Source organism: Lactuca serriola, chromosome 2 (genome assembly GCF_051521515.1).
Source record: "Lactuca serriola cultivar US96UC23 chromosome 2, Lser_US96UC23_V15, whole genome shotgun sequence".
NCBI lineage: Eukaryota > Viridiplantae > Streptophyta > Magnoliopsida > Asterales > Asteraceae > Lactuca > Lactuca serriola.
Window position 1 is genome coordinate 169002450 of NC_136409.1, and position 72089 is coordinate 169074538.

The 72089-nt window shown below is 37.6% G+C and overlaps 2 protein-coding genes across 2 annotated transcripts; both read left to right on the plus strand.

Annotated features, from left to right (window-relative positions):
- Window positions 1-25812: 25812 nt before the first annotated feature.
- LOC145089779 (uncharacterized) lies at window positions 25813-26292 on the plus strand. Its single transcript, XM_079028176.1, has one exon. It carries the CDS (start codon window positions 25813-25815, stop codon window positions 26290-26292), a length of 480 nt encoding a protein of 159 aa, XP_078884302.1.
- Window positions 26293-55843: 29551 nt separating this feature from the next.
- On the plus strand, window positions 55844-57738 carry LOC145090581 (limonoid 7-O-acetyltransferse-like). Its single transcript, XM_079028727.1, has 2 exons — window positions 55844-56069; window positions 56176-57738. Exons 1-2 carry the CDS (start codon window positions 55909-55911, stop codon window positions 57599-57601), a joined length of 1587 nt encoding a protein of 528 aa, XP_078884853.1. The 5' UTR covers window positions 55844-55908; the 3' UTR covers window positions 57602-57738.
- Window positions 57739-72089: the final 14351 nt, after the last annotated feature.

The following is a 72089-nucleotide window of genomic DNA, read 5'->3' on the forward strand; positions in this document are numbered from 1 at the left end:
ATATATATATATATATATCATAATATGCTATTTAGGACTCGTGTGTGCTCCGAGACTTCGTTCGTGAGTATAACATCCTTATTCCAGTCTTCAATCGAACCACTCACATAAGGTGAGTTCATACCTCCCATATCGTTCCAAGCTTTTTATTGTTTTTAAGGGGAGGGTAATATAAGTAAAACACAAGAAATCTTGTGTTATGAAATATAAATTGCTTATTATGTCTTTCTTACCTTTAAAATGTATTTAAAACATGAAAAATGTTAAAATATGGAAATAAACTTATAACCATATGTTTAGTTTATGTAACAAATCGTTCTTTTTACAAACTTACATGTTATTTATAAACAGGTTTTCTTGTATTATTACTTGTAAAAACGTTAATCTAGTTTGTGAGACACGTCTTCGAGCAATTACATAAGTACCAATGGAAGTCTACCCTTATGAACCAGAGTCTCCTTGAGAGAGAGAGTGTAAGTTTGTGTATAGATCTATATGGGACCAAAAATCCCTCACCTCTACTATTAGCTACAGTTGGATCGGCAGGTCTGCGGGTGAGAAGGTCATAAATGATATTGGCGTTCGATTCACGTCGTATCAATTAGTATGGTCATAAAACTCACAAGTAGATAACAACGATATATTTATGTAGAAATATAATTTTCATGAACAATATCGAGGGATATTAACTATGTGATTACCAAATATATATATAAAATAGGGTTAGATAAAACTGAAGTCTGGTAGACAGTGGAATGTGTGACTTCTGCCTTCCTGTTCCTTGTTTGGTTGTGGGCTTAGGATAGATTCACCCATTCACCTATCTGATCGATCTCAGTTATGTACAACTCGTAAGTATTAGGTAATCATAGGAGGGTAGTATTGTCGCAAAAGGTTTCTATAACAACCAATCTTTAGCCAATCTAACTTATCATCAAAAGTAGTTATCATTAAAGTAATTATAGTATTTATAGTTGTGCTTTTCGGTCTTGGAATGAGTAAGACTACAAATCGGTTTTATAGAAAATATAGGATTTTCTATCGTAAACATTGTGATTTCAAAGATAAACAGTTTTCAATAGAACTTTCTGAAAACAATAATAATTATTACTGAAAACAACGTTTTACATTAGAGTAAATCGAATTAAGAACCTTTATACAAAAGGTTTAATACTTGTTAACAAACTAGTATAATATAAAGGACTTTTAGTGTTTAATTCTATAATTCCCTAGGTTATACATCAAAGTTATATATAAATAATATCCGATAGACAGTGGAATGTGTGACTTCCGTCTTACTTCCTGTTCCTTGTTTGGTTGTAGGCTTAGGGCAGATTCACACATTTAACTAGGCGTTCGATATTAGGTTATATATAGCTAGTATAAACTAAGTGATTGTAGAAGGAACTATTGTGGTTACCATTTTACTAAAAGAAAATATAAGATTTTCTTAAAGAATATTTTGATCATATTTTAAAGAACTATTACAGTTAACTTCGTAAGCACCTAGTGAATACTTTGGGGTTATTTACAATGAGGATCTAACAAACAATGGGATGTGTGACTTTCGCCTCATTTCCTATTCCTTGTTTGGTTATGGGCTTAGGGAAGATTCACACAATCGATTGTCTGTTTGATCTGGATTGTATACAAATTGTATCCATTAAGTACTTATAGAAGGAATTGTAAGAGTCGTTTTTACTTATCATTCATCACATCAGAAAATATAGGATTTTCTGGAGTAACTGGCGAACTTTTACAAAGAACGAAGAGTATACTTTTTATAACGAAAATACTTGTGTACTCACCAACTTAAATGTTGATACTCTCTTTCCAAATCACTTGTGTTCTTAGGAAACTAGTAGACAGGTACATGCACCGGGATTTAGAAGATGGAGCATAGTAGCTTCATGTCCTTGTTTTGCTATTTACTTTTGGAGTCAATCATATGTGATTCGAATAGAACGTAAACCTTTAATATTAATGCAATGGATGTTGTTGCTTATTTTACTATGATGCATGTGTTGTGATACTTAACATGACGTCCTCCGCTCCCGAACGTTTCTGCCATTCCGGTTTGGGGGTGTGACAGAATGATTGTGACAACTCTTAAAATCCTATTCAGTCTGATTATATATGACACTGCAAGAAATTGATTATGTTCCCTCTAAGGATTCCGAGGATGTTAAACCGTGAGCGTGCATAAAAAGAACGTCCAAATTTGACTTCATATGAGGTAGTTATGATTTTTCTAAGATTAGCATATTAGTGCAAAACCTGGAAACTGAATTTTAAATCGATCGATTTTTAGCTGACACAACCTAAATGAGAATTCAAGATCTCATTAATAGGAGCTCAGCGATATAAAGACAATCGAAAATGAATGTTAGATGAAAAAGTTATGAATATTTAACGGATTTTAACTCTCTAAGTCTGTTAAAATATAACTTTAAAAATAAATTCAAAATTAGCCGACGGAGTCAAAACAAAAGTTGTAGAGATTTTGGATACCTACGCGTGGATATAAAGAACGTCAAAACAGAGCTCGTATGCAAAGGTTACGAATTTTAGAAGATAATTAGTTTTTGGAGTAACCAGCGAGCGACACGTGGCGCGATCTGAGCCAATGATTTCTCACCACTGCTTGGCACCAGATGATGACACCTATCCACGAACGCCTAGTGTTTAGCAAGAGAACGCTCCGTGTTCGTACCAAACGCATCCTATAAATAGAGGCGCAAATCACCCCAAAAACTCACACCTTTCCCATTTTTTTCTCTCTCAAACATCCCTTTTAGCCCCTCTCATTCCTTAGCACTTCCTAAGTGCTAAAAGGCGAGTCCTGGAGCGCCAAAAGGCTCCGAGAAGAAGAACTTTTGGCTCGGAAGTTCTGCCCCCGTAGAGCTTGGTTCCTAGCCAAACCCACTTATAATTAAGTTATGGTTACCCTATTTTAAGTATAGCTTATGTTTAAGTTTAATATCGTTATTATGAAGTTATAAAAAATATATGTATTATAAAATAAAGTATACAACATGTTATTATAATATCTTTTAACTACTCGCGGAACGGGGAATCTGGTTTGAAGGGCTGCATTGGGTTGTTGGATTTAAGAAGTGTTATAATGCCAAAATGGTCATGCCCTTTGGTGTCTCATGTCTATCCCCTGTTTGTACATAGTGGTTGAAAAGTATTGTTTAACACTTATAAAACAATATCGCTCGTAAATAGTCACTATAAATATTATACTAAAATCTAGCGGTAATAATACTAGGTTTCGCCGATAGAAAATAGAATTGTTAGAAGCGAAGCGCTGCCCGGGTTTAGAATCATCACTTTAACAAGTGAGTGGATAGTTACTTTCATCTTACACATAGATATGAAATATTTAATATAAATTACGTCATATGCGTGCATATTATCTGAGTTCTTGATGTCTATGCTGGATGAACAAGATATACATGTTTTATTCGATTTAAACTATATACGTATTTTATACATATAATTATGATGGGTAAAGATGGGTAGATTAAAGATGAGATGAGATGAGAAATGAATGATGAGAGATGAAAGATGATATAGATGATGAGAGGTGAAAGATGATGAGAAGCGATGACCCAAACGATGGCCCAGTCATCTAGCAGAGTATAGATGACAACCACGGACTATTCTAGACAATCCAGTGGAACGCGAGCAGGCTCGCCACCTATAGGTGTTGTGAACAATATGTTTATCAGATGTAATCTAAAAACCCATTGACATTTATTGTGGGTGGACTCCCTAAAATAATATTGTCAATAAAAGAGATAAACCCTGGTAACTATGGACTTAGTGCCTAACAAATAACATCGACAACTATGGACTTAGTGCCTATTATACAAACCTTCGCAACTATGGACTTCATGCCTATTCCTTAGGAAAATCCTTAGGAATGAATGAGTTAATGATAGATGATTCTTAGGGTACATCTTTAAGAAATAAAGAAGATAATGGGGATGGGTAATTGGGATAATTATTTGATGATGAAACATAATAAATTTATTATTGTGGGTTGAAAACCCTATGTACTCACCAGATTTCCCAACCTGACCCACTCTATTTATTTGTATCACAGGTTTCGATTCCAAGCTACATTATACTGAGAGATTAAAAGAGATGTAAATCACTAGTGTAAATGAATATAAGGTATGTCTATGCTTATCTTTCTATATTGACGATAAAATCCCAAAGTTTCATTATAAACAATATACATTTCTTCGGAAATTCTTTGATAATAAATTTATGATGTTTTTTTGGGTACAAATTCCGCAATATTATTCTTTAAAATGAATACTCTGATTTAATTTCAAATAAAGCATAAACAAATCGGTCCTTTATGGCTGTGAAAATGGGGATGTCAAAGTATGCATGACATACTCACCAAAAGGCCTTCTGGGCCCTTTGTGGGCCTTATGTCTTTTGGGGCATTATTGGGCTTTAGATCTTTAAGGGTTTGGGCCATGGTTAGATGGGTCAGTTAAGAGAAGGGTAAAATGGTCATTTACCCTTAGTAGTTAGATTATAATCTGGACCATTTATTTTGGTGTCTTATCCTGATTATTTATTTGGGTTAAATTTGGATATGTTCAGTGTGAGGAGTCGTGGTAACAGCAGCCCGAGAGTGTGATTTGTCTATCTTCAGGTTAAGGTGAGCTTCCTCACTATGGTTGTGGGTCGAAGGCACTAATGCAAACCCATTGGATTATGTTGTAGGGTAGTGGTGACCTTTACGCCACTTACTAATATGCTTGTATGTGCCTGTTGTCTTCGTGACTCTTGATATAATGATTGTACACTTAGTTGTATGGGTGAACTACACCCGTACCAAATGAAAGATACCGAAGGAGTCATAAGGGACTCGGAGAGTTGCAAGGGACCCAGGGAGTTGAAAGGGACATAGAGAGTTAGAAGGGACTCATGGGTGAAAGAGACACTTATATACTTTAGTATGATATGTATGAATGATGTATGTTATATGGTATTTCTAGAACTCACTATGCTTTGTGCTTACGGTTTAATTTATGTTTCACGTATTTCCAGTTGGAAAGGGAAGGTCACGACCTGATCGCAACAGATCCAACTGTGATTAGCTTTTTTTTTTTATGATTTTGGGATTGTACTTTTGATGGTTAAGATGGATATTCGATGGATTTCGATTGGCTTAAAAATAATAAAAATTTCACTCATGATTTTTAGGATCTTAGATGTTTGTATCATAGCCTTGGTTTGAGGGATTCAGACACACTCTCAAGTGTGTCTAAACTCAAACTGAGGGTTTGGAAAATTTTTTGTAAAAGAAACGATTTCTAAAGAAATTACTACTAGAAAGAAGAGGTGTGATTCATACAATTGGCCGAGGTCAAGTAAGTGTTCCCAAATGCCCACACATGTTTTTTACTTAGTATGTGAATATGAGAATAGCATGTAAGATTAGGGCTAAGGATCTACTCAGAATTGTGTGAGATGAGAGATGCCTATGTATGCTTACTGTATGAGCCTATAAAACAGTATGCTAGTATGGATTAATGATGATATGTTAGGATGTCATGTTAGGCAGTGCTATGGTTAGAACTCGATGCTCGAATGTTGCTTGCTTTGTGCTTTTAGGTACCACTGCTAATGCTAGGTAACTATCAAGCAAATATTTTAGGTTGCATGTCGCAGAAATTAGATAATTTTAGAATGTTAGGTTAAATTCTATTGCGCAACTCTTGTTTGAGTCCAACCGGTATATCGTGAGGCCTTAAAGTCAAAGAATCATCTAGTGTTAGTTGCATGTAATTAAATTCATAAGTTAGTTAGCGGGAGTGGGGGTGTTGTTCTACTATTGATGGCGGAGAGTGGCGAGAAGGGAACCCTAGGAGAACCTAGGAAACATGTTAACATTAGCAAATAAGTGGGTTAGTGGGATTGTGTTTCACCCCCTAACCAGACGGCGGCAACGTCCGGGGGTGGATGACTTCATTTGTAGTATCACAACACATGCATTATAGTAATCAAAGTACAAACAACCATTGCATTAAAATGTATAAGTTTTTACATGTGTTCAATCGGTGTATATCGACACCAAAATAGTTATACAAAAGAATAAGACATGAGTCAAAAATAGCTCCATCTTCTCAACAGCTCTGGGAGTACCTATCTACTGATTCCCTGAGAATACAAGTAATATGAAAAGAGAGTATCAACATAAAGTTGAGTGAGTGCATAAGTATTTATGTTTGAAAGTATGTTTTCTGTTTCTTGAATAAGTAAATTGTTCCAGAAAATCCTATATTTTATGTTGTATATGAAAAGTTGTTTTAATCACATAAAATTGTTCTATTTGTAAACCACTGTTATGTTTTTTTATCCTTTTTGTATAAATTGTAAAAGTGAGTGTGCCTGGCTTCACCAGCTATTATTGAATGTTGAGATGTAATACAGTAAACTGTATTTTTGGTAAACTGGTACTTTGAAAATTTACTCATGTTTAGTTAATTATACACTAACCGTATTGTTAATATCTTTTTACTGAGTTATTATAACCATACTGAGACTAGATGGCCTAAAACAACGCTTTTAAGGCATTTAAACTATTGATAACAACTGTCACTGGTAGGCGTGTATGCCTGGCTATAGCGAGCAGCTTGAGTGCGGGGTTGTCAATCCCAATATAGATCTATACACAATTGTTTCAATCCCCCGACTGGAGATTCTGGTTAAAATGGAAGGACTTTAACTATGTTGTGTAAATGAATTAAACAACCTGAATCAAATGAGTCATAAAAAGCATATAGACGTTACGTGTATAATATGTCAGACCCAAAAACCGGAATGGCGGAAACGTTCAGTGGTGGAGGACGTCATGTTTAGTATCACAAGACATGCATCATAGTAATCAAAGTAATGAACAAACATTTCATTAGAAAGAAATTGTTTACAAAGTATGTGGTCACATAACATAGACTACAAAGTAAATAACAAAACAAGACTTGAAGCTATACTGCTCCATCTTCTGAATCCCAGTGTGCGTACCTGTCTACTGGTCTCCTGTGAATACAAGTTATTTTGAAAGCGTATATCAACATTTAAGCTGGTGAGTTCATAAGATGTTAGTGATGCAAGTAAGTTGTAGAAAGTTGTACTAAGTTCTGTTTACAAAACTTCGCATGTTCCTCCAGAAAATCCTATATTTCTTGCTTTGATGAAAGATAAGTAAAAATGACTCTAAAATCCTTTCTATGAGGTTTAAATGGATACAAGTTATATAAAACCTAGAGTAAACAAACAATCGGTTGTGAGTATCTGCCCTAAGCCCAAAACCAAACAAGGAACAGGAAATAAGGCGGAAGGCACACATCCCATTATTTGTTAGATCATCGTTGTATATAACCCTTACGTATTCACTTGGTACCCATGGAGTTAGCTGTAATAGTTCCTTTATATTTGATGAAAAGATTCTTTAAGAAAACCCTTATTTCTTTTAGTAAAATTGGTAACCATAGTGGCTTCTTCTATAATCACTTAGTTTATACTAGCTGCATATAATCTAATACCGAATAGATAGTTAATTGTGTGAATCTGCCCTAAGCCCACAACCAAACAAGGAACAAGTAATGAAGCGGAAAGTACACATCCAACTACTTATCGAGTATTAATTATATATAACCCTGATGTATAAACTAAGGTATTATAGAGTTAACCACTTAAGGTCCTTTAAGTTTATATTGGTTCAATAAAATGGATTAAACCCTTTACTGGTAAGTTTCTAGTTTTGTACGTCAAAAGTTCTAATTGAAAAGTATGTTTTGTACTAGAAAACAGTGTATTGAATTTGTACACTATGACCTGGCTCATACCTAGTACCCCTTATGATTACTTGGTGTATACGGAATATATATGTAACTAAGATCGGATAGATAGTAGGTTGGGTGAATCTGCTCTAAGCCCATAACCAAACACGGAACGGGAAATGAAGCGGAAAGCACACATCCTACTACCTTTTGGATCTAATTAATATATATCCCTGATGTATACACTAAGTAATCATAAAGTTAGCATTATAGGCCCCCTTTTTATTGAATGTACTAGACTCGACTGTTCTGTTTGTCATTTGTAAAATGTAAGTTTTCCCTAGTTTATAATATTTTGACTCGAAAGAGAGTTTGCATTAACTTTCAAGTGGAACTGTGACAATAACGAAAGTAATGGGAAAATATAAGTACACATTTGTCTTTTAAGTTGACATCCTGGCATACTGATTTCCTTATAACTTGTTTGTTTTATTAAGGTCATCATGTGAAGGCTAGTACCCATACTATACACTCTCCCTGTTAAGAGATTCTGGGAACCAAATGCGACTTCAGCAAACCAGTTGCTAGGCCATGTAAATCCACATTAAAGTTATACGATCATGTATACCCAATTTAACTATCACCTTTTGTTTAGAATAATGAGTTAGTGATTCATTGGTATACTTAAATCATGTAGTGTTCTCATGCTATAGCATCTTAGTATGTTCTTTATGTTATAGTATCTTAGTATGTTCGTTCTGTTATAGTATCTTAGTATGTTCGTTCTGTTATCATGTATTGTGTATAGTATGTCTCTCTAATGTATTGTATCTACCTCCCTATTTATCTTCATAGTATGCTCTAGTATCTAGTATGAACTGAACCTCTAAACTATAACCCTTATAGTTTACTAGTGTTTTACTTTAATTGTTATTGAAAAGACTCATTTTACCACAAAGTTATGCTTCTACTTTAAAAATGGAGTTTTGTTAAACTATAAAGTAACATAACATTAAAAGAGTTTTTGAAATGTCTTGATCACTTATAAAAGACATAAGGAATCTTTTGAAAGATGTTTATAACAAACATTTACACAATTATCATTGTGTTCAACTTGTATTCCCCCCCTTAAAAGCATTTAAAACAGTTAAAAGATTCATTATATGGGTATGAGCTCACCTTATGTGGGTGATTCAAACGAATATGCATGTAAGGATGAGAAGTTCCACGAATGAAGTCTCGAGACACAAACGAGTCCTAAATGACATATATGGCATGTATTGGCATGAATATAGTGTTTATAAGCAAGTATATGAAAGGAAACACCCTTAGGGACTAGGAAACACTTGGACCAAGTGTTAGAATCACATGTGATTCATCTAAGGGATGTTTAAGGCCACCATTAGGTGTTTACGGCTACAGAGTTTACGACCGTAAACTCATGGTAAAATGTGCTTAAGAGGGTGTTTGAATGCTAGGGAAACTTGAGGGACCATTGCTCTACACAAGGATGAGCAAAACTAACTTATTGGAAATAGTTTGAGTTGTTTACGGCCATACCATAAAGTCTATGGCCGTAATCTCCAAATGGTCTCATTTTGGGTCATAAAGGCAAGGGGTTTCAAACGTTCAAGTGTTCCAAGGGTTAGCAAGGGTCTATAAGTTTTTAAGGCTCAAAACATGGCAATTACAAGGGTTTACGGCCAAGGGAGATACTCCTGGCCGTAAACTCTCATTAATGTTGAGTTTAATGATGTTTCAAGGCTTTGATCTAGTGTTTAACATGTACAACTAGATGATAGATGGAATACTCACACTTTTGAGGTCCTTTGAGGAGTTTTTGGCCACCAAGAACAAGTGTATGTTCTTGGTGTTCTTGGTGAAAGTTGAAGATCTAACCAAAAGTTGATTTCCATGGATGAAATCAAAGGGGGATTTAAGAGTAAGAAGGATAAAAACAACTCTAGGGAAGAATCACTTACTTTTGTGAAGATCGGGAGTGAAAATCTCGATGATAATTGAGAGAGAAGTCAAGTGTTCTTGAGGTGGAAGTGTGAATAATGATGAAAAGTGAAGGAAGTGACTCTTAAGGAGGGAGTCTACGGCCCACCTTGAGTTTATGACCGTAAACTCAAGTGTTGTGGCCGTGAACTCTTGTTGGTGGTCCTAAGGCTTGAAATGTTTCTCAGTGTCTCTAGAAGGTATATTCTAACACGCATTCCTTAAGTGTACCAGGCTTAGAACCCAATAGAATGACCCTTAACAAGGCTAGAAGGCAATAAATTTTCTGGTTGTCACATCATCCCCCCGTTAGATGGAATTTCGTCCCGAAATTAGCTTTCTTAGCAGTACTACTGGGGTTGCGCTCCTTTGATTGGAAGAATACCCACTCTTAGACCTGGAAACTTTGCCCTAATGTCCATGATCGGATTCATACCTTGTCCATCTATCATTACCTCATGGATACAAGTCGTATATAATTAAGATTAGTTAGACGGTCGGATGTGCGACTCTACCCCATGTCCACAAACAAACAAGTAACAGTAGATAGGGAGGAAACACACATACTAGATCTGCTTAATCATAACTATATACCACCCTCGCGTATACACTGGATAGTGATAGGTGGGTTGTATTCGTCCTTAGCCTCTGTGCTTGAACTTGGTATGTTGGACGAGTGGTATTTTGGAAAGGTCTGTTGAACATATGGCGACAAGGCTTCGGAAGGAAAAGTACTCTTCGCATGAGTACTTCGGGGTTTAGAAATACGAATGACAAAACTGAGGTTTAGGTCGAACTGTTGCTACGAATGACGAGGGTTTCATGAATTTGGCAGTCGAAGCAATAGAAACATATGAACTTAGTATGGTGAGGACCATGCCAACTCATGACGAATGATAGTAACGGACTCTTTACTGAACAAAGTTTGGCCGACTTGAAAGAAATGTATGTTATACGATGATTTACTCCTAGTGTGCTCGACAACATACTCTTTGTAAACGTTCTAGTGTTTTCTGTTTTTCCCTTGATGTTAACACTTCTACATATCATACCATGATGAGCGAGTACATACAATGAAAGTGCTTTGATAACAAGTGTCGATACTTTATACTACGATCCTCCTCGGTACCACTATGATCGCCTGTCATATCCAAGTTATGAATAATTAAGATGAATAGGACCGTCGACAGAGTAACTCAGCCTCAAATCCACAACCAAACAAGGAACAGGACTTTTGGCGGAATCAGTCACTCTAAGTCCGTAAAATCTTATCTATACACAACTCTAATGTACATACTAAGCCATCATAGCTTCTCTGAACGGATCTCTTAGTTCTCATGAATATTGTGACTTGTTTCAATAAGTGAGTTATTATAATTACTTTTAATTTTTCCCCAAGTTTTAATCGTATATAAATATAAATTAATTTTTAAAGTAATTCATAGATCGAAGACGTACTGCTGCTCGCTGACGAATCTGGGGTTGATTCTCCTGCGGTGATCATCAGAATTCGTCCATCCGCACCTGAGTTCTTTATTATCGGACAGTCCCTCTTATAGTGTCTAATCTCACCATAATCATAACAGGCTTGGTTTTCTTCAACACTGGGGACTTGGGAGATCAGTTAAGCCAGTGCCCTGCAGAAATGGACTCTGTGTCCCTTTCTGTGGCAGTTCAGATACTGCATTTCCCGACATACTACGGTGTGGTGATAGTTGCATTTTTCACACTTCGAGAGGGTTCCAGTATATCGACTGGCAGATGCTGGGGTTGCAGGTCTTGTAGCGGCGTACATAGTACTATTTTGTTGCTCCTGTGGGGTCTCCTGTGTTGTTCGCTTCTTTTTCCTCTTGTTCCTCGACTTTCGTTTATAGTCCTCTCCCTTAGATGGCTCAGGAACAGGGACTTCTACATGATGGCGGACTCCATGGTCAATGAGTCGCTGGGCCAGGCGTTTGGCACTATCGAATGTGGCTGGTTAGAAGACAAAACATCTCCTAGGATCAGGGCAGTTAGACCCCATATGTATCTTTCTATCTTCCTGCTCTCTGGGGTAACAATCACAGAGCATAGCACTGCTAGGTCGCTGAACTTGTCAGTGTAGGACACTATGTCTGAGCCTACCATCGTGAGATCCCATAGTTCTTGTTCCAGCTTTTGAACTTCTCTCAATGGGCAGTATTCCTCCAGCAATAACTCTTTTAGGCTCTCTCAACCTATTGAGTTGGCCACTAATAGGTTCAGTGACTTAACATGGTTGTTCCACCATGCCAGGGCTCTGTCGGAGAAGGTGCATGCAGCAAACTTTACTTTTCTCCCTTCTAGGCACGAACAAAGTTCGAAGACCGAATCTATTTTCTCAAACCATCGCATCAGAGCAATGACTCCACCATTTCCATTAAAGGAATTGAGTTTGCAGTTCATGAAGTCCTTGTACGAACACTCCCTTGGGTGTCCGAGAGAATTTATGGGGTTGGTTAAGTGGGTACCGCTACCAGATCCAAAGGTACCACTTTCGCCGAAGTGAGCTAGAGTAGTTGCCACTGCAGAGGATATCGTTGCCTGGAGAGCAGCATAATCAAACTGTGGCGTTGGAGTTGGCATTATCGGAGTAGTGCGTATGTTTGGTCTGCGAGGAGGCATCTTTGCTAAAAGAATACAAAGATGAGATGGAATAAATCTATAGCAGTGGATATAAGCCGAATGCTGAAATTCAAGGTTATCCCAGTTCTAAGTGTATCGGGTCCTGACTTCTACAGGGTTCTGGAAACAATTCATAAAAGAGTCTATACCTAATAAACTTTATGAATTTGGACTGGCTATCCTCGAATGAATATACATTACCTGAATAACTGTTACTAGCTGCATGTAAGAAAATAGTCCTAACACATAATGTGAGCAGTGTTTCCACTAACTCATTAAGTTAACCAAGATTATTATTTATTAGTGTGACACATACGACGTTTTGCTTACATTGGCTAATCCCTCTTTGAAAACTTCTCTTGAACTCGCTTTTGTTCCTCCTTGACTCTTCTGTTGACCGCTATGAGGAAGTGGTTACATCTATTTGGGTTTGTCGTGCGAGAATGGATGTGACTAAAGAATCTATGAGGTTTAAGTGAAACTGTCTGGGGTGATCCTTACAGAGTCCTCCTATAATTGTACAATGTATACAAGTTGTATATAATTCAAGATTAAATAGACCTTCAAATAAGTGATCCTACTCTAAAAATCACAACCAAACAACGAACAGGCAGTGAAGCGTAGATCACAAATTCTAAGTCTATGTAATCTCAATTATATAAAACCTTGGGAGTATACATTGCAAGATTATATACCTATCTGTAAGGGCCTTTTAGGTTATCACATAAGTTATTTATATAGTGCCTAAAATACTCCTATAGTATTTTAATGTAATAAACTTGGTATGTTTTAAACTTGTTGTCTTGTTATAGTATCATAAAATACTCCCATAGTATCTTATCCTCATGTTCTGATCTAGAATTCCCTTGAATAGAGTTAGGTAAGTTTTAAGACTGTTGCAACACCACATCACTCCCAAACACATGTCGGTCACATCTCGAATGAATATAGTTGATCAGGCTATATTGATCCTAGCTGTGATTACATAACTTTCAAGGTTTGACCATAATGTTAAACCTTTAAATACTTCTGTTTTGTTCTTCTTGTGATACTCGTTCTAGTATGTATATATGTATAAGCACATATGTATACTTTTATAAGGAATTGTTATATTCTTAAAACATAATATTATCCAGAGCACTTCGGCCCCATTGTATTTATAGTTGTATATCTTTTATCGGTTGATATACTTAATTCACTATAAACAATGCTCTGATACCAATTTGTCACACCCCAAAACCGGAATAGTGGAAACGTTCGGGGGTGGAGGACGTCATGTTTAGTATCACAAGACATGCATCATAGTAATTAAAGTAATGAACAACCATTTCATTAGAAAGAAAGTGTTTACAAAGTATGTGGTCACATAACATAGACTACAAAGTAAATAACAAAACAAGACTTGAAGCTATACTGCTCCATCTTCTGAATCCCAGTGCGCGTACCTGTCTACTGGTCTCCTGAGAATACAAGTTATTTTGAAAGCGTAGATCAGCATTTAAGCTAGTGAGTTCATAAGATTTTAGTGATGTAAGTAAGTTGTAGAAAGTCGTAGTAAGTTCTATTTACAAAAGTTCGCATGCTCCTCCAAAAAAACCTATATTTCCTGATTTGATGAAAGATAAGTAAAAATGACTCTACAATCCTTTCTATGAGTACTAAATGGATACAAGTTATATAAAACCTAGAAGTAAACAAACAATCGGTTGTGAGTATCTTCCCTAAGCCCACAACCAAACAAGGAATAGGAAATGAGGCGGAAGGCACACATCCCATTATTTGTTAGATCATCGTTGTATATAACCCTTGTGTATTCACTTGGTACTCATGGAGTTAACTGTAATAGTTCCTTTATATTTGATGAAAAGATTCTTTAGAAAAACCCTTATTTCTTTTAGTAAAAATGGTAACCACAGTGGTTTCTTCTATAATCACTTAGTTTATACTAGCTATATAGAATCTAATACCGAATCGATAGTTAATTGTGTGAATGTGCCCTAAGCCCACAACTAAACAAAGAACAGGAAATGAAGTGGAAAGCACACATCCAACTACTTATCGGGTACTAATTATATATAACCCTTATGTATAAACTAAGGTATTATAGAGTTAACCACCTAAGGTCTTTTAAGTTTATACCGGTTCAATATAATGGATTAAACCCTTTACTTGTAAGTTTCTAGTTTTATATATCAAATGTTCTAACTGAAAAGTATGTTTTGTACTAGAAAAGAGTGTATTGAATTTGTATACTATGACATGTCGCATACATAGTACCCCTTATGATTACTTGGTGTATACGGAATATATATGTAACTATGATCGGATAGATAGTAGGTTGGGTGAATCTGCACTAAGCCCACACCCAAACAAGGAACAGGAAATGAAGCGGAAAGCACACATCCTAATACCCGTCGGATCCAATTAATATATATCCCTGATGTGTACACTAAGGAATCATAAAGTTAGCATTATAGGCCCCCTTTCTATTTAATGTACTAGACTCAACTTTTATGTTTGTCTTTTGTAAACTGTAAGTTTTCCCTAGTTTATAACTATCTTGATTCGAAAATAGCATTAACTTACAAGTGGACCTGTCACAATAATGAAAGTAATGGGAAAATATAAGTACACAGTTGTCTTTTAAATTGACATCCTGGCGTACTGATTTCCTTAAAAACATGTTTGTTTTATTTAGGTCATAATGCTAAGGCTAGTACCCATGCTATACGCTCTCTCTGTCAAGAGATTCTGGGAACCAAATGCGACTTCAGCAAACCAGTTGCTAGGCCGTGTAAATCCACATTAAAGTTATACAATCATGTATACCCAATTTAACTATCACATTTTGTTTAGAACAATTACTTAGTGATTCATTGGTATAATTAGATCATGTAGTGTTCTCATGCTATAGCATCTGAGTATGTTCGTTCTATTATAGTATCTTAGTATTTTCGTTCTGTTATAGTATCTTAGTATGTTCGTTCTGTTATCATGTATAGTGTATAGTATGTCTCTCTGATGTAATGTATCTACCTCCCTATTTCTCTTTGTAGTATGCTCTAGTATCTAGTATGAACTGAACCTCTAAACTATACCCCTTATAGTTTACCAGTGTTTTACTTGAACTGTTATTGAAAAGACTAATTTTGCCACTAAGTTATGCTTTTACTTTAAAAACGTAGTTTTGTTAAACTATAAAGTAACATAAGTTTAAAAGTGTTTTTGAAATATTTTGATCACTTATAAAAGACATAAGCAGCCTTTTGAAGGAAGTGACTCTTAAGGAGGGAGTTTATTGCCCACCTTGAGTTTACGGTCGTAAACTCAAGTGTTGTGGCCGTGAACTCTTGTTGGTGGTAATAAGGCTTGAAATGTTGCTCAACGTCTCTAGCAGGTACATTCTAACACTCATTCCTTAAGTCTACCAGGCTTAAAACCCAATAGAATGACCCTTAACAAGGCTAGAAGTCAATAAATTTTCGGGTTGTCACATAATATAAGTGAAAACCCAACCATTCTGAGATAATGATTGATTGTATACTCCTGAATTTAGTATTCTTAACATGTATTAGAAAGCTATATACCCTAGATTAGTTTTGAATCAAATCCTTATTCTTGTAAAAAGGTGTACTTTAGTATACTTCATAATTAATGTTCTATGAATCATAAATTACACCTATTATAATTTATATGTACTTTATGAATTCGTATTAACTGTTCATGAATGCAAGAGTACACCATTTTACAAGAATAAGGGTTTGATTTAAAACTAATCAAGGGTATACAACTTTCAAATACATAGTATACAATCAATCATTATTTCAGAATGATTGAGTTTTCACTTATATTACACACGTAACGTCTATATGCTTTTTATGAGTCATTTGATTTAGGTTGTTTAATTCATTTAAACAACATAGTTAAAGTCCTGACATTATAACCAGAATCTCCAGTCGGGGGATCGAAACAAGTGTGTATAGATCTATATTGGGATTGACAACCCCGCACTCAGACTGCTAGCTACAGCTAGGCATACACGCCTACGAGTGACAGTTTTTCAACAGTTTAAACACCTTCAAAGCGTTGTTTCAGGCCATCTAGTCTCAGTATTGTTATAATAACTAATTAAAAAGATATTAACAATACGATTAGTGTATAATTAACTAAACACTAGTATATTTTCGAAGTACTAGTTTACCAAAAATACAGTTTACAGTATTACATCTCAGAATTCAATAACAGCTGTTGAAGCCAGGCACACTCACTTTTACACTTTATAGAAAAAAGGATACAAAAGCATAACATTGGTTACAAATAGAACAATTTTATGTGGTTAAAACTACTTTTCATATACAACTAAAAATATAGGATTTTTAGGAACAATTTACTTATTCAAGAAAAAGAAAACATACTTTCAAACATAAATACTTATGCACTCACTCAAATTTATGTTGATACTCTCTTTTCAAACTATTTGTATTCTCAGGGAATCAGTAAACAGGTACTCCCCGCGCTTTTGAGAAGATGGAGCTATTTTTTATTCATGTCTTCTTCTTTTTTATAACTATTTTGGTGTTGATATAAATTGATTGAACACATGTAAAAACTCATATTTATTAATCCAATGGTTGTTTGTACTTTGATTACTATAATGCATGTGTTGTGATACTACAAATGAAGTGATCCACTCCCGGACGTTTCCGCCGTCTGGTTTGGGGGTGTGATATATAGATTGGTATCAGAGCATTGTTGATAGTGAACTCAGGATATCAATCCCTAAATGATATACAAACTATAAATTCATTTCGGGCTAAGAGCTCTTACTAAAAATATACTTTTAAAGTTTAAGTATTTTTACAAGAAGTATACTAACACTCATACCTACAAGTACAGTATCACAGTCATTACAACTTAAATGTATTTGGATGTTGGACACTGCTGTCAAGCCTGGGCAGTTATGTAATCATATTGGGATTAATATAGCCTGATCAACTATATTGGTTTGAGATATGACCAACATGTGTTTGGGAGTGATGGTAGTGTTGCGGCATGTCTAAAACTTACCGACTATACATATAAAGAAGAACTCTAGAACAGAACATAAAGTTAAAATACTATAGGATTATTTTAGGCACTATATACTAATAACAAACATGTGAAAACAAAAGAACCATTGTGGGTAGAGCTATAAATATTAAGGGTATATTACAGTTATATATAATTAAAGTTATATAGACTTAGAATATGTGATCTAGCTTCATTTCCTGTTCCTTGTTTGGTTATAGATTTAGAGCAGGATCACTTAGTCGAAGGTCGATTATACCCAAGTTATATATAATTAGTATACACTTTGTAGTTATAGTAGTACCTAAAACAAGTCTTACAAGATTCATTATTTGTTAACTATAAGTTTCTCTCGTAGAAACTCGTATTTGCAATCTATAATTACTAATTATATTCTATATCTCTTATCCCTGTTCTCGCTTACATATCAATGGCTGGATTCCATCTACCCGGAGACCCGTACTTCCCAATTAAGGAAATGAAGGATGGATCGACGATGAGCTAGAAGAGAATCCTGAAATCCCCTTAGATGATGATTTTGCAGAAACTTTTCCTGAAGATAATCAGAAGCCTATAATCCACCACCAGTTGCCCAGAATCTTAATCCACGACAAAACTTCCAAGGCCTGACGCCTCTCTGGGCGGTGAACATAGACATGTGGAGTAACTAACAGGGTCGGAACCATCCTAACCAAGGACACCGAAGTTTCTACAATATGGACGTAGGAGGATCAGTAGACAGAGCCCTCCCGGTGTTAGTTCGTCGTGTGGCGCGTAATGATGAACAAGGAAGAGCTTCTATCGACTGAGTCATGCAGGTTGATGCTGCTACAGGAGTCAACACCATTCACATTTGTAACTTAGAAGACAACCATAAGGTGACAAGGGATCGTACTAATTTCTTGATGAGAGAACTGGCGGCATCCCAAGCCGAAGTTAGATAACTACGAGAATGACAAATAGCACAAGACATGCGTATGTACGAAATAGAACGTCATCTAGCTAAATTCAAGGCTGGAACTAGTAGGAAGTAGATTATACTCTACTCATTTACTACTTACTCTTTTGGGTTATATTCAGTGTTGTAAAACTCACCGAGTAGGCCGATTTCTCCTCCGAGTACACGCTACTCGGCCCCTTACCGAGGCGAGTTACAAATTCCTGAGTACTCCTCGATCGGCCCCTTATTGACCTGAGCATTGTTGTAAAACTCGAGCAACTTGGTGATTAATATGTATAATATACTTAATGATTTATTATTTAACACACACACATGTGATTATTACTACATATATATCTTAAATTTTCAGTAATTATTCACAAAGTGAGACCATTATGTGCTTTTCATTTTTTGTGTATTCACATGTATCTAATTTTGTTATATTTCAATCAACATATGATTTTAACGTATGATTTTGACATATATAATTTCCCTAAAAGTATTTCAACATGAATTACCAAATCCGAGTACTCCCGAGTACTCACTACTCGGTAGTCGGCCGAGCAGGTACCGAGTAATGAGTTCTACAACCTTGGTTATAGTTAAGTTTGCGGATATGTTTTAGCGTTATTTTTCATGTCTTTTAGTACGACTGTAAAAAAATTCATTTTCGGTAGGTCGGTTCAGTGTCGATGTTTTTCCATTAATGTGGTGTATTGTAGACCTGTATAATGCCAAGTTTTCTAAACTCTATGTACTCAATATACCATTATAATCGACATGCATTTTCATAATCTTTGAAAAATAACCAATCAATTTCATATTATCCTGTTGCAAGTTGTACTTGCAATAGACTTCTATTTCCAATTCCTTACACGATTCATATTGAACTAAGTGTTTTAGTTAAGAGATATCATATTCATGTTCATTCTTGATATCTGACTGTCTTTTCATCTTATAATTCTTAAGGTGAAAGATGCATCCACAGAGAAACCCAAGGCGTAACCCTGTTAATGAAGTGCCAACACCACCTCCGCCACCACCGCCACCACCTCCTCAATTTGACGCTGCCATGTTTCAGGCAGCAGTCACAACAGTCGTTGCTACTGCTATGTCACAAATAACTACCACTGTCGCTAGTGGATCGGGGAGTGGCGCACACCCTTCCAATCAAGGGGGATAGTCACGAGCACCATCGTGAGTGCACCTACAAGGACTTTTCAAATGCCAAACCCATGACTTTTAATGGGACTGGAGGAGTGATGGCATTAAGGCATGGATTGAGAAAACAGAGGTAGTTTTCGAGATCTGCTCCTGCCCAGAGAGTAACAAAGTCAAATTTGTTGTTTGTACCTTTGCTGATAGAGCCCTAACATGGTGGAACGACCATGTTAAGTCACTAACCTTGGTAGTGGCTAACTCTATAAGTTGGGAGAACTTGAAAACCATGTTGATGCAGGAGTACTGTCCGCGAGGGGAAATTCAAAAGCTTGAGCAAGAGCTCTGGAGTCTTACTATGGTTTGTTCAGACATAACAACCTACACAAAATCGATTATGCGACTTAGCAATCCTATGTCCAGAAATGGTTGCTCTGGAGAGCAAAAAGATTGAAAGGTACATCTGGGGGCTGTCGCCCAGATTTAGGGAAGTGTCATTGCTTCCAGGCCTGTTGCCTTTGACGATGCCAAAGAGCTGGCATAGTCCCTTATTGACCACAGAGCCCGTCAAAACTCAGTGGTTATTGCCCCAGAACAACGCAAGGGAAACAACAACAACAACAACATAGACAACAACAACAACAACAACAATAACAACAACAATAGCAAGAAGAAAGCCTAGAATAAGAGAAAGGGAAAATATTCTCACAAACCCTCAAAGGAGCAACAATTAGTAGCGGTCCATGCTGCTACTGTACCTATTGCTGTTCCTGCTAACCCTGCACCAGCTAAGCCCTATGTTGGTAATCTCCCCAAATGCAACAAGTGCAATTTTCACCACAACGTAAATTGCCAGGAAATGCAGTGTCGTAACTGCAACAGAAAAGGGCATACTGCCCGATTATGTATATCACCACCCCAACCGATTAACGAAGTGCCTGCCGCTGGAGTAGGTTAAGCATGCTACGGATGCGATGATGTGGGGCCTTTCAAAAGAGATTGCCCGGAAGCTGGAAATGCCGGTGGAGTTGGGATGATTCTGGAAATGGGTCACGAAGAATCCATGGCAAGGCGTTGTTGCTGGGGACACGATGTTACTAGTTGTTTATGCCTAGATATTTCCGTACAGGTACACCATTGTCAATTGACTCGTATATAGAAAAGACTGCAAAGAAGTTAAGGAAGCAAGCCAAGCTTCGTAAGAGGCAAACGGGTTTTGGGACTTCTTCATCTTCTAACCCTCCATTAATCAACATTTGGGAGGACATACCCCTCTCAAGTGTGTTTGCATCCGAAACAAAAAGCCTATCACTCTCATCTCAACCTTCCTCACCCAAAAATACCACTCCACCATCTTCACCTACTTATAATATCCCAAACACTACTCACACCATGGGAGATAACCATGAGGGGAATCCACCTTCAAACCCACCACTCGAACAAACTCCCTGTCAATGGTCAAGGCAAGAGGTTACTCAACAACCTCTTTGCATCACATATCCGGCAGCCACCAACCTAGAACTGAAATCCGGGCTCATCCACTTACTCCCAACCTTTAGAGGCCTGGAAAATAAAGATCCTCACAAGTTTCTAACCGAATTCCATATTGTGTGTGTGGGCATGAAACAACACAATGTCACGGAGGATCAAATCAAGCTCGTGGCATTTCCCTTCATGGTGCAAGACGCAGCAAAAGATTGGCTCTATGACCTCCCACCGGGGACAGTTACAACTTTGGTAGATCTTGCATGACTCTTTTTGGACAAATACTTTTCGGAGATGAAAGCTTCAGCCCTACAAAGGTAAATCATTGGAATCAAGCAACACAAAAGAGTAGCTTTTCACACATATTAGGAAAAGTTCAAGAAACTTTGTGCCCGTTGTCCCAAGCACAAAATTACCGAGTACCAACTCCTCCAATATTTCATTGAAGGAATGAATCCAATGGAAAGAAGGTTTCTTAATGCTTCAAGTGGCGGATCTTTACCCGACAAGACTCCATCCGATATCCGCAACCTAATTAAGAACATGGCCGAAGATTCTAAACATTCAAGCCATGATGATGAATGGTACACGGATGCACCCGAGGTGTAAAAGAGGTCCAAACTCCTCAAATTGAAGCTCAATTGTCTGAGCTTACGAAAGTGGTTATGATGCTAGCCAAAGACAAAGGTGTGCAGCCCACACCCCGCCCGTGCGGTATTTTCACTTAAGTGGGGCACCCAACCGCTATGTGCCCATAACTTCAAGACGAGGATTATGCAGAAGCAAATGCGTTAGGAGGATATTCCGGGTCAAACCAAAGGGGATTTGAGCACTCACGAAATAACAAAAGATGAAACAACAATCAAGGTTGGGAGGAAAATAATGGGGAAATTATCAACCAAATCAACCACATCAATACCAACAAAGACCACCATTTCCTCCAAATCAACAAAGACCACCTTTTCAACCTTAAAATTTCCAGCCAAGGCATCCACCACAACCACCTCCACAAGCGGGTTCATCAAGCATGTCAGTAGAAGATATTGTCAAGACCCTTGCCACTAGCACTCAAAGCTTCCAACAAGAAACGAAAGCAAGCATAAAAAGCTTGGAGCAATAAGTTTCACAACTTGCTCAGTCTGTGAGTAAGATGGAATCACAAGGCAAGCTACCATCTCAAGCTGAGAAGAACCTGAAACACAATGCATGTGCCATTAACTTAAGAGGTGGGAAAAGCTATGAAGGTCCAAAGATGTCGAATGAAGAAGAGGAAGAGAAAGAGATTGAGGTGGAAGAAACTGTCAAAGAAGAGTAAAGGAAAAATACTTCAAAGTCAAAGAAACCAATAGAGATCAAAGTGAAAGTCACACCAACTCCATTTCCTTCAAGGCTAACAAGTACAAAGAGAGAATGGGAAGATGACGAAATCATGGCAATGTTTCGAAAGGTTGAAATCACTATCCCCCTTTTAGATGCTATTACACAGATTACTAGATATGTTAAGTTTCTTAAGGAACTTTGCACATCTAAGAAAAAACTTAAAGGTAATCAAACTGTAAAAGTTGGGGAAAACGTTTCAGCCGTGTTGCAAAAATGGCTACCAAAAAAATGCAAGGACACTAGTGTTTTCACGGTTCCTTGTAAAATGGGTAACATTTTTGTACCACGCGCCATGCTAGACCTTGGATCATAAATTAATGTCTTACCCTATTCAAGCTATAAGACAATGGGAATTGCACCTTTATCAAAAACAAGAGTTATCATTCAACTTGCCGACCGGTCTTTGGTACACCCAAAAGGTGTATTGGAGGACATGTTAGTTCAAGTCAATGAACTTGTATTTCCTGCGGACTTTTATGTTTTGGATATGGGTGATGACAACACCCCACAATCGAGCTCTATCCTTTTAGGGAGACCCTTCATGAGTACCGCAAAAACAAAAATATACGTAGCAAATGGTACTTTGTCTATGGAGTTCGATGGTGAGGTGATCAACTTTAATATCTTTGAAGCTATGCGTTATCCTAGTGATATTCATTCTTTAAGCTTCATAGATGTTATTGATTCATGTACTAATTATTGTTTCGAGTTTTCAAGCCAAGATGTGCTAACCACCATCTTGAGCAAGCATTTTGATGAGACAGGGATCAAGAATCTAGTTGATAAGTACATTTTGGAGGATGAGTTGATTGAAGCAATCAACTCCTTGGAAAAAGCACAACCTATGAGAGTTGAACCACCCCGCATGAAGCTCAAAAATCCCAATCCGAAACTCCTTCCATCCATAGTACACCCACCGAGTCTTGATTTGAAGACTCTTCCTAACCATCTCAAGTATGCATATCTTAGAGAGGAAGAGACATTGCTGGTGATAATTTCAACCAAGCTAGCAAAAGAAGAAGAAAAAGAGTTGGTTGGAATTTTGAAAAAGTACAAGGAGGCTATTGGTTGGACCATTACGAACATAAAGGGGTTGGGTCCATCATTATGCATGCATAAAATATTGATAGAAGAAGACTTTAAGCCAACCCGAGAAGCCCAAAGGAGATTGAATCCACCTATGATGGAGGTGGTTAAAAAAGAGATCATGAAGCTCTTGAATGCAGGTGTAATCTACCCCATTTCTGATAGTAAGTAGGTAAGTCTTATGCTAGTTGTCCCGAAAAAAGCCGGAGTCACCGTTGTCAAAAACTCCGAAGGGGAATTGGTACCCACCCGTGTGCAAAACAGGTGGAAGGTTTGTATCGATTATAGGAAGTTGAATGCTTCCACCCGCAAATACCACTTCCCTTTGCCATTCATCGATCAAATGTTAGAACGATTGGCCGGGAAATCTCACTATTACTGGCTTGATGGTTTTTCTGATTTTCACCAAATCTCGGTTGCCCCGGAAGACCAAGAGAAAACCACATTCATATATCCATTCGGCACCTTTGCGTATAGACGCGTACCCTTCGGCTTGTGCAATGCACTCATGACCTTCCAAATATGTATAGTGAGCATATTTTTGGAATATGTCGAGAATATCATAGAGGTTTTCATGGAATATTTTACTGTTTATGGAAATTCTTTTAATGAATGTTAGCAAAATCTAACCAAAATCTTACAAAGGTGCATTGACACGAACTTAGTCCTTAATTATGAAAAATGTCATTTTATGGTTGACAAGGGCTTGATACTTGGACACGTGGTGTCACAAAAAGGTTTAGAGGTTGACAAGGCCAAAATTGATGTTATTAAGAGCTTACCATACCCGACAAATGTTCGGGAAGTGCGTTCTTTTCTTGGCTATGCAGGTTTCTATCGGCGGTTTATAAAGGATTTTTCCAAGATCACGGTGCTGATGTGTGAACTTCAACAAAAGGAGGCCGATTTTGAGTTTGGTGATGCATGTAAAAGTGCATTTGATCGTTTGAACAATTTTTTGACATCTGCCCCCATCATCCAACCGCTAAATTGGGATCTCCCATTCGAGATCATGTGCAATTCTAGGAACATCGCGGTTGGGGTAGTTTTGGGACAAAAGTTAGACCGAGCTCACCATGTCATCTACTATGCATCTAAGACTTTGGATAATACACAAGCCAACTACACGACAACTAAAAAGGAGTTGCTCGCATTTGAGAAGTTCTGACAGTACCTCCTTAGGACCAAAGTGATTATCTATTCGGACCATTTAGCCTTGAAGCACTTACTACTCAAGAAAGATTCAAAATCGAGGTTAATATGGTGGATGTTGCTACTGCAAGGGTTCAATATAGGAATCAAAGATAAAAGTGGGAAAGAAAACTTGGTCGCGGATCATTTTAGCCGTATTGTGCCACCCGAAGACATAACACCAATCCGAGACACATTCCCAGATGAACATTTATTTGTAGCCAAAGAAGCACCATGGTATGCAGATATCGTCAACTACTTGGTCATGAATCAATTTCCCTTGGATTCCACTTGTTGGCAAAAGGATAAAATCCAGAAGGAAGCCAAGCGATACGTATGGGATGAGCCTTATCTTTGGAAGTATTGTGCAGACCAAATGATCTGAAGGTGTGTTGAGCAATAAGAGGCACAATCCATCCTTAATTTTTGTCATTCATATGCTTGTGGAGGTCACTTTGGACTCCAAAGGACAGCTAGAAAACTCTTAGATAGAGGATTCTTTTGGCCTACCATTTTTCACAATTCTTATGTGTTTTGTGCACATTGTGATAAATGCAAAAAATCTGGATCCTTAAGCTCTAGGAATCAAATGCCCCTTACCCCCATTTTAGTAGGCGAGATCTTTGATGTATGTGGTATTGACTTTATGGGACCATTTCCTCCCTCTTTGGTTGTTCATATATTTTGTTGGCGGTGGACTATGTGTCCAAATGGGTGGAGGCCAAATCCACTCATACTAATGATTCCAAAGTTGTGGTGGATTTTCTTAAAGCACATATTTTCTCCCGGTTTGGCACTCCAAAGGCTCTCATAAGTGAACGTGGTACTCACTTTTAAAACCGGATGCTTGAATTTGTCCTGAAGAAGTATGTGGTAACTCATAAAGTCTCAACAACCTATCACCCCCAAACCTATGGGTAAGCGGAGGTCTCCAGGCAAATCAAAAGCATTCTGGAGAAAACAGTCAATCAAAATCGCAAAGACTAGAGCATAAGGTTGGATGATGTCTTATGGGCATACCGTACTACTTTCAAATCACCCATTGGTATGTCCCCATATACGTTGGTATTTGGAAAAGCATGTCATCTCCCGGTTGAGCTCGAACACAAATCTTTTTGGGCCATAAAGAAATTCAACTTGAATGAAGATGAGGCAAGACACAAAAGGAAGCTAGACATCCAAGAGCTAGAGGAGATCCGAAATGATGTGTATGATAGTAACATGATCTACAAAGAAAAGACAAAGTCGTATCATGACAAAATGATCTCCCGGAAGACTTTTGCACAAGGACAAAAAGTGCTTCTTTATCACTCGAGGTTCAAGTTGATTTCATGGAAATTAAGATCAAGATGGGTTGGTCCTTTCGTAGTCACAAAGGTATTCGACCATGGTGCGGTGGAAATCACAAGCCAACAAACTGGAAAAACATTCAAAGTCAATGGTCTTAGATTGAAGCCGTTTTACGAAGGATTCGAGGTGAAGAATGATGAGATAGAAGTTGTTGGGAACCCCACGTACCAAGACTGAAGCATATTCGGGGGCAAAGTCGAGCCAACGACTTAAAACAAGGGCAGCTTACCGGAAGGCAACTTGGGGGTATTTCTGTCTTTTTTTAAAAACAATTTCCATTTCTTTGAGTTTTTGGTTTTCAATGTTCCAAATGCATTTAAACATGATTTAAAATCACCAAACGGACCTTGGGATGCAAAAACATTTCGTTTGAATGAGAGGGAAATTTTTGGGTTCAAAAAGTGGAAGTGGCAATCACAGGGGTACACGGCCCGTGTCCTTTTTGCCTTGTAATGACCACGGGTCGTGTTCATCAATGGCAAACAATCCCGCAGTCAGAGGGGTACACGACCCATGTTCCTCTTGCCATATAATGAATACGGGTTGTGTTCGCGTATTTCTCAGGAATTTTGACCCCAACAGGGGTCGTGTAGATTTGGCTTATGGGAACACGGGATGTGTTCGTGCAGCAGATCCTGTGGTTTTAATGCTAAAAATTGGGTTTTTGCCCCATTCTTCTACACACTTATTCCAAAACAGCCCCTTTCCCCCAAGAAAACCCCATGGTCCGATTTTCATCAAAACCCCATGATTCTTCATGATTTTGGCTTAAATCTTCAAAAAGGTTTGATTTTCATCTTCCCCACTTCATCTCCTACATCTAATACACCATCTTATTGCATTTTCATGGTGGATTTGGGGGTGTTGACAAACCCTAGGTCCGAAAATTTCTTAAAATTTTGGTGTTTTGTGCTTAATTCTTCATGTAGGCAAGCTTGGGGAGGTTGAAGAAGGTCGTTCTCACCAATAACAACACCATTCCATTAACGATTCGGTACATTCTTTCCTATTCTTCACTTGTGGAATTTATATGCTTAAGGTCAAATTACATGTAACTGTGGTCATTTTGGACTTAACAATAACCTAAAAACCATTCAAAAACTGAGTTTCCCGCGAATATTTGGTGGCCAAAACTCAGTTGACTGGACCCGTCAACAGTTGACTTTTTGACCCGTTGACCAGTTAACTTTTTGACTTTGCCCCAAATTTTGCATATGGAAGGTGAGAGTTCTAAATGACCTCGACACACCAAATCGTCGGCCCGCCGTCATAGGTCCCCATCACCTCCGCCAACGTCCCCGTCACCTTTACCTTCATCTCCACCTAATCCGGTACATAGTGGCGTGGTTTGTCGTGACCCAATTCAAGCTGCCAAACTTGAGGCCTTTCTCCAGCGTGTACACACTATGTGTCATCTCTCCGTGAGTTGCACATCTACAATCAAGTCCACACATTGTTCCGGAACAGTGGATAACAGGGGTTATTAAAGGTCCACGAGCTCAGCTATAAAGTTCCAACAGTCATGTTCTTATCTTCACTTGATTTGGACCACCGTGTCCTACGTTTCCGGCTTATGAACCAAGATCATGCCTTGTCCCTAGACTAAATCAATGCCATAGTTAGGGCCCCCACAGAACACACCTTTGGACCCAATGACCCAATCCTAGGATATAGTGATCTTACGTGGTGGACCAACCTTACGTATCATCTTCCCTATGTCTCAGGTTCTGCTAAGGCCTCATCTCTCATCCACCCTGTGATGAAAGTGGCCCATAGGATTATTGCTTCACTTGTCATCCCTAGAGAATAAAGAAGCATCATTAGCGCCCTTAAGCTCAAAATACTCTATGTGATGGCCCACACAGACGATAATCTCATTCCTCACTATGGCGCATTCCTTTGTAACAAACTCACCCACCTTAGCACATCACGGTTCGGAAAAATATCTTGTGGTGGCATTGTCAGTTTATTTGCCAAAAGTGCTCCAGTCTAGGCACCATATCCCGGAACTCACCAACCCCTACCCGGTGAGACCTACCTTACCACGGAAGTTCTTGAGTCTATGAGAATGTTTCAAGCAGAGGATGGGAACCATAATTGGACCGTGGGTCAAAACCACGATCCAAGGCTCCTCATCACCCTATAGAACCGGGGCATCCTTGCCCTCAGGCGTCCTAACAACTTCACCGACTGGCAAATCACGGCATATCTATTCCCCGAATCCTTCTCCTAGGAGGAAGATGAGGAAGGTGGAGAGAGTGATGGGGCGGCACCACAAAACTCTCCTCCCATGGGTGGTGCTAGCTTAACCCATCATGCTGGACACCCATCATATCACCAGCAATATACGGATCAATTCCAATCGATCCATACCCGCCTCGACACTTACTATCAAGATGTTATGAACCTAACTCAAACCACTCAATACGCTCGAGATCAAGAGCGTCAGCGCAAACATGAGGAAGACTTTTGGGCTTGGACCCGAAATCCCAGCTACTATCCTCCTCCTCCTCCGCAATAGGTTGTTCCGCCCTCTCCAAGCATCGGGGACGATTCTTATCTTTAAGCTTGGGGACGGGTAGAGTTGTACATTAGGTGCATTTTCATGTTCACATCCATATTCATGCATGTATTTAAAAAAAAAAGATTTTACCTTTCTTATTTTTCATTTTGCTCGCATTCTGCATTTATATAACCCATATATATATATATATATATATATATATATATATATATATATATATATATATATATATATCTCAAGTTTTTGCATGCATCATCATCTTAAAAAAAAAATTACGAGATGATGACACCATTTACATACGATGGCTCCATGAAGTGGGAAAACGAGAAATCAAATGAAAAATAAAATACCTAAAGTGATCGGATAGTTGCCAGAAGTGTAGAATCAGCTATCATAACTAGGGGACCCAAACACCATAATTCGAGACCCCAGCCTTAGATAATAAAAAAATGGCATACTGAAACGTTTTTGTGGGCGGTAATTACAGATTTAGGATGATTTGCTTCTGAATGTTTAAAAATAATCTTTATTGGTAACTCTGGACCCACAGAACACGGACCTATTTGTTGACACGCGTTACCCTCGCGGGAACAGAGAGCTTAAGTATCATATCCACATAGTCAAGAAAAAAGAATGGGTACAACTGTCATATCTGGTACCTAAATCAAAAAAAATTCAAGCACTTAATCGAAGAAACTTTTAGAAATTCAAAAGTGGATTGAAGAATTCAAAGCTCAAAATGAAGATACAAATCCAAGTTCAATCAAAATCAAAGCCATCTCTAAGTCAAATCTGGCGAATGAAGAACTGTGTGATATGATACTTGTGGTTCTCGAAAAAGTGAAAGCATAGGAGTTGGGCCCCTTCGAGTGGGCTCGCTGTTTTAGCGAAAACTGATTCGTCGTGACGGGTTCTTAAGGATGCATCGATTCTGATTCTTGACCATCTAGTCTTAAGGACATGAGATCCAGACTGTGTTATTTTCACCCATAAAGCTAATTAAGGTATGAAGTTTAAATAAAACTATGGTTGATTATTGGGTTACACCATTTAGGGTCTTCTTCACCTTAGGCATCTGTGATAAGTGGAAGGTAGCAGGATGGTCGCCTAAGTATTAATGATTGGAGCCCCATTGATGTAAAGTCCGATCGTATATGTCCATATTTATAAAAATAAATAAAAAGTTTACTTTTGTTCTTAAATTTTTCTTTGGTTCATTTTTGTTCCTTAAGTATCTTTTGTACATATGTTTCTTTTTCATGATTTTCATTGCATGCATTCATTCCTAGCCTTTAGGATCTTTCTGTCGCTTTTTGTTCTATGTTTCTTTTTGCCATCTAGATATCGTCCTGTTTCGTCTGATTCTTGTTCTTTCTTAAGGACAAGAAAGGTCTAAGCTTGGGGAGATTTGTTAGGTGCAATTTGTGCACCTTTTTGCACATATTTTAGTCCCCTCTTATGCATCTATTTAGCATAATTGTTCTTCATTTGTATTGGATTTCATCATATTTCATGTTAGTCTCTAGAACAACCTTATTTGCACACTTTCATTTCTTTTTCAGGTAAACCGGAGCTTGGAATGCGCTTTGGGAGGTGCTAGGAAGCATTGGTGAAGCTTCATGTAATCTTTTAATCTAATTCTATGAACTTGTTTAGATTAGGTTAGTAAGGTTAGGTTTAATCAAAGATCTTGTTTTAGTTAATTAATGTGGTGAATGGGAAGTGTTAGAGCTTGTTAACACTTTCAAGTACCAACTTAGATAGAACTGAAAAAATATTGTGTCATCTTTGAATCACATTGCTAAGTTGTCATACATGAAGTTGGAGTCCTTACAAAATCTAAATTTAATTCACTCATTTAGCTGATTACTTGTGTTTTTAATTTGTTTGTTTAATCATTGCATTCAAAATCCCCCTCTTTAATATTTTGTGAACAAGTACCTTGCACAAAGAGGTATTAGACCGACTGCCCCGTGTCTCTATGGATTGACCCTACTTGCCTTGTACTATCTTTTAGTGCAATATAGTGGGATTCTTTTGGAATATATCATACCCCTATTATTTGTTGAGTTTGACACACCTAACACATATAATCTCGTCATGTTCCAATAAAGTTAAGGCATATATGAAGCCTTGATGGTTCCTTTTAAACCTTTAAGCCATCGTTTGTGTATGTTGGGTCCAAAAGTGTTGCGTCTTTGTGCTCGGTCCGTAGCCCAGTTTTGTTATCCGGTTTGGGCCTGTCCAAATATGTTTATTTTATTTGGTTTTAGTATTTATGGTGCATGCATGCATCCTTTGTAAATATCGTTTTCATTTATTATTCTCAGTATTGTACTACAAATCCCAGCTCGCCTCTACAATGGAAGTTCTTCATCGAGCTCTGCTGAGGTGTGACTATATTTGAATCATTAAGCATTACTTGATTCTATATCGTGTTTATTGTGTTTTTTTGTTTTTATAGATTAACATGGTTGCTCGCGTCACATGACAGGAAGAAGGGAAGACCTAAGGGAGTTTTGGTCCCATACAAATGGTGGAAGTGTCTAGTATGGTAATAATTCTTTTGGCACGATCAAAGGTTATGGTATGATCACCAATGGTGATTTCTCGATATGAAAAGTGGTGTACGTTGAAGGTTTACAACACAACCTTATCAGTGTTTCTCAACTGGTGGTTGGTACCGGGTTAAAAGTTTCGTTCGATGACGATGGCTCAGAGATTATTGAAAAGAAGACGAGCAATATCTTGCTGAAATCAAAGCGAAAACGAGAGATGTAACCTCTGAATCTCAATCCCATACAAGGGAAATCATCAGTTTGCTTGCTAACGAAGGCTCATTCAGACGAAAGCTGGCTTTGGCACCGAAGACTCTCCCATCTTAATTTCAAAGATGTCAACAAGCTAGTGCTTGGGGATCATGTTTGAGGTCTTCCTGTTCTGAAGTTTGATAAAGAACACTTGTGTTCTGCATGTGAAATTGGAAAAAAAAGTCGATAGAGTCATCCTTCTCGAGTCAATACAAAAATTATTGAACCACTAGAATTACTTCACGTTGATCTATGTGGTCCATCTTCAATTGAGAGCATTGGTGGCAACATGTATATACTTTTAATTGTTGATGACTTCTCTCGATTTACCTGGTTGTTCTTTTTGAGACAAAAATCAGAGGCCACTCCCTAGCTTAGGCTCTTTATCAAGCAGGTAGAAGTTCAGCTGAGAAAGGTAGTTCGAAACATAAGAAGTGACAACGGGTTGGAGTTCAAGAACAAAGACTTTGAAGATTTTCTTGCAGAGAAGGGGACAACTCACAACTTCTCAGCTCCATATACTCCACAACAGAATGAAATTGTCGAAAGGCAAAACCGATCTTTAAGTGAAGCAGCCCGAACCATGCTGAGCTTCGCTTCTCTACCTCTATATTTTTGGGCTGATGCCATTGCTACTGCTTGTTTCACGCAGAACAGATCTTATCTCAACAAATGTTTCTCCATCACTCCTTATGAGATCTTGAACAACCGAAAGCCTAATGTAAAGTTCTACCATGTGTTCGGTTCAAGCTGTTTTCTATTCAATTCAAAAGAGCATTGACGTCAAAGCAGATGAAGGAATCTTTCTAGGTTACTCGATAAACTCCAAAGAATATCAATTCTTGATCAAACGTTCAAATAAAATTAAAGAGACGTATTATCTCACCTTCGATGACAATTACGTCAAGAAACAAAAGACAACCGAAGGCTCTGTGGAGCAAATATTTCCAAAATCTGGTCAAGCTACGATACCAATCTCAAACCTCTTTGAGCAATACATGCTATTGTTTGATGAACCAGAAAATCCTATTCACTCCGAATCGAAAGCTACAGACAATAAGGTAGACAACCTGAAGAAGATAATCGATGATGCTGCAAAGAAAATGGCAGATGAACAACCGACAGCAACCAAACAGCCTGACTCAAGCGAACCTCCAAAAGATAGTTCTTATGTTCAGAGGGACGGGTCGTCTTCTCCAAATAACCAAGATTCACCATTCTAGGGGGAGAATTCATCATCATCAATACCAATCGAAAGTCAAGTCCAGGGGGAGAATTCTGAGCATGAAGCTGATGAAGTATCGTCATTCGAGGGGGAGAATGCATATACAAACGATGATGATATTCAGTCAGAATTCGAAGAAGAAGTGAATGCTGAACTGGATCCCACATATGATCCTAATTACCCTCCACTCACCAAATGGACCAAAGATCATCCACAAATACAAATTATTGGTGATTCAATAGAAAAGGTTCTCACACGATCACAACTGAAAGCGAAACAAACTGCAGTATTCTCTAAAGTTGAATTTTGCATGTTTAATTCCTTTGTCTCCAAGGTTGAACCGAAGACGATCAACACAACACTTGATCATTTTGATTGGGTACAGGCGATGCAGGACGAACTCAATGAGTTCTAGCGAAAAAAAGTGTGGAGACTGATTCCAGCACCAAAGGATGCTTCCGTGGTTGGACTAAAGTGGGTTTTCAGGAACAAGATGGATAAGGAAGGAAATATGATTCACAACAAGGCAAGATTGGTTGTGAAAGGATATTTTCAAGAAGAATGCATGGATTACGAAGAGACCTTCGCTCCAGTAGCAAGGCTAGAATCAGTTCATATTTTTCTCGCCTATGATGCACACAAGAACTTTGAAGTATACCAAATGGATGTGAAGGACACCTTCTTAAATGGAGAACTGGAAGAGACGGTGTATGTAGAGCAACCACCGGGTTTCGTGAACAAGAAGTATCCAGATCACTGCTACATTCCGGACAAGGCAGTCTATGGTCTCAAGAAAGCACCAAGGGCATGGTATAAAACGCTAACTATATTTATAAAAATGTAAAAGCTTAAACAAGGTTCGGTTAACCCAACCTTCTTTCATAAGAGAGAAGGTGACCACCTTATGATCATTCAAATTTACGTTGATGATATCATCTTCGGCTCCAAAAATCATGACTTAACAGCTGAATTCAAGAAGTTGATGGAAACTAAATTTGAAATGAGCTCAATGGGTTCTATTAACTTTTTTCTTGGCTTGAATATTAGACAGGGTCCCGAAGGCATTTTCATTAATCAAGAAGCTTACACGAAGACCTTGCTTGCCAAATTTGGAATGATGGGAGATTCGAAAGTAAAGGTTCCTATGGCGTTTGGCACAAAGTTAACACCTTCTTTGGACAAACTGGTTGCTGACATGACCCTCTATCGTCAGATGATAGGTTCCCAAATGTATCTAACAGCAATTCAACCAGACATAATGTTCTCTGTTTGCTATCGTGCTAGGTTTCAAGCTAATCGACGCGAACCTCACCTGCTAGCTGTAAAGAATATCTTTCGATACCTGAAGCGAACCTGTTCGCTCGGTCTATCGTACCCAGCCAAGTCAGGGTTCTTTGTCCAAGCATTCTCATATGTTGATCTTGGAGGATGTGGACTAGATCGAAAGAGTACCACTGGAGGATTCCAGTTTCTGGATGGTAAACTTGTTAGCTGGTAGTCAAAGAAACAAACATGTGTCTCTCTCTCCACTGTTAAAGCAGAATATATAGTCGCAGCATCGTGCACATCTCAGGTCATTTGGATACAAAGTCAACTTCGAGACTGTGGCCTGAACATGAAGAAAATTCCACTATATTGTGACTCAGAGAGTGCAATTAGGATTTGTCATAACCCAGTGCAACACTCAAAGACGAAACACATAGCACTGAGGTATCACTTTATCAAGGATCATGTTGAATATGGTAATGTAGAAATTCATTTCGTAAGAACCATTGATCAATTGGCTGACAGCTTTACTTAGGCCTTGCCTGAAGCAAGTTTTAATAAAATCCTACAAGGCTTAGGAATGATGGAAGCTGAATCTGTACCGAAATCAATTTCGCCTCAATAAAAGTTGGAAGCAAAATAGAGCGAACGCTCGGTCCATTTCGGGTTCGGTTCATTTGGGAACCGAAATGAACCGAACGCTCGGTCTATTTCGGGTTCGGTCTAACTGGCCTCGGTCCGCTTCTTATCTTCAAGTGATGGTTTCGGTTGTATAGTATGTACACTCTTTGTCTTGTAATTTATTTTATGTTTTTCCTTTTATTTTCATAAAATCCAAAAATATCTTTCATTTCTGTTTTTATTTCTTTTCAGAAAATGCAAACCATAATTCAAAAAATTTTCTTTATTTTATTTCATATTATTTTAGTCTTAATCTAATCTATGTATAAGGGCTATTCTCAATGATGGAGTTGGTGCAGGTAAAATTCCTTATCTTTGTATTAGCTAAGTGTCCCTAGAAGCATGTTGTTGTAGGTTGACCCAAGCCTCCAAAGATTTTGAGTGAAGCTTTAATGAGTTGATAAATACCAATCATGTTTTCCCAATTAGGCTGTCAAATTCACTTTAATCATGAGCTACCTTACTCTTCTCTAAATTGAGTTAAGAGTTTTTCTGCTTGGTCTAATTTTATAGAAGAGGTACCTTCATTCTTTAGCCACCTCAATCTTATTCTCCATCAATTATTCGTTTCATAATTGTAACCCTTGAGATTCTCAGCACAACCACTAAGGTTTATGGTTACACAACTTTTGTGTTAATGATCTTAGTTTCGTGACAATACGTGCTAAGTGAAACCCAAAATTCAATACCTATAATGCATTGACGATGAACAATTTAATGTTGTAGTTTTTACTTTGAATTAACGAAACCACTTCTGTGGAAGTACCTTGAAATCTCCTTTTATTTTGAGAGATCCTTATGAAAATGTCTATCACCAAGACTTTTCTTCCTAAAGGATCCAGTTTTTATTTTTCCATTGAGATTTCTAACTACCAATTGTCAACAAGTCACTGAATATGTTCCAACCCTACTTGTTAATTATGCCACATCGGTCTCATAAGTACTTCGTTCCATTTCAGTCTTATGTCAAGTACCGAAACGGGAATTGAAGCGAAAGCCACCCTTAATAGCCTTATATACAAAAGATGCCTTTCAATGCTTCTTAACAAGTACTTGATCGTATTTCAACGGGAATCCACACAAGCATTTTGCTGAAGTATCTCTTGACTTTATAGGAAGAGATTCGTGCCCGGGATCCACTGCATTGTGTCTTAAATGACATCACAAAATCCCACAAATAGTTTGATTTATTTCTTTATCTTTGACACTATCTTGCACGAAAATCTTGGATTTTCCAAAAGTCTAGTTCGGTTACTCACAAGATATTCACAAATATATAGCTTCGGTTCCTTATGGTGTAATGCAATTATTTACAAACGAAGGGATGCATCGGTATAAAGCCTTGGTTAATTGTGGCGATAACGATTCTATTAAAGATTCAAGAGATGAGTCAGCAGGACACTTAATTGATTGGTGATTTGAAAAGAGGACAAGTATGGAAAGGCGCGTGAATTTGAACCATTACCTAATCATGCGTCATCAGCTGTTTTATCGGGGTTGCTAGTTGTCCTATCACGCCTTTCTAGGCATCGTTTCCCAAATTGGTGGAATCATTACTCCTAATTTTTTGTCTCTCCACAAAATCATATATAAGGGTTTTCATTACCGTGATCTTACTCTTTACCACACTTCTACTCTCTCAAGCAAAAAGACGATTCCAGGTGATTTGGTGCTCACTGTTCATCTTCCTCTTCATCAGGCTTCCACAATGGCAAAGTCTTCTTCCGTTCGAGAAACCTCTGCATGCTCCACTCTTCTCGCAATCAAGTTGAACCAAAACTTGGTAATCGATCTCACACCATTCCTCTATGATACTTACATGTATCACGTGGTGGAATGTCTTAATTATTCGCCACTCATCAATGCTTTATCAACGGTGGAAGTCATACCAATGGCGTGCCTCTGACAAATCTATTCCACTGTTACTTTCGACAAGGCTGCTGAAAAGATTTATTTCGACATTCTCAACCAGAAGGCCTCAATCTCCAAGAACCGATTTTGCTCATTGCTAGGGCTCACTTATGAAGAATCCATGGTGAATCCTGATTCCATCTCTACAGGTAAACTTTTCTTGATGTTTTACAATATGGGGTACACTGAAACCATGACTACTATGAGCAAGTTCAAGAAATCATGCCTTCCTCCTCAATGGAATGGACTCTTCACCCTACTCTTCAAAGGGCTCTCAGAACGCAGTGCAGGATCAGATGGTGCTAGTAAGTCTTTCATGACTCTGCATTATGGGTTGTACCATGGTATCAACCTTGATTATGGTTTGGTTTTATGGCTTCAACTAGTCCAAAGTTTGTCATCTACTTTTCGCCACACAGAAATTTCTTGTGCCCGTTTTTGGACCATTATCACTCAATGGATAATGGAGCGTTTTCATGTTCCCATCATGGCAGATTCACTACTCTCCTCCATTGCCACATTTCATACCACAAATATCATTGGCACTCATCCCTCAATGTTTCTCTTCGTTGGCTAAATTCCAGAGTCAATGTATGCTTGTGTGTCCCCTACAAGCAAGCTTATTCAGGAGTACAAGAAGCTCCCTTCCTTTGGTCCAAAGGAACTTACTCCAAAAATGTTAAAGTCTATTGAAGAAGCAGACAAACCTGCTAAGAGGAGCAAGAAGCAATAAGTGAAAAAGGGGGGGAAAGGAGGTAGAATATCAAAGGTTCACTCTCCAAAGAAGCGAAAGTTTGATAAGGCAGCACCTTCCCAGCCCAAGCAAAAGAAGGTCAAGAAACCTACTCGGAAGCTTATTCTTGCATCATCAAGCGACTCAGACTCAGAGTACATGCCTACTAGTCATCAACCCATCATTCCAAGCGAATCTGAGAGCGAAACCTCAGATGATGTAGGTTCAGTTCATGGTGGCACACCACCTCGTTCACCTACGCCAGAGGTATCTGTTTGCTCCCAAGCACCTTCTCCTCCACCTGTTTCCATTACTATTTCCTTTCCTCAAATTTATACTATCATCTCATCTCAACCTTACTCCACTATTCTCATTCCTACACCTATATTTTCTGAAGCTACAACCATAACCACCACTTGAGTTCAGACCAACGTATCTGATACGGGGGTTCGTACTTCAGCACCCGAAACCCCTGTTACTACCAAACGTCCATCACCTACCCAATCGACGGAGACCAATACCGTTCTTGGTGGTGAATATGTCGATTTCAACACCTTCTACTATAGTCCCTACAGGGTGCAAAGCGGCAATGATGAAGATGCCCCTGTCGCCAAACGTTATCTCAAGGAGCTGAATGAGAAGCTAGATTAGCTTATGGCATCCTCTTCTACTCAGGATTCTTCTTCTGAGTCTGCCATAAAAGGCTTAATGGCCACCTGGGTTAAATAACACGAAGCGTCAATCACCAAAGCCACTTCATTAATTGATACTTCAACGAAAATTTTCACGGAAGCGACTGAAAAAGTCGATAAACTAATTTATAACGCAAATATTTTCCTTGAGTCTGTACAAGGTGCTGCAGTGCAAAATGCCAACAAGGTCAATGCCTTGGTTCAAACCCTCACTCAATCTCTTCATCAAGAGAAAGAGCTCTTTGAGGTGTTTTGCAAGAACCTCACCTCTGACCACGTAAACTTTAGGCATTTGTCTCTGAAAATTTGGATAAACTTCAAACAGATCTTGCCTTGGAAAGCAGAGTGATGGATGAAATTGCTCTAAAGACCAATCAACTCAAAACCCAGACTCTGAAGCTCAATCAAGCGAAAAAGGAGCTTGAAGCACTACGTTCGGAGCAGTCTGTAGTAAAAAGCTATGTTGGTAATGTTTACTCCATTCTTCTCCATCTTCTTGTAGCCTACAATTCATTTCCTACCATCTCGGTTAGACGTCATTTAGCTGAGAAGTTACGGCCTGCTCTTGATATTCTAAGCTGGATAGAGGGTGTTCCGGAGTCCGTTGTCTCTCTGCAAAAAGGGGAGAAGAAATGAAATCTTCATCCCAACCACCAAAACCTCAACAACCAAAACCTCAACTACCAAAACCTCAACACTCAAAACCACAACAACTGAAGGTGGTTACTGAACCGAAAGGGAAAGAAGCTTCGGGTTTGGGTATGCAGGGTAAGGGAAAAGGAATTGTTGATGATAATGATGATGAGGATGATGTTGATGATATTGAAGAAATGGTTCCTAAACCAAGTCCTCTCAAAGCCAAGCCTACTGCTTAGGAGATTAAGGAAAAAGTTACTGAAGCGATTAATAAGGAGAATGAGAAGAGTGAAGCGAATCTGCTTAATCAGGGGAAATTGAAGTTTCCTCTATGGTCGTTGGAAAGGCTTCGAAAGGAAGTTATTGAAGCTCCAAGTTCATGTTGGCTAGAGCCTGTTCTTTCCTTTAATGTTGAGAATTCTAAAGATTCTCAATTCGATATGCCAATCACTCATAAGGCTTTCATCTTTCACTGCTTTGAGCCTATAGTGGAGATTCCTTCTCCTGACCCGAAGGTTGATCAAGACTTGCGTGAATACTATCATGAATTCTCTCAACCTTAGTACCTAACCTGGAGTAACAAGATGATCACAACAGTCAAGGTGCAGAGACCTACTGCAGCAGGGAAGTTCATTAATATCAAATTCAAAGTGACCCGAGGATCAGATGGTTCGGTCCACACGGTCTCGCTTACAGATTTGCCAAATCAGAATCCACATGATTGGATTCTCCTGAACAACATTCTACTCTCCAATCAGAAGGAATATGAGCCAATCATTGATCACATCAAGCATATGCTAGTGTGTTACATTCATGAAGGGGCAAAGATGGTTCAGCAGATTGCCGCTCCTATACGCAAGAGGCCCTTAACCAAGCCAATCGGGAAGGCAGGTGACACTAAGCTGATGGTGAAGGGAAAAATTGATCCACAGTCTCACACTGTCATGTTTCTTAGAGACGAAGGTCAAAGGTGCTTATTTGCTCTGGCTGACAAACGTCTATTTTCCAATTCCTGCTTGGAGCACATTCTTGAGCTTATCCATGGGTGTGATCAAAACAGTGAGGCAGACAAGAAGCTATTCTCATATATGCTTCGGTGGTATATGGCTTTCAGACAGACTCTTCTTGCCATTATTCCAAGACTGTTCAAGGTTGTGAAGCGAACTCCTCAACCTCCACCGAAGTGAAGTCTCGCTCCAATTGACGCAAAGGGGGGGATTGTTGGGTCCAGAAGTGTTGCATCTTTGGGCTCGGTCCTTAGCCCAGTTTTGTTATCCAGTTTGGGCCTGGCCAACTGTGTTTATTTTATTAGGGTTTAGTATTTAAGGTGCATGCATGCATCCTTTGTAAATATCGCTTTCATTTATTATTCTCAGTATTGTACTACAAACCCTAGCTCGCCTCTACAGTGGAAGTTTTTCATCGAGCTCTGTTGAGGCGTGATTACATTTGAATCATTAAGCATTACATGATTCTATATCGTGTTTATTGTGTTTGTTTGTTTTTATTGATTAACATGTTGAAGATCTAACCGATCTAAGAGTTTTTCAACCCGTCGGTGTATTTCCATACAGTAATTTATTTCCTTATGAAATGCTCGTTTCCTCATGTTTACTCCTTGTGATATTCCAAATCCACCTTTTCTTTACACTATTAATCACATATAGCTTCTATCTAAATTTCATCATTCATATATCCTTCAACATTGGTGTTCAATTACTTGGCTCTTCCATTCAATACTTTGTTAGTTTAGCTTCTCATGCATCATACTTTACTTCTTTCTATTTCTTGTTCCTTCCTTATGGATACATAACCAAGTTTTATATAAATTTATTTTTTGCATCCTTTGGTCACTGTTAAGTTACCCATATTGCTCTGAGTCAAATTCATATCTTCTATATGAACTCGTAGCAGAAGATCTCATTATCATAAGTTTTTCCAGCTCCTCATCTGGTGGTTGAATCCAATTTAGTAACAATACTCAAACCTGGTACCCAATTGTACTTAATCGTGCTCGGTCTGTATCATCAATTTGCACAACTTAGAAACTATAAATCTTGTATCCTTCATTCGTTCATGTCACCCATAATTCCAAGCACCACGTGTTGTTCTTAATCAACCCCCAGAGTACTATGAGCTCTTGTAACATCACATCGTTACACTTTCGTATCCTTCTTACCATCTACCCCTTAAAAGAAATGATTGAATTTCATTTAAGGTCCAAATCACCCTATGATTCTTGCATAGTAGTAGCTCGTCTCATTGACTTATTCATAGAAATTTTGAAAATTTTCTTTACTTATTATCATCTTCTTGACAACCCTTTTCAACAAACTTCAAGTGTTTATTCTTGTTCACACATTGTTAGTATTATAAAATTCTTATTGTTCAATTTGCATTATTTGATATTCGATCATGTGAAATCTTCTTCCCCCTTGGTCGGTCTTATAACATCTTTTGGACACTACTTCTTCATCCTCAAATTATCACATCTGGAAGTCTAATTCATTCTGACGCCCTCATCACATTCTCTGAGTAGTATAAATTTTCATTACAAATTACAGAACTTGTAAGTAGGTCTTCCAATGTTCCTCCCGTTAAATTATTTATCATGGTAGTCTAGTACCCTACGGTAAGGTACTCCCATGGTCTTATCATCATCACTTTTAGTTTCCACTAGTTGCATGCTTCGAGGCGGTATTCATCTTGGTTGTCTTCCTTTCAGGCTCAAGAAATACCCCCATGTAGCTTACACTATTCTTCTTTCCTTGTAGTGATTTCACTCACCACTCTAGTGCATTAGGTTAATGCAGCACTACTCGCCTTTTACTACTGTCTTGGTTTCACAAGGAAACCGTTCTTCCACAGTGCTTCCATTTAGCGTCTTCAATTACATCCAAGTGTTTACTATCATCTAAGGATGGAATTCATGATTCCATTCCATTCTTTTCTCAATGAACTAGCTTGTAACTTGAAGTTATCACTCTTATGTTATAACATAATCTTGTCCCAAATAACCAACTTCAACTAATTTCTTAATCATAAATTCTTAATTCCAATTCTTGTCCCATTTTTTACTTTTACCAAAAGTCAACTATGTCCCTTTTTAGCTAATTGAATGTTAATAAAATTAAATAGCTCAATTAACTTCATTCCTTGGTGTTTCTAACTCCCTTCCAGCAGTACTTAATAGATACTAACTTAATTTCAAACATATAGCAACTATACACCAAGTAATTTTCATTTTATACTAGTTGTTTGACTTTGACAGAAAAGTCAAAGATATCAAAATTTTCCCTTTATCCATTAACATGCTTTAAGATCCCTCATGACTCTCATTTGACACAATGCATGTGTTTATGTCTCCAACTCACCCAAATCCTGACCATATTTTATATGTAACACTTAGATTTAGGCATGTTCTTTTTTGCGGTTTATATTTAATTTGCTGCATTATTGGGCCTTAGAGTAGTATGCAGGGCAAACCACATGGTATGCTTAGCGTATTAACTGAGAAGCTAGTACGCGGGGCGTACGACATTGTACACTTTGCGTACTAAGGTGGAGTCTGATCGCGGGTGCGAAGCCTTGTACGCTGGGCGTACGATGGCTACGCTTAGCGTACGTGGAGGATAAAAAACCCTAAATTTAGGGTGTTGCACCCTATTTAATGTCCTTAAGTCCTTAGGTTTGTCCTCTTTACCAGCCTCCATTGCACTAAAACCCTAAATCTCGACCATTAGCCTCGATTGTTGTGTCCTTTAGCTCTTTGGAAGAATTTGGTGCTTATTTTGCTCATTTTGAAGAGATTGAAGAAGACTGAAGGTGCATTGTTTACGGTGAAGCTTAGAGATCCAGAATCATCGCTCATTTTGCAAGTCTTTTGAGGTATCAAGTTCATACCTTGTCTTCTCCTTTCTTAGAGCTCTTCATGTCTTAGTTCTTGTGCATTTGGTCCCTTTTTGGGTTAGCTTGATGGGTTAAGTCGTTTGTAGGGCTTATTCTTTTAGATCTGGGCATATTGTGGGTTCATTAAGCTTAAAGGTGCAAGCTTTATAAATTTTATGGTCTCATGCATTCAATAAATCATCTATTAAGTCCTTTTGAGCTTTAAGAGCTCCATTAATCCATGCATGCAGGTAAACTTAGCAACTTTACGTGATAAGCTATCTTAAGGAAGTCGGATCTAAGTTTTGGAGTAAAGTCTTAAGGGATTAAGAGCTGACAATGGAAGTTGGCTGAATGGGGGAGTGTGTTGGGCGTGCAATCATGTAGGTGTTGCGTACAAGCTCTAAAGCGTGTATGCTTTGCATACAGCTGAGTACGTCCCATGTACTGAGCAGAGTGGGCCACAGATTATTAGGTCTTTGGTTTGGGCCATATTTTGGGCTTAGATGCTTAGGGCCTTGTTGGGCCATCTAAATTCAGGTGTTTTGGGATAGGAACATTTTTGGACCTTGGATTAAGGCCCATGAAATGGGTTTGGGCCCAATTTTGAAAATTCGGCCATATTTGGAACATGAATAATTATATTGGTATTTATGCCTTTTGGATTGTAGGTTTTGGCCTTAGTCTTGGACTAGACTAGGTAAGGCTTACAATGGTCATTTTACCCTAATTTGTGGATTGTTGGTTATGGTTTGGAATCAAATTATTGATTGGATATTATTTGGTATTGTTAGCTCACGGATTTGGCGGACCAGCAGCTAGAGATTTACCCTTGTGACTCAGAAGTTCAAGGTGAGTTTCCTCACTGTGCTTAGCGGGTCGAAGGCACCAATGTCGACCCATGATTATGATATGTTAGGGCGCTAGATGTCTGCATGACTCTTATATGTGGTATGTACTTGTATGCTTACCAGGCAGGGCCCGATGACCATTTTGTATGCTATATGTATCTTTGTGATTATTGTATGTGTATGTGTGACATCCCCAAAATCACGGCCAGAAAAGACCGATTTTGTTTATGCTTTATAAAAATCAGAGTACTTCATTTTATAAAAAGGTTGCGGAATTTGTTCCCAGAAAAACATGGTAAATACGTTATTAAAACATTTTCGAAGAAACGTATTTATTTCATTTTAAAATGTTTGGGATGTCATCGTTAATACCGAAACATAAGCATAAACAGAACTTACAATGATTTACACTAGTGATCTACATCTCTTTTAAATCTCTCAGTGTAATGTCACTTCACTTCGTCACCTGTGATATACATAAACTAAGTGGGTCAGGTTGGGAAACCTGGTGAGTACATAGGGTTTTCAACCTACAATAATATAATTATTATGTTCAATCAAACAATCAACCCAATTACCCATCCCCATTATCTTCTTTACTCTTTAAGGATTTAACCAAAGAGTCATCTATCCTGCATTCGTTTATTCCAAATTCCCTTACTTTCAGTGTTATAGGACTGGCACTAAATCCATAGCTGCCAATGTTCGTTCATAAAGCACTAATTCCATAGCTGCTATAGTATATTCATCGGGTACTAAATCCATAGCTACCAGTCCTTATCTGATAGGTACTAAGTCCATAGCTACCAATGTTCAACAGGTACTAAGTCCATAGTTACCAATTCCTACAGGTACTAAATCCTTAGCTACCAGCGTCTAACTAATAGTTACTAAGTCCATAGCTACCAATTCCCAACAGGTACTAAATCCATAGCTACCAACGTCTAAAAGGTACTAAGTCCATAGCTACCGGTGTTTGTCCCATAGACACTAAGTCTATAGCTGCCAATGTATACTCACGTCATCTTCTATCTCTCATCATTCATCTACCCATCTCATATCCAACATTTTCGTATATATAAGATACATATACAGTTTAAGTCCTTTAAAACATGTATAAAACGTTCAACCAGCATAGACAGCAAGTATTCAGATAATATGCACACATAGCACGTAGTTTATATAAAATACTTCATATCTATGTGTAAGATGAAAGAGACTATGCACTCACCTGGTAAGGTGGTGACTCGGCACTCGGACAACTCTTCGTTACTTCTTAAAACAATTTTTCCTTGACCAAAACCTACTATTAATACCACTAGAGTTTAGTTTTAACGTTAATCGCGACTAATTAATAGTCTAGCTATTATTACTATTATATAAGCATTAAATAACACTCAATACAACTCATAATAATAGCCCAAATAATTATTTTAAGTTCCTAATAATGTTACTATAATTAAATAAAAGTTATATTAAATATAGTATAGGCGTAACTCACTTACAGCGGGTTTTTATTAAAAACCGGGCTTCGCTAGAGCAGCGTTTCCGAGCCGAAAGCTTTTCTTCTCGGAGCCGTCGGGCGCTCCGGGGCTTTCTTCTCGTGATAGGGAGGTTCCCTAGACTTGGGAGGGGTTTAGGGAGGTTAGAGAGAAGTTAGAGAGAGAAAGAAAGGCTTATGGTGTGAAGAAAATATGAGGAGTTCACCCTTGTATTTATAGGAAGTGTATAGTAAAGTAGTCTCCAAGCTTCGTCCGTAACTTTTTCATACGAGCTCCGTTTTTGTCTGTCTTTTTACTGTTGAGTTCCTATTAATGAGATCTTCAACTTTCATTTACACCTCGTTAGATAATTCTAATTCTATCTCGGATTTACAAAACTGTATCGAATTCGTCGCGCTCGAAAAGTAGAGACTACGCTTCGTCCATAACTTTCGCATACGAGTTCCGTTTTTGTCTGTATTTTTACCGTTGAGTTCCTATTAATGAGATCTTTAACTCTCATTTAGACCTCGTTGGCTAATTCTCATTCTATCTCGGATTTACAAAACTGTATCGAATTCGTCGCGCTCGAAAAGTAGGGACTAAGGTTCGTCCACATCTTTCGCATACGAGCTCTATTATCGACGTTCTTTATATCCACGCGTTGGTATTTACGAGTACTACAACTTTCATTTAGATCCCGTCGGCTAAAAATCGACCGATCTAAAATTCAGATTTCAGGTTGTGCACTGCTATGCTAAATCTTAGAAAAATCATAACTTCCTCATACGAAGTCAGATTTGGGCGTTCTTTTTATCGATGTTCTTAGTTTAACATATTCTACGACTTTCGTTTAGATCGCTAAGGCTAAATCTCGCTCTATCGTAAATTCACTATTTACGCTTCCCGGTATCGTGCCGGTTCCGTCGCGAAACTTCAACGGGTCATAACTTCTTCGTTATAACTCGGATTTCGGCGTTCTTTATATGTATGAAAACCTTGTAACATACTCTACAACTTGGTTAAGATTATTTATTCTAAATAATCTTTTGTCGAAAAGTCGTTTTCGACCCCTATTGCCTCTAATATGACTAGCCCGGATTTGTGGGCGTTACAATATGTGTTTATATGATAAATGTTTACATGTATGTAAGGCAGGGCTCGATGTTGGGCGGGGTCCATTAGGTGTTAGTATGTATGTTATATGGTATCTTACAAAAATCACTAAGCTTTGTGCTTACGGTTTTCAGTTTATGTTTCAGGTACTTCCAGTTCCCAAGGGAAGGGCTCGAGATGATTGCAGAGCACACAACACATAGTTTCACATTTTCTTGATTTACTCTAAAGTGATATGTTGATTAATACGTTTGTTTTATTTAGATTTTCATGATGATGCTTTTGAGATACTGGTTTCTTAATTTAAAAATGAAATTTTGGGTCTATTTTTGGGACATTACAAGTTGGTATCAGATCCTTGGTTTGAGGGATTCGGGCATACTCTCGGGTGTATTTGAACTCAAACTGAGGATTTGGTAAAGTTTTTTTTTTCAAAAAGAAATGTATTTTTAAGAAAAGAGTTTTCTAAGAAAAGAAAGGGTGTGGTGCATGCAATCAGCCGAGCTCAAGTAAGTTTTTCCAAAATACCCATACATGTACCTGATATGATTTGATATGTGAATATGTGAATTGCATGCTAGTTAGGGCTAAGCATCTGCTAAGTTTTTGCATGATAGAATGGTAGGAGAGATGCCTTTGGATGCCTAGTATATGAGCTTGTAGACTTGCATGCTAGTATTGATCAGTCGGTGATAGGATGGCCTTATTGGGTGATGCTTCGTTCTGGTTACTTGATGCTCGCCACCCTAGTAGATTCCTCTAGACCACTTACGAGGCACCATGGCCCGGACAACTTTCATTCTTTCTTTACTTTCCAATTCTTGTAATTACTTTTGATTCTTATCATTACTTTCCATTCTTTTCACATTTCATACTTTAGCATCACAATGCTCATTTCAAAAGTAAAACATCTATACTTCAAAATTTTCAAACGCATTATCAAAAACATTCATTCTTTCAAAAACGTTCTTTGCTGTTAAAACATTCTTTCTTTCAAAATGCTCTTTGCTCTTAAAACATTCTTGCCTTCACGAAATTCTTTCAAAACATCCTTTCCAAAAAAACATTTAACACTTTCTTTTAAAACATTTAACATATCAAAGCTTTTTCAGTATAATAAAAATCATTTTTTCCATGTACCCCAAAGTTGGAAAACTACCAAGACATACTCACCACAATCACACATAGGCTAGCTAGTCTTCTTTTATTTCCTTTCCTTAGAGAGACACTCTGAAACAACACATATATAACATGGACACATGTCATTAAAATGACCAAAATACTCTCAAAGGTTCCAATACTAAATTTTATTGTTTCATCTCATTCCTTATGAAAAAATATGAACATAGGCTAAACCTGCACGTAAATCTGAGTAAGTATGCAAAAGTTATGAAAAAATTACAAGATACTGATTAGGGCATTCCACACCCGTGGAATGATTGGCCTTGCCATTCCACGGTCGTGGAATGAGGTCCACACACACAAAAATCTCAAAATTTCTCAATATAACTCCCTACTTTGCATAGTTCTTGAAGACCCTTTTCACATTCACTTTGTACCATTTGTTTAGGTCCTCACACATGATTAGGAGGTGTTTTATCATCCTAAAACACCCCACATAATTCATTAAGTGCTCATTGAAACCATTTAAGAATATAGTGGTTCTCAAATTCCATCATAAGGTTTAAGTAGCCAATTGTTCAATTGAGCATTCCAAAACACACAAGGTTTATTACCAACTTATTAAATACTCATATGTATGTTATCAGGTGCATAAAACCATAACTAATCTTATTGTAAATACCTAATCCAACAATGAAATCCACAATTTTATTCCATGTTTCCCAAGTTGCCCTTGGGCCATAATAATCACTAGAGCTAGAGATTTTCCAACATTACTTCATGTTTATGTTTTAATATCATCTCTAGAGTGTCAATTCATATTCATGAATGTCATTCACCTCTACTATGTCAATCATCATATAGTTATCCATAGATTTCCCAAAATGCCCTTATAGCCAATTATTCCAAAAATTGAACTATAGATCACTCAAGACTTCATGTTATTGCATTAAAATCATATTATTAGCATCAAATCTTGTTTATGAGTATCAAATACTCATAAAATGCTAACGTGTAAAGGATTTCATTGTTTTCATTCCAATTCCCCCAAAAATGAATACAAATCCACGCTTATAGTTGATTCTACCATCATGGATGAATTTGAGCATTCTAATTGGATTTGTTGCTATCAAATATCATTTAGGTCATAGAATTAAATCTCATTTCATCATCAATGGTAATTTCCTCAATTTGTGTTTTCTAGGATTCATGAGGTTTTTCACCAAAATCATCAAATCCATCAAATGAGATGATTGGATTGAGGTTGATATCATCAAAACTACACAAGGGAGGTTAGAAAACCAAACCCTAATCTTTTGAAGAAGATAATTTCGACATTGGGGTCAAACCCCCTTCACAAATTCGAATTTCCACAACAAATGGAAGAAGATATACCTTCAAACCCTTGATTTCCTTCATAACTTGCACCAAATGAACCAAGAAGACTTAAGATCGAATCCTAGGGTTTATCTTGATATTGAATCGCCATTTCACTCCATCTCTTCTCCTCCCACCATTCATATTTGGCTGAAATGGAGAAGATGAACTCGTATTTTCGGATTTGTCATATTTGGTCCTTCAAGTTTCCTTGTTTTGGCTAAAACCAACCAAACTTCAATACTTATGATTTTAATTTATGTTTTGGAATAGTAATACCTTACCCATCCATTATATAACCTTTTTAGTCATTTCCACTAAGTAAGTCAACCCTTTGGTCAACTCACTTTGCCAATTTGACACTTTTGCCCCTTTAACTTTTAAAATGTTATGATTTTCACTTCTAAACTTCCAAAATTCATATCAACTAATGATATGATTATCCCTTCATGATTTTTCATTTATTTACTTTATTAATTGATGAAACCGGTCTTAAGTTTTAGGATGTTACAATAAAGTATTCAAAAAGCAGTTCCAAAACAAGGATAACCCATAACTAATTATTAAATCAATTTTGGAAGGGTATTTTCTTGGCTTTTGATGATTTAAAAGGAATAAACTTAAATTAAAAAAACCAACTTTTTTTATTATAGCATTGTACGTTAAATAGTTAAGTTTTTAAATTACAATTTAGTAGATTTACATCTTATATTTTTCGTTTTTTTTTTCCGATTATATTATAACATTTTGTTTTAAATAACTTATTAGGATTGTAGAATATTTTTGTTATTTAAAGCATATTATTTTTCCATCTTTTTATTATTTATAGCATCTTACTTAAGTAGTCTTTCTATTATAGTATTGTACTTTAAAGTTTTAAATAATGTGAATTATAGCATCCTACGTTTTTTTTGAGTTATAATATTGTATTCTTGATTATTTAACAGGAAGAGACATAAACTCAAAAAAAAATATTATAGAGTTGTACTTTAAATAGTTATGTTATTACAATTTAGTAGATTTATGTCTTATATTTTTTGCTTTTTTCGATTATATTATAACAATTTTTTGTAAATAACTTATTAGAATTATAGCATCCTACTTTTTTGTTTTTTGAATTATAGTATTGTATTTTTTTTATAATATAAAAGGAAGAGAATTAAATTTTAAAAAATAAAAAAAACAATTTTTTACTATAGAATTGTACTTTAAATAATTAAATTATTAAATTACAATTTAGTAGATTTACATCTTATTTTTTTCGATTAAATTATAACATTTTATTTTAAATAATTCTTTAGAATTCTAGCATCCTACTTTTTTTGTTTTTTGAATTCTAACATTGTGAATCATAACATTTTACATACAAATACACATATACAAGTATACAAACTATATATATACACATATATAATACATATATACATACCAAATACACATACATAAAATTTCTATTTTTATGCATACAAACATACATATACACATACCAAATGCACATTTTACATGCATATACACATACCAAATACACATAAACATATCAAATATACATTTTACATACTACTAATTTCACACTTGATCATAGAAACCTAAATCAAGGAAAAATAATATTCAATTTAACATATGAAAAAAATTTGATCCATTCGTTACCAAATACACATATATACTTTGATCACAAAAACCTAAATCAAAGAAAATGAAAAATGAATATATATATATATATATATATATATATATATATATATATATATATATATATATATATATATATATATATATACTTTCACCACAAAAACCTAAATCATGAAAAATCATATACAAAAAATATGATTAGTTTTTGATCCATTCAATATCAAATACACAATCCACATTATGATATTATTTCCACAATTCGCATTGAACATTGAATTCATAACAGAAAAAGACAAGAAAAACAGGTCTTGAAAGAAATGAAGGCTAGCTGGAGTTGGTGCTAACAGCGGTGGTGCTATGGTGATGGAATTCACCAGAGATAGCAGGGTTGTAGCACGTCCGCTTAAAAACAACAAAAATATGTTATTAAGGTGAAATATTGGCAATTAATAAGTGAAAGAGTGAAGGGAACAATGAACGCACGTCGGTGGAGGCGGAGATGGCGTGTGGTGACCGGCGCTGGCAAAATCGACCGAATTCATCAAAAAATCGATAGCCAAGCAGCAGTTGTGGGTCAGTGATTGTTTAGGTGGGTGTAATTAAACCAATGAGTAGTCAATTGCAATCGTCGTCAGAATTTTGTGAGAGAGAATTTTATGTGCAACGAATGAATCGTTTGGGTTGAAGGAAGGCAAAAGGGGCTTACCCTTTAGCGGTGATGGTAGGCTAATATTGGTGAAAAATTAGAGGGAGATTTATGCGCCTTCTGCCGTGATTATTTGTCCTTCGATCCTAAAAGATTGTAGGGTCACAATTTCGTTCGTGCGGATTGCCACCATTAGCAGTGAAGACATTAAACCCTAATCGATGGATCATTTTGAAGATGGACAGTTACGATCCAACTTCGTGTGGGACGCATAGATCGTCAGTGGGAGCCCATTAGCGATGAACCCACCTTTTAGTAGCGACAAAAGACACTTTTGTCTGTTGTCGTCACTAAAAGGTGGCGTTGTCGCTAAAGGGGGAGTCACTAATGCGCTAATTTCTTGTTGTGACTACCCCCAACCTTTCATGTTTGTCTAGAATGACGCACTTAAACTTTAACTCTTAACAAATGGTTATTTTTTCACATTGAATATCAACCATCAAAATTTCCGAACAAATTCTAGTGATTTGTCTTTACAGTCCTCATCATTTTTCTAGTCCTCACCTGATCATGATTATATATATATATATATATATATATATATATATATATATATAGTCACAACCCAAAAATTTTATTCTTATAAAGTCAACTTTGGTCAAACTTATTCCTTCCATTATCTTAAATTAGATGGATTATTGGTTTGCAAGTTCTAAACCTTGTAACTAAGTGTTTTATAGTTTGGATGACAGAAGCATAAGGAATTGTAGAGCTTCGCAGCCGTAAACAGGACCAAGACCTCGGATCGTGAACGAGGTCGTGAAAGGCTTCGGACCGTGAACGAGCTTCGAACCGTGAACCATTGATTCACGGGCGTGAACTCCTCGTCCGTAATCATCTCGCTATATATAAGTGTTTTATGAATTTTACCTCATTTTCTTTAATCATGGTCGTGATCCTCTCAAATCTCTCTCAAGTATCATCCACAAGAACTTCATCTTTCACTCTTTTTCATCCCTTTTCGTTACCATCTTCTTGGAATACATCAAAGAGTCTCCAAACACTCACAAAACAACAAGATCTTCAAGAGTTCTTCACCATTTCTGGTCCGTGAACCATCCTTCACTTGGGTCGTGAACCATCATTTGGGTCGTGAACCATTCAATAATTGGGCCATAAACACCTCAAGCCCAGTCGTGATCATCTTTCAGCCTCCTAACTTGCTTCTAACACTATTTTGGTGAGTTATTCTTGCATCCTAGGTTGTTTCCCAATCACCTTTGTAGTTAGATTCACTAATTTCAAGACTATATGTACATTATATGTCATTTAGGATTGGTTTGCGCCTTGGGACTTCATTTGTGGAACTTATCATTCTATATCGAACCATCAGTTGAATCACCCACATAAGGTGAGTTCTTACCCCCATGTCTTTTTCCCACTTTTTAAATGTTTTAGGGGGGAGGGGGAAAACAAGTAAAACACAAGAAATGTTGTGTTTTAAAATATAAATTGTTTATTATGTCTTTGTACAAATGAACTGTATTTAGAACATGAAACTTTGATTAGAACATAGAAATAAGCTTATAAACTTTATTAAGTTTAACTTAAGGAACAAAATGATCTTTTTATAAACTTATCTGTTAATTATAAAAAGGGTTTTCTGCATTATTAGTTGTAAAGTCGTTAATCCAGCTTGTGAGACACGTCTTCGGTACTTACTTAAGTATCAATGGAAGTCTACCCTTATGACTAGAGTATCCTGGAGGGAGATTGTGAGTTTGTGTATAGATCTATACAGGATTGACAATCCCGCACCTCGCTGTTAGCTACAGCCGGACCGACAAGTTTGCGGGTGACAAGTGTCATATTCTTTTCAGCGTCTACAATATGTCATGTTTTACACTAGTCAAATTAGTATGGTCGATAAAACTCACAAATAGATAAAAACGATATATTTACATAGTAATATACTTTTCACCCATTTAACTGTCTGTTCGATCTTGGTTATATACAAATCGTATGTATTAAGTGATCATAGGAGGGTAGTATCGTCACATCAGGTTTTCCAGAACAACCAAGTATTTATTCAGTATTAACTTATCAACTAAACTAGATATCATTAAAGTAGGTACATTGATTATACTTGTGCTTTTCAAACTTGGAACAACATAGACAACCAGTTGGTTTTAGGGTAAACATCATGCTTTTATAGAAAATATAGGATTGTCTACGGTAAATATCATTCTTTTAAGGTAAACAATTTTCGATTGAACTTTCTAAAAACAATAGCATTTTTACCAAAAACAATGTTTCACAATAGAGTTAGTGAAACTAGAAACTCATTTATAAAAGGTTTAATACTTCTTATTGATCTAGTATAACATAAAGGACCTTAAGTGGTTAACTCTATAATACCTTAATTTATACAAACAAAGTTATATATAATTAATATCTGATAGGCAGTGGAATGTGTGACTTCCGCCTCATTCCCTGTTCCTTGTTTGGTTGTGGGCTTGGGGCAGATTCACACATTTAACTGTCCATTCAATATTAGATTATATATAACTAATATAAACTAAGTGATTATAGAATATGACTAAAATTAATGACTTGAAAGCTTTATTGAAATGTGATCAGTTTGAGATAAATGACTTGGTGTAACAAATAAAATATTATAGATCTAGAGGGAGAGGAAGCAAATCATTTATATGTTTGTCAACAAAAGTATATTGAGAAAGTTTTGAAATAATTCTATATAGATCAGTCCAAGCTGGGTTGAACTCATTTACCAACATGCTTTAAACTTGACTGTAGCACTATACAAAGGATAAATGATGGGAAATTTTACATGAGCAGAGATCCATATTTGAGTGTTGTTGGAAGTGTCATGTATATTATGTATTGTAGTAGACCCAATATTACTCATGTAGTTATTGTGGTAAGTAGGTTTATAAACAATTTAATAAAGGGTTAGAAGGAACCAGTAAGTGAATAATACGGTACTTGAAAGGAACGTCACATATTTTTCTAGTTCATGGTGTAGTGATGATTTGTTGGTAATGCAGACTTAGATCATGTTTGTGACTTGGTGAAGAGATGATCACTAATATGTTATATCCTTACCTGATTCCTGATTTAAATGTGCAATTAGTTCGAAGACATCATTACAACACATAATTGTCTTGTGTCAACGACTGACTGGATTAAGGAGTGCTTATAGATATATACATGGTCTCATTCAAAGTCTTGTATTTAAGGTAAGGATGATGCCTCCTTTGTATTGTGAAAGTTAGAGTGAGTTAGGTATGGAAAAGAATCCATTCGATCTATGCTGAAGCCTGTTGATGTCAAACTTAACTTAATATATATATATATATATATATATATATATATATATATATATATATATATATATATATATGTTCTCTATTCAGAAGATAGCAATTGAAGTGAACCCGACATATATGTTGAGTAAGGCGAATTACCCATGGAGTATTAGTCATATATTAGTTACTAGTTTATAACTCGTGAGAACCACGGTTATAAAATTAATTAAACTTTCATAATAGAAACTTAAAATTATTAATCAAATATTTCAAATAAATTATTAATTAAGAGATATTTTTTAGTTATATAAAATTATAATCGTTGATTTAAATAAATACATAAAAATTATATCACCTATAATATATATTAATTTTATTTTATTTTTATTCTAATGTTATTAATTTAATGTAATTAGAGTGTAAAATTTAAAATTTGAATATTGAAATGAAGAATCAATTATTAATTTAATGTAATTAAAGTGAAAATTTTAAAATTTAAAATGAAGAATTAATAGGTTGACATGTGGTATGATAGGTATTACTCCCTCCGTCCCAATATTATTGTCCAAAGACAAAAAACACACAGATTAAGAAAAACATTAATTACCACTAACTTTATACAAGAAAATGATAGTTTTGTCCTTATTTTGCATTTAATGTTTCATTAAATGCTTAGTTTGTTAAGTAATAATGAGGGGGTATTTTGGTAAAAATGTTATTTATTTTTAGAAGTGGACGGTTATTTGGGGACAAACCAAAAAGGAAAGATAGACTATAATTTTGGGACGGACGAAGTATTTAATATTAATGAGAATTTCTACTATTGTAACACTTATCAATAAAAAAATAAATTTATTTATTTATTAGAATAAAAAGATACATTCTTCCGGGCCGGGAGAATGTATAACTAATGTATAACTAATAGTTATACATTCTCCCGAGTCCCCACACCTCTCTTTTGCGACTTTCGGTCCAATCTAAGTCTTCGTTGCCCTTGCCCTCCAACTAACTGTGGGGACATATTAGTCATACATTAGTTGTACATTCTTTGTATAGTCTTTATTTTATCCCATGTATGTACATTTACGTTGTAGATATTCGGCCAAGTGGCCCACTTGTTGTATTGTGTATGCATATAACCATAATTGGTGAAGGCATCAAGTTATTCAAACTAATATGGATAAGTTCAAGCTCTACACTTGGCCGACTTAGTAAATGTTTGAACGATGTGAGTCCTTCTAGGCAGTTGGTGGGGGAACCAGCTGATGGTTCTTATAAAGTCTTGACAATTAATGATAATTTGAGTCAAGATGGAGAACCTTTGGACGTGTGACTAGTGTTTACAACCATCAATATTTGAAGCTCGATTCCTGATGTAACATAACGGTTTTGCATGTTGAATACGATATCCCGGCCCTATTGTTGTTTGTGGATATAGGTAGTATTGACCGAACCACATAAACCCTTTGTGTTATAATTCTTTTCTTTATTCTTTTTTCTCTTAATGGCTCTCATTACAATATTCACATCTATTACCAATATTTAATAAGATGTCTGTTAGAATTTTGATTTCTATAATATTTAGATGAATATGATGATGATAAAGAAGGAAATTCGAAATGTATATAATATTATCTTAGCGTGAAGAGGCGTAGTTTTGAATTTTGATAGAACCTCCGATCTCTGAAAAATTCAAATGTCCAGCTTGAAAATGATAGACCATAGATAAATCATAAATGTAGTGCGACTTAACATATGCCTTTGCCTATATATAAACTATCTTCCCATCTTTATATTCATAGATAGATTTACCTATACAGACATATAAGAAATCAGCATCCAACATACAGTCTGGTTGAAAGGCTTTCAGGCAAAAATGATGAGGCTATTCGGTAGCTTGTTGGCCTCCTCGAAGGCATCCAAGCATCCTCTTCTTGTGCTAGAACGATCACTTGCTGCATATCTCGCTACTAACAAGCAATATGCCTTTGAACCTCGGTTCTTTTCGGCTCAACCACAAAGTGCAATACCTCAAGAGTACGTGAAGTCTTCTTTGTGGTTAAACATCGTAATTGATTTCCAGTTGCCAATAATGTTTGTTCTTTTGAATATAAGATGATTGTTTTCATGTTTAATAAAGCAGATTCAAGTTTTCGCAAACGCATGCTGGTGATAAAAGCGTCCAAGAAAATAACAAAAGTGGAATCCATGTTATGTCAATACAACATGTGAAGCCTGATAAGCCAACTCCCCATGAACTCCGATTATACAAGCTTTCTGCATTGGATCAAATCAATATTCCCTCCTACGTCCCATTTATTTTGTTTTATCCAAACAACGTTAATGGAAACACCAACATCAACGTCGACAACTTGGTGGCTGAAAGATCCAAACTGCTGAAGGATTCATTGTCGCAAACACTCACTCGATTTTACCCATTTGCAGGAAAGTATATGGACGATAACAATATCGTATGTACTGACGAAGGTGTGCATTATGTCGAGACACGAGTTGATGGTGATCTCTCAAGTTTTGTGGCCAAACCAGATTACAGTTTACTCCAGGGGCTACTTCCCAGTCCCCTAAACTGTAAGGAGCCAACACTAGGACAATATCTGTCTCTGATCCAAGTGAACTTCTTTAGTTGTGGAGGTGTTGCTATTTCCATGTACAATTCACACAAGCTTATTGATGGTCGCACATACTCTACGTTTTTAAATGCTTGGGCGTCTGCAGCAAAGTATGATGATCCCCAGAAGATGGTTTACCCTAATTTTGTTTCTTCGTCTCTATTCCATCCCAACACGAATGTAGCTTCAAGTGCATCTTGCCCTCTATCATTCTTAGCAGTAAGGCCTGCGATGTTGAAACGTGGAAAGTGTTCCACCAAGAGATTTCTGTTTGATTCCTCGGGAATACAAACACTAAAGGAGAAAGCAGCTGCATCTACTTCTGTCTCCCCCACTCGTGTTTTAGCAGTGACCTCACTGATTTGGAAGTGTGCGACAGCTGCCTCAAGGAGTTTACACGGAGAACGACCTTCCATTTTGCAATTTGCCATGAATATACGAGGAAGATTTGCGCCACCCGTACCAGAAAATGCGATTGGGAACATCTGCTGGACCGGTGTAGCTCGTTGTGATAAATTAAAAGACAGTTTAAGATTAGAGACCATGATTGAGAATATTAAAGCTGGTATAACGAAAGTTGACAGTGGCTTTCTTGAGAAGTTTAAAGGCGAACAAGGGAGTGATTATATTGTTGATGAGATGATACGGTTAGGGGGTCAGCTGTCAACCTATGATGCAGATTTCTACTCATCCAGCAGCATGTGTAATTCTGGGTTTAATGAAGTAGATTTTGGATGGGGAAAGCCAGTGTGGTCATGCTATGGAAATTTTAGGGATGACATTCCTCTTTATGCCAATGTCATAATATTGATGGATACAAGGAACGGTGATGGGGTTGAAGCATGGGTAACGTTGGGCCAAGAAGAAATGGAGATACTCGAGAATGACCCTGACCTCCTCTTATATGCTTCTGTCGAGCCTAGTCCTCTTGAAGCTTGATTAATTCAAAAATGGTTTTTTTTTATACGTACCTTTTATGCTTTAATTCAGTTGCTTTACGAAGAAGTGCTTTGCACGTTATACAATTAATACATGCGTGTTAAATTGTTAATTTGTTTCGAAACTTCGAAACAGTTGTGGATTTGTTATATTGTGTTATAATTTAACCTGATATATCTCCTAATTAATAGGAGTGTATAGTTTAAGGAAATTACACTACTATAAAATAGGTTAAAGAGAAAAAAACAAGGACCTGCGGTTTAAATGCTTAAAATAACCCGGTTTGCAAGGTCGTATCAATTTAAGGCAGCACGGTTCTTATAAATAAAACCGGGTGCTTTAGGACCTCTTTTATGTAATCATACAACCTGATTCTTATACATACAACTGGGTTCTTTTCTGTGAGTAAGATACATATCTTTGATTGACTATACAGCCTGGTTTTTATTTATACTACGAAACCGGGTCTTTTTAGTGCTTCATTTTTTTTCTTAAATTCTTTTATTTTGTACTATGCAATCGCCAACCAAGTACTTCCACTGGTTTTAATTCTTTTAATGTCCATTTATCAACTTTGTAACCCAAGTACCAACATACTTTGTTACATGGCTTATTCTTCATTTAACTGAACCAGATAAAGGAATTCTCATGTTAATATGTATTATACATTTGGAAGCTTAAAAACTGTTATTTCTAGATTTGTTATATAACATTGTTAACCGGTTTATGTTTGATTAGAATGTGAACTGCATTTATGTATTCACCAAACAATACCGATTTATCAACACTACAAGAAATGGTATATTTTGCAGCGTCAATGAAGGTCAAGCATTTGTAGATGAATGCAATGATAGACTTTAAAAATTGAACGAAAATGATAAACTGTAGCGACCATATATCGTCACAATATATCTAACTTCCAAAAATAGATAGATGTGTGTTGGGACATGGCGTCACTATCAAGTTTAGTATTAAATAAAACGTTTTAAAACATATAGAAACAACATTTCATTGATATACGTGTTTAGCATTTTCGAATAAATAAATTAAACTTAAACTGTTCCCTAACTTTATTGTCTATAAAGGTTCCTACCTATTAAAATTAAGGGAAATGACATATAGGCTCTATAAAATTTTTAAGATTAACTTTTTTAGTCACTTAACTTTTTAAGTGACTTTATGAGGGAACAAACTCGTGGTCTACCTGTCTTTTTAGTCTTTTTGACTTTCTATAACCAGTTTGAGTGCCACATACCCAAAACTTGGGGCCCTCCCTTCTTCCTCCTGCCGAGCAACACCACCACAAACACCCATGTGTGAGCTACTTCTACCCTCAAAAACCATATCGGCCATGATGATGGACTAATCGAAGTTGAAGGCCACCGGAAATCGACCTCCCCACCTCCTTCTGTCGATCTTTGCAGCCTTCTCATCACCGATCTGCCTCTTTCCCCTTCATATTCCTGCTGGTCGGACCGGAAGGCAACAATCTAAAGGTCACCAGAAACCTCGTCTTTTGATCTAACAGCCAAAGATGGCTTCCCATCTTGAATCGTTTGATTTATGTGGTTTGCTCACACTGCTGCTTAAATCACTACAGCTGCTTTCATCACTTACATCGGTGCTTGTGCTTCCTCTACACATATTGCTCTTACCACTCTCAACAAGATCCATTCGTTCATTCATTTTACTACTCCCATTTGTTATTGTAATGCTGCTAACTCTGTCACTTAATTTACCAGATACGGAGCTGTTTTTTAAAGTTCCTTGACCCAATAAACTCTTTTCTGGATCGAATGTATCTTCATTGTCTATTTTATCACCTAACAAATTTCTGGTTTGACTTTTTAGACTCTATTTCCGTCTTTTATGTTGATTTTGTTGGAGTTGCAGGATCTAAGTTACTACTCCCACTTGGGATTGCCCTACGGATATTGCTATCGTTTTCAGTCTCCAACGTCGATTTAAAAGATTGATCTCCAGAAATCGGTGTTGTCCCACCCTCCACCTTACCAGTCGACTTCAAAGACAAACACCCCTCCTGAAGCCTTTGATTCGCCTTGGCCCTTTTCCTTTCACATTTCTGCTAGACAAATGAGACAAACGAGAGCATGGTCTAATTTCCTTGAGATTTGATTTTGCGATGAATAGGGTTTGATGGAGTGAGGGCTAGTCAAAAGCACCGCCATCAAAGAAGCCTCCTTGAACTCTCCAAATTAAAGAACTCAAACAGAGCACAGTTGGTGATGTGGCAAGTTTGGTTAATGAAATGGAAAAATTCAAATTCAATTTAGGGGAATTGGTCAACAAATGCCAATATGGCAAAGGGGTAACCGGGTGACCCCTTCACTTTAGCCAAAAGGACTTAGACCCGACAAAAAGGACTTTGTTCCCTCATAAAGGCATCAAAATAGTTTAGGGACTAAAAGGTAAACCCTAGAAACTTCATAGGACATATGTGTCATTTTCCCTTAAAATTATGATAAGTATTATCATTCCATCATTTAATTTAATTTAATTTGATATATTCCTAATATACCTTAAGATAATAAATGGAGATATTGCATTCGTAATTGTTTAGAATCGGGAAGAGCATCGGTGATTATCAATGGAAGTCCAACACAAGAATTCTCTATGGAGAAAGGGGTGAGGCAAGGTGACCCGCTTTCTCCCTTCCTATTCATCATTGTTATGGAAGGGTTAAATGTGGCAATGAAGACGGCGGTCGAGAAAGGAGTTTTTGATGGAATCAAGTTCCAAAACTCTTATATCTATTTGTCTCATCTTTTTTACGTAGATGACGCCTTATTCATCGAAGAATGGTCAAGACGTAATATTGCTAACTTGGCAAGGATATTGAGGTGCTTCTATGTTTCATTGGGGTTGAAAGTTAACTTTAGCAAATCTAAAGTGTTTGGAGTCGGAGCATCACCTAGTGAAATATCGAATTGGGTTGCCCCTCTTGGTTATGAGCCATCATCTCTCCCGTTCACTTATCTTGGCATTCCAGTAGGAGAAAACATGAACCTAAAGAATGCTTGGAGGCCGATTATTAAGAAATTCCATTCTAAGCTCTCGATATGGAAATCGAAATCGCTTAGCTTTGGTGGAAGAGTGACGTTAGCAAAGGCGGTTCTTGGTAATCTTCCTACTTTTTTTTTATTTCCATCTTTGTTATTCCGAAAGGAGTGCCCTCGAGAAAATTAGAAGAAGATTTATTGGGAGCAGTAATTTGGAAAAGAAAAGTATAAGTTGGGTGGCCTAGGAAAAACTTATTGCTCCAAAAAAGGTGGGGGTACTAGGCTTGGATCTATCAAAAGTCTTAATATATCCATGCTAGCTAAATGAATGTGGCGATTGAAAAGTGATAATTCTACACTATGGGCGAAAGTTATTCGCTGCATCCATGACCTAGGCGGAAGACATTGGTCTATTTTTGTCAATAAATCCAAAACGGGTGTTTGGAACAATATTGTCAAAATAAGGCCTTCCTTAAAAAAGCTCAATATCGACCCTAAGGAGATGGTGTACTGGAACTCAACAAAATTCCGTTGGGCCTTTGATTTCGTGATTGACCATCGTTTTTCTGTGAGATTGTTACCCGATCGGATTGAATTGGTAGGTTATGTGGTGTGTGATGGACCATTTGAATGGTGTAAGGTGATCCCGTTTAAAGTTTTATGCTTTATATGGAGAGCGAGGTTGGGCGAAATCCCATCAGCATTAGAACTTAAACGGAGGGGTGTCACAGTTCCATCGATTATATGTGGTTCCTGTAACTATGTAACTATCAGGAAGAGTCGAGTGATCACATTTTACTCATATTCCCATTGGCGAAAGTGGTGGACTCTATTCTTTTTTGGTGTGAAATCTCCTGTGATGGTTTTGATTCGGTGAAAGATATGTTACTTTTCATATCACGATGGTCTAAATGCAAAAAGAAAAGAAAATTGTTGAATGTGATTTTATGTGGAGCATTATGGGTTATATGGAATGATAGAAACAAAAGGGTTTTCAATAACATTCTTTTTGTCCCGACAAACACAGTGGAAAGGATAAAGTCGATAACTTTCATTTGGTGTAAACATAGGAGATTGCTAAAGAACATTGACCGGAGAGTATGGTATTTAGGTCCATTTCTTTGTTTGTAATATTTTGTGTTTTCCGTATGCTACCTTTTTCATGTTCTGTACATGTACTTTTCCTCACATTGTCTTGATGTCAGTTTTTTAATATATTTGTTGTCTGCAAAAAAAAAATCTTAAGATAATTAAAAAATATATGAAATGATGACATTTTTCATAATTTTAATGGATAGTAATCTTTATAGGCATAAAATGTAATTATTCTTTTGAATATTCTAGTAATTATTTCTTATAATTTTTCCGACATAATACACAGCCATTTCAAATAAACATAAATCGTGGACAACATGGGGTCGCTATGGAGTTTAGTATTAAATATAACGTTTTGTAACGTATAGAAACAACACCTTATTAATATACGTGTTTAGCATTTTTGAATATTACTAGCAATCATTTCTTATAATTTTCCCCACAGAATACACAGCTATTTACTAGTAAACACAAATCTTGCCAAGTTTAATGCATGACATTTGCAATATAATACAACAATTCAAAGTTTAATAGTATAAAGTATAAACTTATTGACCTCGTCTAAATTTTCATCCTCATCATGCCTCATTTCATTTTTTTGTGGTAATGATGGTTGATTCAGATTCATGGTAGTCATAATTAATTCATAAACTCAAAAAGAGATATCCTGTCGTCCACCCTAAATTAGTCAAGTTTCACAAATGTACAACAAATAATTGCATGTTAATATATATAAGAAAAAAATCAATTCAAAGAAACATATATTTTTTAATTAAAATAATTTAACGCTTGCAAATTGAAATACCCGGTTTCGAATCGCCTTATTATTCGGGGTTGGGGCCCGATCATCAGTTTTCTTAAGGCTTGGCATATTGGGGAAGAAGGATTTGACCATTTTTGAATGAGCGTGTTAAAGTCTAAGTGATCTAGTTTTCGATGGTGTTTCGGAGCCCAATGGCATAATCGTAATCTGTTATCTCAGTCCTTTATGAATTTTGGGATTGGTTTGGGGAGTTTTAAGGCTATGATGGGTTGCTAGAAGTGTAGGGCATCACATCACCTTTCTATGGGTATAAAGTTCGTCGGAAACGGACTTAAAATGAAAAAGTTATGGCCTTCGGAAGAATTTAGGGTTTTGGGGAAAAACCCTAGTACGTTGGGCGTACATGGGGTGTACGAAGGGCGCACTCGTGCGATGGCACTTACACGAGGTGGACCATGGAGTACGCTAAGCGTAGTCAGCATACTTGGTTGCGAAGCTTCGACCTCGTATGTTGGGCGTACGAGGAATGTCTAAACCCTAAATTTTGATCATGTGTATCCTATTTAAACATCCTTCTTCCTTCAGGTTCGCCTCCTTTTCAACCTCTAAAGACCCAAAACCCTAGAAACGAGTCTTAGCCTCTATTGTTGTGTGTTTGAGCCTTTGGTGAGAATTTGGTGTTCATTTTGTGGATCTAGAAGAAGAAGGAGAAGCTTGAAGACTTATTGTTTGAATGAAAGCTTTGAGATCCAGCATTTGCATCTCCTTTTGGTAGCTTGGGAGGTATAAAGTCCAAACCTTGCCTTTTCATTTCATGGATCGTCTTCTTGGTTCATTTTTGGTCATTTTGACCCTTTTGGTTAATGATTGGGAGTTAAAGTCGTTTTTGAAGCTTGAAATTGTAGATCTGGATATATGATGAGTTCCTTAGGCATAAAGGTGCAAACTTTATGGTGGTTTTGGCTCCATGCATGTATTCAGTCAAGTATTAAGCTCTTTTGAGTTCTAGAGTACCTTTTAGCCATACATGCACATAAAGTTGGAAATTTTATGTGATTAACCACCTTGGGGAAGTCAGATCTAAGTTTGGATCCAAGTCTTAATGGATTAAGTGATGAATTTGGAAAGATGGCCATGGCTAGTGAGTAAGTTGGGCATACAATCCTTCCATGTTGTACACTGAGCGTACACGCTGAACACGCCTCGCGTACTCGGCAGACTTGGGCCTTTTTATTTTGGGCTTCAGTTTTGGGCCTAGTTGTGTTGGGTCATATTGGGCCACATGGATTTTCTGGTTAGGTTGTTGTGCCTTATTGGACCTTCTTGGGAGAAGGCCCACAAAAGGAATTAGGCCCAATTTTCCATAGTTGGGCCTTAGATGTTATTTGGATTTTGGGCCTTTGGTCATCTTGTTGGGCCAGGCTTGAGGAAGGGTAAAAAGATCTTTTACCCTATTTTGGAATCATAGTGTGTGTCAGGGGCTAGTTGTTCATGGGTTTTCATTGTGGTATCTGATAGCACATAGGTTTTAATGAATCAGCATTCAGAGATTATTTGTGGGATCAACTGTTGATAGGCTACTGTCTTGATATTGACAGTTCAGGGATCTTTCAGCCAGCAGTCAGGGATCGTCTATGTAGTTCGGTAGTATGAGGTGAGTTGTCCTCACTGTACTTGTGGGTTGAACGCACCAATGTCGGCCTATTGGATTGATATCATGTTATGCACGCTTCTATGCTATTAAGATATGTTAGATCGGTATCCTGGTAGATAGGATGTTGTTTTGTTGTTATGATATGTTAGATCGGTATCCTGATAGATATGATGTTACTATGCTTAGTGGTCTGTAGATCTAATTTTCTGGTTGTAGACTGTCATATGATTATCTGTTATATGTGCACATATTTGATGGGTAGCTGAGGCTTCACTACTCTATGTGTAAGACAATAGGCCGGGGCATTCCAACCCGATGGTTGAATGGGTCCGAGGGTATTCCATCCCGAGGATGACTAGACCCAAAGTATGTTGACATTTCAACCCTATGGTTGTGCATCTAGGTTATTCTAACCTGATAGTTTACTGGACCATTAGTATGTTAGTATTCCAACCCGATGGTTGACTAAACCCAAAGTATGTTGGCATTCCAACCCGATGGTTAAGGGCTTGCCGTATTCCAACCCGATGTTTGATTGGGCCCATAATGTGTTGTTTGTGATATGTGTTAATTGTTGTGTGTTGGTACTTTGGGGAAACTCATTAAGCTTTGTGCTAACAGTTTTGCTTATGTTTTCAGGTTCTTCGGATGATTCGTGGCAAGGCGAAGGCGTAACCGTACAAATACTTGGTTTTATAATAGACTGGATCTTGGGAGACTGATTTTAAATCATGTTTTGAGAAACCAATGTTGTTGTTTTGAAAAGTTTAAATTTACTAAAATTTTTGGGATGTTACAAGTTGGTATCAGAGCCTTGGTTTGAGTGAATTTGAGGAACACTCGTGTGAATACAGTCTCAAACTAAGGAGAAACGGTTTAAAAAATGAATTTCAAAGTAAGGGTTTGAAATATAACTTTCAAGTTGCTTTCAAAATAACTGAAAGAGGATGTGATGTGTACGATCAGTCAGGGCCAGTAATTTGACCCCAAATTACCACACAATTCTTTGATATTGTGATATGTTAGAACATTATGCTAGTGATTGGCTAGGGATCTTCAGGAATTGTTTGATAGAATTGTCTGATTATATGATGCCTTATCTTTTATAGGATCCCTGATTATTTGTGGTATGACTCTTTTGAGTGTGAACTGGCTATTGAGTGAATACGTTAAGTCACATGCTGCATGGTTTAAATGATCTTTGGATAAGGGTTTTGGTCATGTTGCACAACTCTGGTCTGAGTCTAACCGTTGTGGGATTGAATCTATTAGCCTAAAATTGTTTAAACTGTGGGGTATGTGATTTTTTTCGTAAAATAGTCATCTAGCACCAATGGAGAGTCGCGTGGTAGTTAGTGGTAGGGTGAGTCGTTTGGGGTCAGCCGACCCGTTGCGTTGTTGGATGAGGAGGCGGTGGTTTCCTAGAATGGGTATGGTTAGCGGGTCAGCGTGAGGAATGATTAGCCACTCTTGAGAGAGTGACAATAGGGAGAGGGTGTGCTCGAGATGTTGGGAGTCTGAGATCGAGAGTTTGTATGAGAATCTATCTGATTTTATTGTGTTTTAGTGCCTGTCGACTCATCTGCTCAAATGTTGTTTGCTTCGTGCTTTGTGGGACCCATGTCAATGAGAGTTAACCATCAAATGATACATTAAATTACACGCTATGAGGGTTAAATAATCTTAGAATAAAGGACTTGGACCTATTGTGTAGCTCTTGTCTGAGTCCAACCGTTGTAGGGTTGAGTCCTTTAGTCGAAGGATTATTTAAGCTTTGTTTCATGTAATTGTATTCATGAAGTGATTAGCTGACATTGGTAGGGGTTCTTCAGCAGCTAATAGTAGAGGAGGTGTGGATGGAATCCTAAGAGAGCCTAGGAAGTATTTAGTTTGGTTGTTTCGCTATAGAGCAGGTATTGAGAGTATTTTCATGACTAGGACTTAGAAGGCCCGAGATGATTCTTGAGGAAAGTATGGATAGGTATGAAAGGTAGTATTGGGCCCGTAATTCTAGAAGCATAGGATCCATACTCAACTCAAGGAAGGTTTCGGTGATTCTAATGGTTGGTCGGGGGAGATACCATGGTTGGATACCATGATTTGCGACAATGTTTTTGTTTATGTTAATCTTTTGGTTGTGGCTGCTCGGGCATGGGGATGGATCCAGTAAATGTTTTGAGCCCCAGTGGTATTATTGATTGAGTTGTTTGTTGCGGACTTAGTGAGCTTTGGTTTGAGGCCTCAGAGGTTTTGCTAGAGGCCGGGTATTCGAGTCGCGGGACTCAAGAAGGAGACAATGATTATGATCGGCTTGGGTTTTGCAGCTGGAAGTGGGATTGTTGATTGATGGAATGGAATGTCGTTATCTGTGGCGAGGGTTATGCCCTTTCAGTTTTTCCAAGTTCGGAGAAGGAGTGAGCAGGCTTGTGACATCTAGAGTAACGTTGTAACTCAGATTGAGGTATGTTGGTTGTTGTGGTGGGCGACAGTATGTTCGCGTCGTATACGCAGGTGGTTAAGGTAGTATGGGTACTTTGTGATTCGAGCAAGGGCCCATGTTCTTGGGATATAGGAAAGCCAGGTTTCGTATTGTCGTTGGGGTTGCAGGCAAGTGGTTATGTGTGGATCGTAAGTCGATAGTTGCTTACGCTTTTGTGTGAAACCCTTAGTGTTAAGTGGTTTTAATTGGGGATTTCAGAGGAATTCATCTAGAATTCATGATCCTCTTGAGACTCGTTTGATCCATATTTGGAGAATCATTATGCATGTATTATTAATTACAAAGTCAGGTATGGTCGTCCTTAGTTGAGCTGGTTGAGTTATGATTTGGTTTCAACACCAATGGGTGGTGGGTTAAGCTCTAAGTAGGGGAGAACGGGGATTCTCAGGTTGAGCATCAGTTATTAAGGGTTTTGTTAGTTCGCTATTTGGATTGCGGTTTTCAAATAGTTTGGGCAAACGTTAAGCTGTGAATCATTTCTAGAGTCATGTATGTTTATTTCTGGGTGGTTCTTGGTTATCTGGATTAAGTGCCAAGGTGTCCCATGCCATTAGTCGTTGGATTCATCATTTAGAGGAGATTCTGCGAAAGATTCCAGTGGTGACAATTAAAGTTCAAGGAATGTGTCAACTACCATCAAGTTCAGTGTGTTTATGTTGCTTTGGCTTTGGGGTGTGTTGCCCTCTCCAGAGGTGTGAATTTTGGCTATAGCAGGCTCAAGTTATTGGGTAGCATTCAGAAAGCTTTTGTGAATTAGGTTAGTATTGATGGAATCTGTTCGGTCTCAATCAAGGTCTGGGGTCTGTTCCGATCATTCATGGGAATGTTATCTGTTAATGTTTGAGGTTTGTCTCTCAGTTGAGCTCTAGTGTTTCTTCCCTTTATGGGACGAGGTTATGGGTTCCATGAGGATGTGTATTGTGGTAATTGATTATGTGTCATGTCGAGAGAGGTGTAGTGTGTTTTGTTTAAATGGAATAGTTAAGGATTAATAGAAGTATCGGTCGGGTATCAGAAAATATTGATGGAATGCATGCATTCTATTTTCCTTGTTCGCAAGTTGTTGTCAGGGGTTTGATTATCATGTTGGGAATAGGTTTCGAAGCAGCGAATCATAAAGTTCTTTATGAATGTCTCGAGTGGATGCCTAAGTGGGGGTACACTTAAGCCAATAAAGGATTGGATCTAACACGTAAACTTTTGGGTTGATTATATTTGCTCATCGAAGCAGTGGTTAGTAATGGCATAACAGAGAGTCAAGGGTTATTAAGGTTTTAGTTCATCATACGGTTTGGTTTTGGGTGAATATCGCGACCGACATGTTTTAAGGATCATTTCTACATGCTTCTGGTAGTTTCTCCAGTCAGGGACTGGAGGTAGATTTATAATTAGATGCTCATCAGTTCTAGGGAAGGGTCTACAAAAAGATATTATAAGTCACCATTTCCGAGGTGGCTTTTGGTGAAAACTCACATTGGGAATCACGAGTGTAACTATGCAAGGTCTGTATTCAGAGAGATGTGGGTTAAGAAATTTGTATCTCAAGGCATTACCTGGAGGGTCTAGGATTTAGCTTATGTGTATGTGCTCTAGGATGGTTCAACCTGTGTGAAGGCCGGACAAGTGATGAGGCCTCAAGATTATAGCTGCATCGTATTGGTCCGTCAGTTAAGAAAATCTATATCTTTTATCTCATTGTGTTCATGGAATTGTTATCATCATAAGTTGGATAGAAAGTTTGATGGATTTTGCATTGATTCAGTAGGGATGGTTTGTCAAGGAGTTAGACCAATTCGAGACCTCAAGTTTCAGATAAATTCAGTTGGGTTTCGCATGGGATTGTGGATTTGTTTTCTCCAGAAGGAAAATTCTGTTGGGATCAGTTGCCTTAGGAAGGTAATGGTATATTCAAGGTTGTGGTTCTATCCCTCAGGCTTTCGAGCATGTCGATGATCATAAGGAATGATTTCGACGACGAAATCGAATTTAAGTGGGGGAGAGTTGTAACACCAGTTTCGAATCACTTCGTTATTCGGGGCTGCGACCCTATCATCGGTTATCTTAACACTTGGGATCTTGGGGAAGAAGGATTTGGCCCTTTTGGATGAGGGTGTTAAAGTCTAAGTGATCCGAGTGTTTGATGGTGTTTCGGAGCCCAAGGGAACAACCGTAATTTGTTATCTCGTTCTTTATTAATTTTCGATTTGGTTTGGGGAGTTGTAAGGCTATGATGGGTTGCTAGAAGTGTAGGGCTTCGAGTCACCTTTCTATGGGTATAAAGTTCATCATAAATGGAAAAAGAATGAAGAAGTTATGACCTTCAGAAGAATTTAGGATTTTTATGAAAAATCGTAGTACGTGGGGCGTACATGGAGTGTACGCAGAAGGTACTCCTGCGAGGGCACTTACGTGGGGCGTACCTTGGCATATGCTAAGCGTAGTCAGCAGAATTGTTCGCGAAGCTTCAGACTCGTACGCTGGGAGTACAAAGAGTACGTTTGGCATACGAGGAGTATCTAAACCCTAAATTTTGATCATGTGTATCCTATTTAAACATCCTTATTCCTTAGGGTTCGCCTCCTTTTTAGCCTCTAAATCCCTAGAACCCTATAAATGATTCTTAGCCTCCATTGTTGGATGTTTGAGCCTTTGGTGAGAATTTGGTGTTCGTTTTGTGGATCGAGAAGAAGAAGGAAAAGCTTGAAGATTTATTGTTTGAAGGAAAGCTTTAAGATGCAACATTTTCATCTCCTTTTGATAGCTTAGGATGTATGAAGTCCAAACCTTGCCTTTTCATTTCATGGATCTTCTTCTTTTTTCATTTTCGGTCATTTTAACCCTTTTGGTTAATGATTGGGTGTTAAATTCGTTTTTGAAGCTTGAAATTGTAGATCTGGATATATCATGAGTTCCTTGGGCATAAAGGTTCAAACTTTATGGTGGTTTTGGTTCCATGCATGTATTAAGTCAAGTGTTAAGCTCTTTTGAGCTCTAGAGTCCCATTTAGCCATGCATACACATAAAGTTGGCAACTTTTTATGATTAACCACCTTGGGGAAGTCGGATATGAGTTTGGATCCAAGTCTTAATGGATTAAGTGATAAATTTGGAATGATGGCCATGGCTGGTGAGTACATTAGGTGTACAAGCATGTACGTCGTGTATACAAGCCTTCTATGTTGTACACTAAGCGTACATACTGAACATGCCACGCTTACTCAGCAGACTTGAGCCTTTTCGTTTTGGGCTTCGGTTTTTGGTCTGGTTGTGTTGGGCCATATTGGCCCACCTGGATTTTATGGTTAGGCTGCTGAGTATTGTTGGACCTTCTTGGGAAAAGTCCCACATATAACAACGCGAAAATTTAAAACAATTTTTCATTTTTCAAACATAAAATGTCTCATACAATTCATCTCAAAACTCAAATTTATAAAATGTTATCACGGTAAAACATATCCCAGAATCCCAAATACAAAGTCCTCTATCAGTGTGTACAAATCATGTCGACGCCTTCCTGCGATCCTCGCTAGTACCTGAAACACATATCACATAACACAGTAAGCATAAATGCTTAGTGAGTTCCCCAAAATACACATACAACACATAAGCCACTTGAGGCTATAACTCGGTATGACCCTCCGGTCAATGTGTCTCAGGGGGATCCTCCAGTCCCGTAGCTCGTTGGACCTTCTGGTCCGGTCTAGCTCATTGGACCCTTCGGTCCGGTCTGATCGAGGACCCTCTGGCCTCATGAGTCATTCGACCCTCTGGTCCGGTCTATATAACACATAGCATACATAAAACGCAATGCACATAAATCTCAATCATACACATACACATAAGACCACTCCGGTCTGCACATAGATACCACTCTAGGTGATGTATAGTGAGAAGACTCACCTCGTAAGATGTATAGGAAACTATCGTGCTTGAATCCTCGATCTAGCCTCCGCCTATCAAAATGATAATATCTCTAATCAATACACTCCTTACATCCTCCTGTCTAAGAATGGGTAAAAGGCTATTCTACCCCTCCCTGACCTCTCTTAAATCAGCTTGACCATCCCTAAGGTCAACTGAAATCAACTCAGTCAACGGTCCATCTTTGACCAGACTCGTTGAGAGCACTCGGGTGACTCAGCGAGTCCATGTATGTCCTCTGAATCCTCCTAAGGCCTCACTCGACTCGTCGAGTTAACCTTTCACTCGAAGGGTTACCATTGGTCACGAATCGTGGGGCAACTCGATCTGACTCGTCGATTTCTCTCATGGACTCGACGAGTTTCCCCCATGGCATTACTCATTGACCTTTTGAGGTCAGATATGTTTCTCTAAAATATAGACCTGGCCTTCCAACACCCAAAAATTACGTAAAGGTCTGATCTTGGCGTTCATGCATGGTGTATCTTGCATTATATACCATAGAAACCCCATAAATGCTTCCTAGCTTCAAAACCTAAGGTTTACTCTACTAAAGCTTCATACTCTTGGATATCTAGACCTATAAGGGTCCACATCTATAACACAAACTTGCAAGAGGGGTTTAGGGCATTCAAAACCCCAAAGATGAAGTGATTCAAGCCCTAACCCCAAAATGGAATCTACACAATAGGGAAGGAAAGGGGTTCGATTTTGTACCTCAGAATGAAGCTCCTTGCTTGAATAACTCAGAACAATAACCTTCCTTGGTCCCTCTTGCTGGAACTCTTCTGCTTCCTTGCAAAATCACACCAAAAAGCTCAAGATAGCTCTTTCTCTCACTCTACACACTCAAGCTCGCTAGGGTTCTCTCTTCTCGGAAGGTAACCGCAATTGAAGGCCATAAGTTCCTTTAAATAAGGCTCAACCCCAAATATTTAGGCTTTCTGCCAACAGCGCGGACTTGTCGAGTCGCCTCACCGACTCGTCGAGTCCATTCATTAATCTTATTCATCAGTCGTGATCCTACTCAACGAGTTTAGGCGCCAAATCATCGAGTCCCTCTTCTTAACTCAAAAGTAAATACTTAAATTATGATACCTGGAAATCCGGATGTTATAATTCTCCCCCACTAAAATCAGACTTCGCCCTCGAAGTCTCACTCAGCAAATGACTCTGGATGCTGCTCCCACATCTCCGCCTCCGGCTCCCAAGTCAGCTCGAACCCTCTCTGATGTTGCGACTAGACCTGAACCAGGGGCACCTCTTTGTTCCTCAGAACCTTAATCTTCCGATCCAAGATCGCGATCGGCCTCTCAATGTAATTCAAGATCGCATCCACCTGAATGTCCTCCAGCAGCACTACCGTCGTCTCATCGGCTATACACTTCCTCAACAGGGATACGAGGAAGGTATCATGGATCTGATTCAACTCCTCCGATAGCTCTAAACGGTATGCTACCTTACCCACTCTGGCAATCACCCTGAAAGAACCAATGAATCGGGGCCCCAGCTTGCCCTTCTTCCTGAATTAGATC

What these genes read in the sequence shown, in the direction of transcription:
- LOC145089779 (XM_079028176.1), top strand. Translation starts at nt 25,813, where the DNA reads ATGTCCCCATATACGTTGGTATTTGGAAAAGCATGTCATCTCCCGGTT.
- LOC145090581 (XM_079028727.1), top strand. Translation starts at nt 55,909, where the DNA reads ATGATGAGGCTATTCGGTAGCTTGTTGGCCTCCTCGAAGGCATCCAAG. An exon ending in CAAAGTGCAATACCTCAAGA is followed by an intron (nt 56,070 to 56,175) that starts GTACGTGAAGTC and finishes TTAATAAAGCAG; the next exon opens with ATTCAAGTTTTCGCAAACGC.